This window comes from Salmo salar, chromosome ssa26, assembly GCF_905237065.1.
Source record: "Salmo salar chromosome ssa26, Ssal_v3.1, whole genome shotgun sequence".
Lineage (NCBI taxonomy): Eukaryota > Metazoa > Chordata > Actinopteri > Salmoniformes > Salmonidae > Salmo > Salmo salar.
The window spans coordinates 30,318,518-30,379,465 of NC_059467.1; the positions used below are offsets into that span (position 1 = coordinate 30,318,518).

Sequence of the window (60,948 nt, forward strand, 5' to 3'; positions counted from 1 at the left end):
AGTCTGGAGAAGAACAAGCATTACAGTGTGTCACTCAGACTGTTTTCTAATGGTGTCTAATACAAGTACACTCTGAACTCCCATCCCTCTACTCCTCTACTATCTCTGCTCTCTCTGCTCTGCCTGCTTAGTTAACACTTCAATGGGCACATAGGGTCTCTGACTGACTGAGTCCTGCAGCGAACACAGCAGGGCAGAATAAAGCAGAGCATTGTCCTATTAAAGTGTCTTTAATCTATTCACTTTAAATGGCTGGGTAATGTTCAATACGTCCGTTTTATAACTACGTTGAGTCAACAACTGGTACGACTCTTCAACTTTCATGTTGCTACATCTCTCAGGGTGTTGAGTTCCACACCACAGAAGTTCTAAGAGAAGTCACTTCTGTAATAGAGACACACAGACACACACACACACGCACACAGACACACGAACAGACACACACACATAGACACACACGCACAGACACACACGCACACACACACAGCTCTTTAATTCTGTGATTGACGTCCAATTATTTTAGTCTCATGAAGGTGAGTTAGGAGAGTGGGGTGGGGGGAGGTGGCGAGGGAGCTGGGGGGAGAGGGGGGAGAGGGGGGAGTCAGCGTATCTCTGACAAGGTGTTCATTTACTAATAAATAGGGGGTGAGGTGGGGTCTGTGGGAGGACCGTGATGTGCTGTACTCCTGGTGCTGGCCCGAGGGTGATCCGTGGAGAGATGGGAGCACGGGGGCCTTGGCTAGCGGCCAGCGCTCACTGTACTTATCCCTCTCCTCTTGCCAGGAGAACATCCATCTCCCGCTTGGCCCTGACACTCCGTTTATTCCCACATTCATTTGTCATGTCCCCCAATCACCGCAATGAATAGAAACGCTCCGACCATGATGGATGAGCTTTCTAATTAAGACCCAAAGAAAAGATCTGCGCTCAACTTGAGACCACACTTTTTATTTTTCTCTCCCTCCTCTCTCTGTTCATCTAATAAGAGTCCAGCCTTCTTTTTTTAAAGAGCTGATGAGTAATGGTCTTTGTAGCCACTGTCAGTCTACTGTAGGTCATCTGACCAGACAGGAGGGAGGAGAGAGAGAGAGAAAGAGAGAGGGGGAGAGGTTGGAGGAGGAGAGGAGGGGGGAGCAGAAACTACTCTGCTGTACCCAGGATGCTGCTTGCTTTTGTTTGTTTGTTTTCTGTGTTTAAAACAAAGAGCGCATGGCATTGAGAATTCCATGTGAAGGAAATCCCCTCAGAGATTAGCTATTCAAAGGCATGCAAATGACATCGCCCGCCATGTGCTGGCTTCAGAAGGGGGTTGTATTCATTTTGGATCTGCTTAATTGCCTCATTTCTAAAATAACTTCTCTGTTGTTTACCAGCAACAACACACTACATATAAAAGCTGTTGTAGTGTACAGGAGGAGTTGTAAGCCATTGGATATGTCAGTTTTTGCATTGTGTGTGCATCATTTCACTGGGTGGGAAGGCTACTATCTGTATATCAGACATTCATATAGGTTACTGTAGACTAGAACAATATGACATATAGGTTACTGTAGACTCTAGAACAATATGACATATAGGTTACTGTAGACTCTAGAACAATATGACACATAGGTTACTGTAGACTAGAACAATATGACATATAGGTTACTGTAGACTCTAGAACAATATGACATATAGGTTACTGTAGACTAGAACAATATGACATATAGGTTACTCTAGACTAGAACAATATGACATATAGGTTACTGTAGACTAGATCAATATGACATATAGGTTACTGTAGACTAGAACAATATGACATATAGGTTACTGTAGACTCTAGAACAATATGACATATAGGTTACTGTAGACTCTAGAACAATATGACATATAGGTTACTGTAGACTCTAGAACAATATGACATATAGGTTACTGTAGACTCTAGAACAATATGACATATAGGTTACTGTAGACTCTAGAACAATATGACATATAGGTTACTGTAGACTCTAGAACAATATGACATATAGGTTACTGTAGACTCTAGAACAATATGACATATAGGTTACTGTAGACTCTAGAACAATATGACATATAGGTTACTGTAGACTCTAGAACAATATGACATATAGGTTACTGTAGACTCTAGAACAATATGACATATAGGTTACTGTAGACTCTAGAACAATATGACATATAGGTTACTGTAGACTCTAGAACAATATGACATATAGGTTACTGTAGACTCTAGAACAATATGACATATAGGTTACTGTAGACTCTAGAACAATATGACATATAGGTTACTGTAGACTAGAACAATATGACATATAGGTTACTGTAGACTCTAGAACAATATGACATATAGGTTACTGTAGACTCTAGAACAATATGACATATAGGTTACTGTAGACTCTAGAACAATATGACATATAGGTTACTGTAGACTCTAGAACAATATGACATATAGGTTACTGTAGACTCTAGAACAATATGACATATAGGTTACTGTAGACTCTAGAAGAATCTGACATATAAGTTACTGTAGACTCTAGAACAATATGACATATAGGTTACTGTAGACTAGAACAATATGACATATAGGTTACTGTAGACTCTAGAACAATATGACATATAGGTTACTGTAGACTCTAGAACAATATGACATATAGGTTACTGTAGACTCTAGAACAATATGACATATAGGTTACTGTAGACTCTAGAACAATATGACATATAGTTTACTGTAGACTCTAGAACAATATGACATATAGTTTACTGTAGACTCTAGAACAATATGACATATAGGTTACTGTAGACTCTAGAACAATATGACATATAGGTGTGCCATTTCAAACAAAAGCTAAACAAAACAATCTTGGAATTTGTTTGAACTTATCTTGAACTTCATAGGGTTAAATTTGATAATTTATGTTGATGATATTCATTGCACTCAGTTTTATTTGAATGAATGTAAGAGTCACAAAAGACTTCAAGTCCCTCATCAACATTCTGATAAGTCAAGATTCTGAATTGGCCTCTCTCATGCTCATAGGAGGAACAGTCAAGATCCAGCCATCTTATCTCACCTGCCACATGTGACCCCAACACAATGCACATCTAGAGAAAGAACCTCCTTACAGTGTCACTACTCAACCTATGTTAATATGGCATAGAAGAAAATATGATGACAGGTTTTGTTGTTGAAGATGTATGGTTGGGTGTCTAGGTCTGTGTGTATTAGTGTATATGTGTGGGTGGGTGTATCAGTGTGTGTGTGTGTGTGTGTAAGGATTAACCAGAGATCAGGAGTGTGTGTGAGTGGTGTGGGCATTAGCCACAGTATGGGGCTCTATAGGGGCCAGTCCCAGCCCCCCTGCACCCCTGTTACCCCTGTGTCTGTTACCCCTGTGTCCTGTCCAGGGGCGAGGTGATCACCTCCGTGTGAAAAGGCCAGACTGAATTACCGGAGAGGCGGCTCACCGTGGCGTGCGTATCTGTGGAATTAAGCCATGCGTGACGTGACTGCACTCCCCTTTAAAACATGCAAGAGAGAGCTAGAGCCAGCGGGATCTCAAGGCGGCTTTGGAAATCGTTGAAAAGAATCAATTACTGTAAATACATCAGGAGCAGCCATGCATGAAACACATGACATATCTTAGCATTTCAGCCAGCCTGGGCCTCCTAGACTACCATCACGGGGGCTATTGCTATCTATTGTGTGATTGTGGAGGTGGTAGATGTGGAGGGTATCCATATTCTAAACTAATATCCCTAATACATAGGCCAGTGTATGTCATTAAATTACACTTTTTTACAATGAATTGTCGCTCCCTCTTTTGTTGAACAACTAATATCAAAGAGTGTCAGATGAGATGTCTTGTATCTGGCACCAAATAGCACATTAGTTGTATGGTGGATGTTTTCAGGCTGTTTTTCAATCATAGGAGTAAAATGATCCCCCCTTTTCAACACAAACCCATCTTTCTGAGAAATGAAAGTCATTGACTGAGCCAATCACATTTTTGTTCTTTGTAAAAAAGAAAATCATGGTTTGCTTATAATTTTATGAGGTCATACAATGTTTGTATTAAAAACATTGTTTAGTTTATTTTGTCTACATCAATATTTTGATGCCTGAATAATAGATTATAATTTGTCATTGATGCACTATAGTCCCAAAATGTATTCAAAAGACACAACATAACATTACTGAGCATAGGACTCAGTTGTGTCTTTTGAATACATTTCACAACATTAGTGCCTAAAAAACATTAAGGAAAGAGGAAATATTGTTGTCATCTTTTAGCCTAACCCAAATCTCCCCAATACTGCCTGAATATAGCTGTTCAGTACATCACATAACCTGCCGTGACCCCAATCAGCCCAAAAGCCTTTCTTTAGCTTTACATCAAGAGTAACATCCCTAATCTGATGTTCACCAAAACAACACATCACAAAAACATCATCCCACTGCCTCCGCCTAAATCTTTTTCCCATGTTGCTCCTGAGTGGACAAGCAATGTTTATTACTGTCTAACAAGGCAGGGACAAGGTTTAGGATCCCCCTGTAGACACGGTCTGAAGACCAAACCACTGTTTTCACATCCATTCCCAATGTATACACGCTGTAAACCCACGCTGGTATCAGACGGAAACCTTTGTTAACACTTGTTTATAGGTGGTTTCTCTTGATTAGATAGCTGGTCAAAATATTGATCGTTACACATTTCGGACATTGTCTGCATGTATACAGGACACAGGACAGCAACCGTGAAAGCGGAGACGAGGATAGGATTCTCTCTCTGGATGGAAGAGAGAAATGGGAACAGGCCCTGTCTAATACTGTATGTGCCCACAGAATTATGGCACCAAATACACACACACACACACACACACACACACACACACACACACACACACACACACACACACACACACACACACACACACACACACACACACACACACACACACACACACACACACACACACACACACACAGGCCTCTGTGTTCTCACTCTGACTCCTCTGTTCAGTTTGAGGGGCATTGGCTGATCGTTCATTATTAGCTCCCGTCTGTCAAACGAAACAATGAATGGACTGCTCAGAATTGATGACTATATAGAAGTGCATATGAGCAAAAAGCCTTCCATTTAGTGCCCTACCTCTCTGTATAAGAGGTGACAGCCATGATGGATATGACACTATACACCAGATTTATCTTGGAAATTGAATAATTACCCAGTGGATGCATGGCTGGTGGTCTGCATTTATACTGATAGCTAACAGGACACCCACCCGCCCACCCGCCCACCCACCCGCCCGCCCACCCGCACCCCCACCCACCCACCCGCCCACCCGCCCACCCGCACCCCCACCCACCCACCCACCCGCACCCCCACCCACCCACCCGCCCACCCGCACCCCCACCCACCCGCCCACCCACGCACCCACCCACCCACGCTACAGCCAGGATATACATAAAAGGGAGATAGGGGTTCAGATAGTGTGACGATGATGGTTAAATCCCAAAGGCCTTATAGCAGTGTATTGTAAATCTTCACTAACTATGGGAGAATAGATTTTCCTGGTTCAAGGTTAAGACACTAGTCTAATGTTATGCAAAGTGGCACTCTGACTATGTCACCTCCATCGGGGATAAAGAAGCTCATAGCAAGGTGACCCCAGAGCACCTAATGGTGACTAATATGCCTGTAGAGAGAAGCCAGGGGTTACCAGGTGCCAGGTCATTTACACCCAGACCAACACGAGTTCACATCATGGATCAATAGGGGAAATTACACATCCCTCCACCTTTCTTCTTTGTCCCATTCCTTCAAAATCTAGCAAGGAAACACATCCTGGTAATGTAGAAATAATGTTGATGTTCTAATCGACTCCCTAGGTTTTACATAGTGAAGTCGATACATCAACGTAGAGCCATGTAAATGCTCCACTGTTTCAATAGAATGATTTTCCATTACAAGTTATCAGTTGAGTTGTTCTGCTCTGTCTGGAAACAGAACAAACAGCTCTACTATGCACTGAGCCTTTATAATTGATTGTGTGTTTCCCAGACATCAAAACAATCAGAATGTGTCGGCTTTGGGCCGCTCTGTCTCTCTCTCTTCATCATATCAGCCTAACTTCGGATAGGCTTTGTTTTCTCTCTCTTCTCTTCCTCCCTCTCCCTCTCTCTCTCTCTCCTCAGGGATGAAGCAATCCTTCAGCGGTGTCATGGAGGGTGTTTTGTAAAACACAAAGGAGAATCATCTCCTCTCTCAGAGGTATATTTTATTTTACAGGTATCAGTCATCCTGCTGTCAATCCTGCCCAAGAGATTTCACACGCCACTGCCACCTCTGCTCCGCAGTCGCACCTCACACTCACACACATAAACACACACACACACTCTGCATCTCACCTCCCCTTCCTGATTGCATTTATATATACACCCGCCAGTCTGTTCCACAGTGGACTGACTGCATCCAATTCCACAGCAACTCAAACATTTCATGCAAGTACATGCACAGGCCATCAATGGAAGGAAACCATCAACTAATAAACAGTAGGAAGCCATTTGAGGACAGTGGGACTGTGGGATTGTGGTTGTTGTTCCAGCTCGCAAGACTACAGATCCACTCACATATCTGTAAGCAATTATTAGTTACTGTGTTGTGATGTGAAGCAGCACTGTGGATGAACTCACTCCACTACAGTGATGAAACAAGAGAGAGAGGGGGAGTGAGAGGTACAACACTGAGTAATGCTAACAGTATGAGTGTAATCACACCTCGATGAAAGCCACTCCATGGTTAAACTAATTTCAGTCATTAGCTTCACTAAGTCTTCATACATTTATGTACCATTCGACCGGCAGTTGTTCAAAGATACATGAAAAAGCACAAATCCACCTTGCCTCCGGGAGACATGTTTAACCGATAGTACACAACCAAATGATAGTCTAAAGACTGATGGAAAGAGGTTTCAACCACACGCCTGAACTGAACCCATCTGCCTGGGTGATGATGATTCCCATTCATTCCTGTTCTAGTGATACGGGTGCTGTGTCAGTGTCTTTGATCAGCTGGATGGAGACAATAGTAGCTGTCCCCAGCCTGTGGTACTGGGTTTACCTGCTGCTAAGCCAGGTATCACAGCCTGCTGGGAGGACGACATAGCACCTTAAAGCAGCTTTAGCCCACCTCCCTCTGGATCGGCATTCAGCTGACATGATTCATGTGGGCCGGGACGTGGATTGGAGAGAGTCCCTACTGTGGAGGAACGTCGTCTTTCATGTCTCTGAGGAGTGTTTATGAGGATATGGAGATGTGAGGACGGTTTGGCGAGGGGGTGTTCCGTTCCTTAAATCACTGATACTGAAACGACCTCAGGCTGGGTTAAGGCTTGATCCCTTCTCTGACGAGGAGGAGAAATCTACCTCTGGATGAATCCCCTTGTAGTACAGTTAATTCCCATAAGAACATGGCGCGTGAGGAAGCCTCATCTTGGTAAAAGAAAGGAATATGAGAGCAGATTAATATTATGAACAGTAATATTCCTGGCAGCAGCATCTGCATGCACCAGGGATTACAGGGCTCCCGGGTGATTACCGGCGGGGGAAGAGGGGTTACAAGTCCACACAACTTTTCATCTTCGTCCAGGGCACAGAGCACACACACATAGACACGCACACACACACACACACACACACACACACACACACACACACACACACACACACACACACACACACACACACACACACACACACACACACACACACACACACACACACACACACACACACACACACACACTAACACACACACACACACATCATATGCTCAGTATAGCAATGACATGACATACTTCCATTACTGGATCACAGTACACGAATAGTCTTGACACAGGGTGGAACACAGTATGGAAGCATGTTCTAGCGTTGTTATATGTTCCCATGATGAATAGGCCTAAAGTTGTCGGAGCACATTTTGTATGCATAGCAGACTGCATTAGCAGTAAACAAATAATGCAGTGTGTGAGCTTGAAAAGCATCTAACAATAATCTACTAACTACATTAAAACATGATGTTTACATTCAGCACATTAATTTATATATTGTTTCTGTATTTTCCTGTAAGTGTGAGCACAGGAACTTTCAAAGGTACAAGGGTTAGCAAAGCCAAACATAGGACAGAGTGAGTGGAGCCCCTCAGGGCTGTGTGTCCGGCCCACTGATGATGTGGCGATATCAGGTTCCAGTGAGGCTGAGGCCTGTGTGGTGTGTGAGGGGCCTGCCAGGGCCAGTCTGAGCCCCAGTTCTCTGTAAGCTCTCTTTATCCCCCCTGCCATCGGGCAGGCAGACACCGGCCACGCGTGCAAAGCAAACCCAGGAAATCGCAGCCAGGAGATGTCTTACGACCGATAGGACTCAGCAATTTCCTCGGCACCTTTCGCGTGAGGAATAACACACAAGTCTAGTCTGTGACCAATAAGCAGGCCTAATGAAGGCCAGGCGGGGGCAGACTAGGGGGCGACGCAGGGCTCAAACAGATCCTGAGGAAACTACTCTGGCACTCTACTCTAGCTGCTGGCTGTAGTGTGAAAGAAAAGAAACAACACTGTTTCCATTTAGAGACTAAAGCCAAGAATCACAGGGTAGACATATTTGCTGGGAGAAAAACAGTGGGACATTTCCCGTCTTTAGACTCAACTGTTGCCTTTGTAGTATGCCGCGGGGTCCCTGGATTTTGGACCAGAGGAAGGAAGGAGAGGGGGTGCAGGGCGACACTGCTGTGCTCCCCCATGTGGCGTCTAAACGTGTGTCTGCACCTCCTAATCTGGAGGTTCAAAGAAACATCTGATAGAAGGGGGTACCAACCTACCAGCGGATCTCTCCTCAGCTGCCAGCTGACTGCTTCCGATACTCACCCACCAGTCATCAATTAGGAACCTGACGGCCACCATCCATCCACGCACGAACACACACACACACTACCTGATTGACGGGCCTAGCGTGTGGAAAATACACACCTTTACTGAAGCCGGAAATCTGATATAGAAGGCTATACACTGCCCACTCACAGAGCTATAGCGGGAATAGACTTTCTACTTTGACATGTACAGTACTACTTTGACATGTTAGACCTACACTCAGCTACTTTTTTGCAGATATGAAAACATATTACAACAAAGTGTGACTGTTATAAGAATCAATGATTGATCACAGGATTTATTGCAAAGAGAAAAACACATTTGTTAGTTAATACGTGAAAAAATGAGAAGAGGAGAGGCTATACAATCATGCAGAAGCAGTTGGAAATGAATACGTTTCTCATTCTGCATAGATTTCCAAAGGTAGAAATGAAGTGCAGTAATGTTCCATGAGAGGAACTCACATGAATAAAAATCATTCCGCTCTTTCATTTTTCTTTTCTAATTCAACCAGTCTTAACGCACGACACATTCCCCCACAAAGGCACTAAACGCTCTGTTGAAGAATGTGATTGGAAGGCGGGCGGGCCGGGTCATTGGTGTAATGGTCGCCTAGGTGATTATACCCCACAAATTGCTCTTTGCTATTAGAATAAGATTTCATGCAGATGGTGACAACGTGCTCCGTCTCTGAAATTAAAGGGCAGCAGTAATCTTAACGCCCCTCTCCTAAATATAATTTAAAGCGTTGTAGCGAGGAAACATCCCAATTCATAATCCCTGAAATATATCATTATTGGGATAATGCGAGTGGATGAATTACTTTGCATACACTATCCGTCTGGAAGGCTGACCCTGGCTGGCAACAATTCCATACGACACTTCTCCAGAGCCATATGAATTCATTTTCATTTTCCTGCAATGGCTGTCCTAATCAGCATGCCTTATTGTGACAGAGAGTTCATTGTGGCTGGTCAGATTGCTGGGCCTGGGAGTTAGAGGAGCCTATGGGTGCTGTTCAGATTGCTGGGCCCGGGAGTTAGAGAGTCTATGGGTGCTGTTCAGATTGCTGGGCCTGGGAGTTAGAGAGTCTATGGGTACTGGTCAGATTGATGGGCCTTGGAGTTAGAGGAGCCTATGGGTGCTGTTCAGATTGCTGGGCCTGGGAGTTAGAGGAGCCTATGGGTGCTGTTCAGATCGCTGGGCCTGGGAGTTAGAACTTTCCTGGAATGCAGGAAATGTCAAACGTGTAGAGAATTTGAGGTTTATAAAGGCTTCTGAAGTTTGTAATTTCCACTTAAAAATTTCAGACTTGATTTTCCCTTACAAAAAAATGTATCAACCCCTACAAAAATGTCAATTAAATATAATCCACTTAATAATTCATATTTCCTGTTGCTGCAGGATTATTTTCCTGCTATAGCAAACTGGCTCAAATGAAGACCCAATATGGGTACTTTACTGTATGTTGTAACACATCAGACAGAAAGTAGGGTATGAGTAAAGGTTGACAGGATGAGGAACTGGGGGATTATAGTCTGAATAGCATCCCATCTGTAACCCAAACCAAACATAAGGTCAAAATAATCATCTGTCTGTATCTAAATCCTCACTCATAACCTAATTGTGACAGGAACATGCGACCCATGGGGCCAGAGAATCACTGCTTTACGGAGACTGACATCTATGGGTTCCAGGCAGTTTTACAGGACTTTTAAAACACAGATGGGAACTGCAGATAGGTGACATAAATGCATAAACAGGCCTGGTGCCGTAAATCAATACAGGCTTCTATTTGCATCACTTTGATCATGTTAAGGCAGAAGCAGGAGATTAAGAAACATAAGCTCTGCCTGACAGGCCGATCGTTTACATTAACACCAGTAGCAATCTGTCTGTACCTCCATCTACACGTCCTGTCTAACACTAGGGGAGATGCCTTAGGGAAGACCAGACAAGTGTAGAACATCAGTGAATTGCAGAGTGCAAATGTACTGTAAGACTGCGGACATACAGTAACAAACATACTGTACCTGCAGTTAGTGTTGTCTGCTGTTAGGTGAGTGTGCACATTGTGCACGACCTGTGTCAAGTAAACCTCAAATCATACATAACCTGACATGACCAATTTCATCATCTAGTTGTCTTGTGTAGTACTATAATCAAAAAGGTTACACATTTAACCTGAGAAAAGAGATCAGAATTAATACTTCCATTTCCTGGGAAAATCTGGGTATTGTAGAATTTGGGTCAACAGAGGTATGTAGAATTGTGACCTCTGCACTTTCCTCTCTCAAACCCAATAGGCCTCGATATCCCCCCTCTCCCACCTCTCTCAAACCCCTCCTCACCCCCTGCCTTCCCCATTCTCACCCCCTCCCTGTAATCCTTTCAAGGATTGGTCCTCTTAAATGATTAAGCACTCTGATCTGAGGACACAGAGTGCAATTTCCTACGTCAGTGATATTCACAATGCTGTAGGAAATTTCAGGGCATATTGTCCACCCCCACCCATTCACCGTTGTTCAAAACACACACTACACACACAACACACGCACACTACACACACACACACACACACACACACACACACACACACACACACACACACACACACACACACACACACACACACACACACACACACACACACACACACACACACACACACACACACACCGTAATCACCAAAGCGGGTCTAACAATGTTGTTGGTGAGGGAAATCACTGTCCCTGATATATTACAGAGATATAAAAAATGATGTGTAGGATTACGTCCTGACACCAGCTCTTATTTACTCCTATTGGTGTAATCAAAACACCTGCCTCCAGCCCTGACCCAATAGGATCAGAGGATTCATCTTGGTAAGACTAAATACATACAGATGGTCAGACAGGAGAAATTAGAAAAATATGCAATATGAATACATTCGCCTTGCGTAATATGAAATATGATTCATCTATGGAAGAGATTACAGCCTGATGTATTGGTGTACTTAGCAAAGAGACAAAGTTAATTTCTTTATAGGCCAAATGTTCCTGCCAAGACCTGGGAATAATAATGATTCTTCTGGGAATATCATATAAATTACAGTTAGGCCGTCTATCCGGGTTGCATATTAATGTTGCTGGGGTTAGCACAGAGCACTGATTCATTTCATTCCCTGTCACATTCCCATATTAAAGATAAAATACACTCTGTCTAACATGCCTGTCATGTGCCTTTAGTTATTTTACATAGAAATAAAATGTTCATACCACAACTAAGAAACATGCACTGAAAACTAGAGGATAACAAACCTGCTACACAAACTTAATACACAAACCCACTACACGAACCTACTTCACAAACCTACTACACAAATCTACTACACAAACCCACTACACACACCTACCACACAAACCCAATACACAAACCTACTACACAAACCCACTACACAAACCCACTACACAAACCTAATACACAGACATAACGCAAAAGCATAATACACAACCTATCTTTATTATATAGATATAGAGAGTTCATTCAAGACATCCTTATATTTGGGTATCTCAACACCAGTGGAGGCTGCTGAGGGGAGGACGGCTCATAATAATGGCTGGAACGGAGCGAATGGAATGGCATCAAGCCATGTGTTTGATACCATTTCACGAATCCAGCCATTACCACGAGCCCGTCCTCCCCAATTAAGGTGCCACCAACCTCCTGTGCTCAACACAAGGCTCTGATCCCAGTGCTTTACAATCCCCCAAACACACAAACCTGTCACCCATCAGACACAACTTCTGCTGTTACCTGGAGAGAGGTGATACAGTAATCTAGAGCAACACCACCTCCGCTCCACAATGGCCTGTGGGCCTCCACTTCCTGACACAGGTCTTTTCCAATATCCTGTAAACTAACATCCCTGGCGGGCAGGCGGAGAAAGGAGAGAGAGGTGGCGTGCCATCTGGTGCTTAGTTAGAGAGGGGGCCTACGGGCCACAGACTGGCAGGCCTATACAACAGGACCCAGATCCTAGATCACAGGCTGCAGAAATAGGAGGAGGCATGGGCTTCCATGACCAGAACACTGGCTCATACATGGAACCACCTCCGGGCCGCCGCCTGCTAACACGCATCACAACACAACGCTGTTTTCATAACCTACCATGCAGGCCAGGCCAGGCCAGTCTCTGTGGTGACAACATCCAGTAGCATGCCTCTGCAGTCTGAAGAGCTGCATGATCAGTAATAGTATCTGGATCAACAAGGCCACTGGTTTAAGGCTACGTGACTAAAAGTGAATCAGTGATATAAGGCTCCCGAGTGGCGCAGTGCTCTAAGGCACTGCATCTCAGTGCAAGAGGTATCACTGCAGTGCCTGGTTTGAATCCAGGCTGTATCACATCCAGCTGTGATTGGGAGTCCCATAGGGTGGTGCACAAATAAAAATGTGTTCTTAACTGACTTGCCTATTTAAATAAAGGTAAAATATATACACAGTGCGTCATGGAAATTACAACCAGGTACACTCAAAGTCAATCTTAAATGAATCAACCTTTATTACTATGAGCACCCTGGAGAGGTTCCAACCAACTCAATGCACCATAGTACACATGTCAATCAGGAGCTCTGCTGGGGCAGTCCCAGCAGTTGTCTTATGCTGTATACGGCAATACACAGACAAGTTATATTTGCATGATTTAGCATAATTAATTCATCAATAATGTTTTGTTTCATTCATGTGACTGAACAATACTGGCTCATAACATGTGACAGACCAATACCTCACAAGGCTCTCTCTAAGCCGAGACCTTGAAACTGAGATATCTTTTGTTCTCAAAACAAAGGTCTGGGCGTACTGCCAAATTGCAGATACTGATAGTGAGGCTTCGTTCAGTCAGTCACTTGCTTGAACATAGAAAATGGTTATTAGAAAAGCACATGAATAGAACACAGAAATTAGTTATTAGAAAAGCACAAACATTAAAAATGTCCAGCACAGGCGACTTCTTTACCAGTGTGTGATTCTGAGAGAGGCCTGAAAACAGTTGCACAATGACTGGGGTGTGTGGACAGTGTAGGCCAAAGAGGAACTGATATAGCCAGTCTGATGTGTTTCTGTTTCTTGGGAAGGCTATAAAGGTTACATGCATGGTGGAAAAGCAACAGTAATCCAACTCCCCTGGACTAACAAGGGTAACAAGGGGTCAAAGTGAAAAAAATAAGTGACAGGTTTATTGAATCATGCTTCCTCACTTTCAGAGGTGATACTCTGGGTGTTATTGACAGGGAATAGGAAATTCACTTCTGTCTGGAATTTGTGACAGAGGGTACGAAACCATAACAATGCCATATTGAGCTTTAAAGCTATTACGTTTTTCCAGGAAGCAGGGCCAATAAGGTGACTGAGGGAGATTTGTTTGAACCAGTTCGGATGTGAGGGAGATTTAAGTTTAAAAGAAAAGAGAAAAAAAACATGTCAAAACTCATATTGAGCCCAGCTGTTGAAATGTGCTGTTTGATGTAAAGCGGGTAGATACACATCAAATCAAATCAAATTCCGTCTGCTCTGTATGCAAGCCCAAAGCAGATTAAACCTGCTTACCTGGGTGTATTACACATTCTCTGAATTAAGAGCCTGAGGGACAAGCTGCTGGAGACCTCACAGTAGACTAGAGAGAGGCAGACAGGCTATACTCAATGATGAGGTCATCTCAGCCACTAAGCACACACAGACACACACAGTGTCACACACATCACAATCACAGCACAATCACAGCCACACACACACACACACACACACACACACACACACACAGTCTCACACACCCACACACACACGTCACACTCCCATACACAAAAAACAACCCATTATTAAGACGACAGACTAGGGTTGGAATACATTAGTGCCAGGTGATGATACGAGCCCCCTGGAAAGAAGGAGAGAAGGGAGAATGGATTAGAGAGATGTTCCACCACCTCATGTTCAAAGAGGGATTTGTGTTCTCCTAGCCTGGGCCTCGGCATCTGCTCTCCCTGTCCCCAGAGACAAGGTAATGGGGCCTGGGAACATGTCCTTCTAAAGTGCCTATACATACCCTCCATTAAGAGTCAGTCATCAGTTAGTTACTATTCTACCATGATTTTTTCTCTTGAGATTTACTATAGGTCAAACCTAACAACTGGAGCGCATTTACTAAAATAAGGAATCTCACATGTGTTCTTCTATCACAAAGCACTTATGACATATGTCAATCTTTTGAAGAAGGAAGGAAGCTAAATTACTAGCTTGAGATCAGAAATAGGACTCTGGAAAATACATTATAGCTCTTTAAAACAAAATGTGATATGCTCTTTAAATCATACACAGGCCACAGGTAAAGACATTAAGACCATTGATTGACTACATGTAATTTCTACTCATCATGCTAATTTCCTTCACAAACAGTAATCACTAGAAACACAATTTTCCCTGTCCCCACCTGACATGTACAAACAGCATCAGGAGCTAATCTGCAGCAGAGCTCTTAGAACTGTCAGACTGTCAGACAGAATGCTTTCACTCACTTCCATCATATTTCATTCACATCCCTCACCAGCGGTGCAGGTACATCCAAACCTGAACATGACTTATCAAGGCTATTCATTTTCTTCTGTGACGGCCGAATCAGAACAACCACTGAAAGATTAATCCCCTACTGTCAGCCTGCCAGCCTGTGCATAGCAAGCAGGGGAGTGAGGCTTTCCATTCCATAAATACCACTTTGAATATTTTACAATTACTAAAAGCAATTCAAGGTAACCATTCATATTTCATTTCCATGTCTGGGTACGTACCTCTCTGGGATATCTTTTGAGAGTAATTTGTCTTAGACGTGAAAAAGGCATCAATATTTGAATTTCTCTAAAACATATACATACAGGCCCAACGGTGCCATCATTGCCTAGTGGTGCTGATTCTGATTGTTAATCTGTCTTGTATTGAGATGACGAAATGATATATGTACTACTTCACGTTAAAAACTCTGATGCCTAATCTAAATCCCTGTTGTCTGACAGTCATGGAGGTTAAGGAAGAAAACAAATAAAAGAGAGAGAGAGAGAGGGAGAGGGAGAGGGAGAGAGAGAGAGAGAGAGAGAGAGAGAGAGAGAGAGAGAGAGAGAGTGAGAGTGAGAGAGAATAAAACCCAAAGACTAGGTTCTGATGCCTTGCTCTCTCTTGGTCATTTCTATGAGGTGTATTTGCGAGGCCCCACCACAGGGTGGAGCAGCAGGAGCATGAGGATCTCTGCCTGGTAGTGACGCAGGGCCAGGGTCGGCCCCTTGTCCAATAAACACAATACAAATCATTTACATGCTGCACTCATCAAAGCCACCTCTTCCTCCCTCATCTCCATAGAGATTCACTGCTGATCTGAGCTCCAATTGCATCTCGGAGCGCCGCCACCGCTGCTAACCTTTGCAACTGCCAAAAATGTATAAATGTTTTAAATACAGCTGTTGACCTATTATTGAGATGGAGAGGAGCCATGGGAGACGAGACGCACGTCTCTTCATCTCAGCGCTATAATGGAATGCGTTATTGCATCAGTGTTTACACGTCAACACTAAAAGAGAAACAGAATGGAGGGGAAAAGCATTAAATAAAACAATTCTGTTCATGTTGCTCTCTGGGCCGGGCACTCAGATTTCACATACAACACGTCAGTCAGTCAAAAGCTGTGATTCATTGCATTTCAACGAACTTTGGTAGTTTGCAAGCATCCAAGAGGAGCAGACCTGGGTTCAAATACTATTTGAAATATTTCAAATACGTGAAATATTAATAAAAGTGTATAATATAAAAGTGCCAGATGGGAAGGGTTTACACTTTTGGGACTATTCCATTGGTTAATTGTGACAGGCAAGCTCAACCAAGTACATATAAAGGATTGTAAATGTTTTTAAATAGTATTTGAACCCAGGTGTGGAGAGGAGCAGTGACACAATATGCAACAATAATGACCCAGTAGTGCTGGAGTGACTTAGAGCGCTTATAAATAAAATATGTCCAAGATAATGGATTTATGTTCTATAATTCATCATCACAATGTTTCAAACTGAGTGATATAATATGTGTCATACTATTCGCTAACACAGTGCTTAGCCATCTTAACTTACCTAAAATAAATGAATTGGTCAGGGGGAAGATGTTGGGTTTTGTTTACTCAGCAACCATTGCTTAATCATTTCAAACAACCAATCCTACCAGACTGATTGCCAACCTTTCTGCGTCAGTCTTAATTGCTCTCAACATAACAACTACGATTCCATTTCACCACATCGACTCGAATACTAAGGCATGCAAGGAGGGACATGGCTTTCCCAGTCCCAGTCTGTTTCACTCAAAGCTGTGTATGCCAATCCATCCTCCTAAGTTCTACTACCACCAGAACCTCTCTACAACTTTGAGTGAGAGGAGAGGGTGGAAGTGTATGTAGAGGAACTGTGACTTTTACCATGTTGGACGTTTAGAGAATCATGAAGAGGTTTGGTGTGGTGATTCATCAGAGGATCTGCATGGCTTCTAAGAAGAGCCACTGGACCAAAGGAATGGTGTGTGTGTGTGTGTGTGTGTGTGTGTGTGTGTGTGTGTGTGTGTGTGTGTGTGTGTGTGTGTGTGTGTGTGTGTGTGTGTGTGTGTGTGTGAGTGAGTGTGTGAGTGTGTCTTCTGTTGGACTGGGGTCAATCAGTAGTACTGGAGCAGACCAAGTACCGCTGGAGAGGCTTGATACAGTAGAAGAAACCCTTCATGTCCAGTCTGTCCAGTCTGTCCCATTCCCATCCCTTGTCACATCCAGTGATTTATACATACACTAGATGACTGACAAGGGGCGATGTTTTGAAGCCACCGCGCCTCCATCTTGGCACTCCCCAAACGTTTTCTTTTTTTTTTTCTATTACAGACACCTTCATGCACACTTAAAAAAATATATACTGCTCAAAAAAATAAAGGGAACACTTAAACAACACAATGTAACTCCAAGTCAATCACACTTCTGTGAAATCAAACTGTCCACTTAGGAAGCAACACTGATTGACAATAAATTTCACATGCTGTAGTGCAAATGGAATAGACAACAGGTGGAAATTATAGGCAATAAGCAAGACACCCCCAATAAAGGAGTGGTTCTGCAGGTGGAGACCACAGACCACTTCTCAGTTCCTATGCTTCCTGGCTGATGTTTTGGTCACTTTTGAATGCTGGCGGTGCTTTCACTCTAGTGGTAGCATGAGACGGAGTCTACAACCCACACAAGTGGCTCAGGTAGTGCAGCTCATCCAGGATGGCACATCAATGCGAGCATGTGGCTAGAAGGTTTGCTGTGTCTGTCAGCGTAGTGTCCAGAGCATGGAGGCGCTACCAGGAGACAGGCCAGTACATCAGGAGACGTGGAGGAGGCCGTAGGAGGGCAACAACCCAGCAGCAGGACCGCTACCTCTGCCTTTGTGCAAGGAGGAGCAGCAGGAGCACTGCCAGAGCCCTGCAAAATGACCTCCAGCAGGCCACAAATGTGCATGTGTCTGCTCAAACAGTCAGAAACAGACTCCATGAGGGTGGTATGAGGGCCCGACGTCCACAGGTGGGGGTTGTGCTTACAGCCCAACACCGTGCAGGACGTTTGGCATTTGCCAGAGAACACCAAGATTGGCAAATTCGCCACTGGCGCCCTGTGCTCTTCCAGATGAAAGCAGGTTCACACTGAGGACGTGACAGAGTCTGGAGACGCCGTGGGGAATGTTCTGCTGCCTGCAACATCCTCCAGCATGACCGGTTTGGCAGTGGGTCAGTCATGGTGTGGGGTGGCATTTCTTTGTGGGGCCGCACAGCCCTCCATGTGCTCGCCAGAGGTAGCCTGACTGCCATTAGGTACCGAGATGAGATCCTCAGACCCCTTGTGAGACCATATGCTGGTGCGGTTGGCCCTGGGTTCCTCCTAATGCAAGACAATGCTAGACCTCATGTGGCTGGAGTGTGTCAGCAGTTCCTGCAAGAGGAAGGCATTGATGTTATGGACTGGTCCGCCCGTTCCCCAGACCTGAATCCAATTGAGCACATCTGGGACATCATGTCTCGCTCCATCCACAAACGCCACGTTGCACCACAGACTGTCCAGGAGTTGGCGGATGCTTTAGTCCAGGTCTGGGAGGAGATCCCTCAGGAGACCATCCGCCACCTCATCAGGAGCATGCCCAGGCGTTGGGAGGCCACACACACTACTGAGCCTCATTTTGACTTGTTTTAAGGACATTACATCAAAGTTGGATCAGCCTGTAGTGTGGTTTTCCACTTTAATTTTGAGTGTGACTCCAAATCCAGACCTCCATGGGTTGATAAATTGGATTTCCATTGATTATTTTTGTGTGATTTTGTTGTCAGCACATTCAACTATGTAAAGAAAAAAGTATTTAATAAGATTATTTCTTTCATTCAGATCTAGGATGTGTTGTTTAAGTGTTCCCTTTATTTTTTTGAGCAGTGTATATATGAAAAAATATCATTAAAACATTTGACTTAAATTCAAATTTTTGGAACATTCTAATGTTAATGTCACTACTACTACAACAAAAATACTTAAATACATGTCATTTTGTACATGTACAAATTACATTGACTAAGCTGTAACCCTATATATAGCCTCGTTATTGTCATTTTAATTGAGTTACTTTTCATTTTATACTTTAGTTTATTTAGTAAATATTTTCTTAACTCTATTTATTGAAATGCGTTGTTGGTTAATGGCTCGTAAGTTTGCATTTCACGGTAAGGTCGTGTTGTATTTGGAGCATGTGACAAATACAATTTGATTTGAGAAGACTAGAGTAAGCAAACTGAACATCTTCCCTATGGAAATAAAATATCTGCTAGCCATTAAATCAAATATATGTGGGATGTTTATGCTTATGTTTAGGCCCTGTGCTATGTATGAAGTTATATATTGTAAATGATAGAAGTACTATACGGCATATTCTATTACAATCAGGTTTGTTTCCCTTTAAAAGTCAACCATCAAGACGACATAAAATACAAAGGAGGGGATCAACACATGCAGACATTTGCAATCAAAACAACAAGAACACACACACACGCACACACACACACACACACACACACACACACACACACACACACACGCGCACACACACACGGAGGAGCGAGAACTTGAGAGTCGCTGCCTTCAATCTAAAGGAGCTGTGGCAGTAAACAAACAGAGAATAAAAGAAACAATTTACATGCAAATCAAAGTTTATCATCTCAATCTCTTTATGCCCGTATCCCCCGCAAATTTGCATTCATATGCACAAAGGCATTCACTTAGCTGTTACCCAAGTTTACACGCCTCAGCATTTTCTATTTGGAAAAGGCAGGGTGCATGTACATTTAATGGGCATCCCTCTCTATTTGTCAGAGATGTGAGAGATCTGTGTGTGTGTGTATGAGACTGTGTGTGTGTGTGTGTGTGTGTGTGTGTGTGTGTGTGTGTGTGTGTGTGTGTGTGTGTGTGTGTGTGTGTGTGTGTGTGTGTGTGTGTGTGAGACTGTGTGTGTGTGTGTGTGTGTGTGTGTGTGTGTGTGTGTGTGTGTGTGTGTGTGTGTGTGTGTGTGTGTGTGTGTGTGTGTGTGTGTGTGTGTGTGTGTGTCCCACTTCCTGTGTGTCAGTCTGCGCAGATGGCTGCATGTATCAGTGCATGAAATGAAGCCCTGCTCTGCAGTGACAGGCCCAGAATATTGTAGGCAAATTGATGTTACATTTACTCTGCTTCAGCCACAAACAGGCCTATGCTATGAAAAATTAACTGTACTCTTGGCTAAAAGCACAGGAAATTGGTTTGTGAGATAAGCCACAGAAATCCTATTTGCTAGCTACAGTATATCCGTCTGTCTGTCTGTCAGATCTCTGGGTAAAGTCCTTTGGCTTCCTCTATTAAGGAGTCAGTCCACAGTCATACTGTCAGGGGTAATCCACAGTGATAGGAGAAACAAAGAGATGTCAAATGGAGTTAGGATATCTCTTAGAGATCCTGAGCCTATGTGATGCGGCTGGCCTAGTGTTGCTCTATGTGAGCTACTGATGAGAAAGAGATGCATGGCTTTGTTCAGCCACTAGAGGGAAATGATACAAATCCACAACCCTTTCATGATGAAGCATCAAGGAGGTTAAATTTGAGAAAATACTATTGGCCTATTTATCTATACCAACTCAGTGGCCTTGTGGTTAAATGTCTGTTGGATGGTTGGGAGTTCGATCCCCGACTGAGTCACTGCTTGGCACTTAGCATTAAGGAGATAGATAGATTAGTGTCTTGTCCAGGGGGTGTAGTTGTACATCAAGCTGCCTCACCGAACAGGGCAGACTCCTGCTCCTATGAGCTGCTCTGGCTCGTGGAAGGCTACTTACTATATATCTGCTCTAGAGTATAACAACAGCTCAAGGATACGATGTTAATGGGACTGCATTCAGCTTGATGATATGGGCCAAGATTGCCATTGGTTCAATACTGTATGGAAACAAAGGTAGCAAACAAGAGTCAAGAATTACTATGTCTTTAAACAAAACACATTTCTAAGTGAGATAATGACAGCTAGCCAAAGTCTATGTTGCCTTGTGTGGTGCCCAATTAAATAGTTCCCCATGATTTTCCTGACTGCACTTCTTTCAGTACATAATGTATTTACACAGCATGACCACCAGATGTCAGCCTTTCACCTCATATTGCATCACACTGAGAATTTAGAGATGGAGCATAATCTGGCCCAGACTGAGAGAACCTCCATGTATGCAATGTTGTAGTGGGTTACATCTTATGACTTTCTCTGGTGGTTTCCTTGGTCTACTACAATTTAAATAAATGCAAAATGTAAGTAAAGTCCTAATGAAAGGAAAAGATCAAAGCAGAAGCTGCTCGATGTCTATTGTTGAGCCATTCGACACATTCAACAAACCGCCATTATGTTGTATAGGCTGCTATACTCTACCATCCCTGTCATGCTGAGGAGCCTATGAACATAGGCCTATTATTGGGCCATGTGAAATTGGGTTTTTGGGTCGGATTGCGATTTTATGGAGGACAAAACGTATCGATACCGATATATATATATATATATCTGCCAATTACAGCAGGAAATTAAAAAGTGACATTGTTCCACACTGAGTTCTCTTAAATTGCCATCCAAAAGAGCAATTGTCCAAGAAATTAGCTTCAAATGTTGATTTCTTACACAGTGACAATAATGACATCATGATAATGGCCACAAGTGTTCAGATAAGCATGAGATTAACTTTTTTGAATATCGGTTATCGGTGGGATTGTCACACAATATCGATATATCGGCTCTAATCTCCATGACAACACTAGAGATGATGTATTGTCACCATCGTGGTTGAATTATGAAAATGCCTTCGTTTTGCTATAGACTGCTAACTTTCCAAGATGATCATTTATTTTCCATAATACATTTTCCAAGAGGCACATTTTGGAATAAAAAGACAGTCGCACAAGATCAGCACAGAGGCTGTGTGAAGAGATTAAGGGATGATTTACTTTGCATCCATTGGTTGGCATTGGCACCACTGTTCACCATGAGAGTCCGAACAGCAAAAGGTCCAACAGAAAACTCTCAGAAGCTGTGAAAAAAAGAGCAGAATAAAGTGCATTCCATGACATGTTCACATGGAATTAGTGCTTGATATAGCTAGTGCTTGATGTAGCCTAGTCTATGAGAGCAACATTGCTTTTCTTATCATGATTTGAAGCTATACATATTTTTTTGGTCAACATAACATTAAAAAATATCGTATTTTTTGTTATGGTAAGATACAGTATTAGTAGGCGGTCTAAGCTTGCTAAGGTACATTCTTAGAAAAAGGGTTCCAAAAGGGTTCTTCGGCTGACCTATAAGAGAACCTTTTTTTGGTTCCAGGTAGGACCCTTTTTGGTTCCAGGTAGAACTCCTTAAAACGCTCTGGAAATAGTTTTACATGGAACTCAAAAGGGTTCTACCTGGAAATAAAAGGGTTCTACCTGGAATCAGAAATGGTTCTTCAAAGGGTGCTCCTATGGTGACAGCTGAATAACTTTTAGGTTCAAGATAGCACCTTTCTCTCTATGAATGAAGTAGTAAGCCACACCTAGGCCTAGGATACAACATTTACTGTTCCTTGCAGCAACAGGTGTCAGGTAAACATTTTGCTAACATAATCACAAATGTCTTAAAAGAGGCGCTGGAGCCAGGACAGAACAGGTGAACTCTCAACTTCAGGGCCTGGTTAGAGAGCGCCTTTGAACTGATGTTCCAACTTTTTCAGTGGTTTTAACATTTTGTTAAACTTAACTATTTCTAGCAATATTAGGCTACATTCTGTTGATGATTAGTTATTTGAGAAGGAGACCAAGTCAAGACGTTGGACCGGGTGATTCAGTTTATAGTAAGGCAGTTTATTATGAGACAAAGATATTTGGCAAAGCATGCACGGACTCCTTCGTTTAGCTCATAGGGAACTAGCAGAAGAGAGCCCCGAAACATAGTGTACATCCAATTTATACAATGAAATAACAGTGTGTTGACGTTGAGTCTAGTAGGTCCGCTCTCCTGACTGGTCGATGAGTGGAGGGACGGTCCACTCTCCAGGTGGTGTCGACTTCCCATTGGCCCTTGGCAGTGTCCGTTGTCCTCGGAGTCCAACACACCTAAGTGTGTGTGTGTGTATTTCTGGTAATTCGTGTCTGGGTGCTTGCGATATTCATGGAATGTTGTTCTTTACACCAGTGGTCAGTTCGTGTGGCTAGGGTGCTTTCATGTCTTGACATTTTTGTGAGTGCTTAGTCCGCCATCAGTCTCTGGGTGTGGTCGTGATTGGTATCAGTTGGTTGCTCAATATGTCTCTGGAATTTTGTTGTGTGCTGTTGTGAAACATGTTGTGCAAATGCCCTCCTTATATATAATTAGGTAAAACGTTAGATTATCTTTATTACAACGTTACAACTTTCGTTGTCACTGTTAAAGTGGTTGTTTTGACGCAACATTTGTCTCTTTCCTTATTTGGTGTTTGGTCCTCTGAGTGGATGAATGCGGTGTATAGGAGCTCATAAACATTTGCTAAAACTTATGCTTCGAACACACCGACAGAGTAACTGCATTTTGGTACACCAGAATTAAGTTCATTTCCAATGAAAGCTACATTTGTCTTGCAGCATTGCGTTGCAGAGGTAGTTGCAGTGCGTTCGGTGTGGTGCATATGTTGGATTTATTGAACATATGCATCAAACTATATGTATAGATGGCTTCACAGAAATGGTAGCAGAAGGTGCGTTCTGTGTGGTGCATACGTTGGATTTATCGAATGTATGCGTCAAACTGTATGCGTAGACGGCTTGACAGAATTGGTAGCGAGAAGTTGAATGTTGAACTTTTGTTGAATACATATCCAGATGATGCTGCGTACTGTGATCGAAACGTTACAAGACATTCCCTGTAGTCCCATGGCCTCTGTTCGTCGGTAACCTAGAAAGGCGCGCTCTTTATGCTGAATTTTCCCTATCTGTTTGGTTTCATTGTCAATCTATCTACTATTTATGCTGGATTCGTGCCATCATTGTACCCGCTTCAATGTATGCGCAGATACAACGAATAGGCCAAGGGAGGCTAGGAATTACGCAGTAAACTCGTAATTATAACAGGTCTCCGGTTACATTTATCCAACGTTCCCCGATTTGGGGAGACTGCGCAGTCTGTAGCCTATACTTCCCGTGGCAAGCAGCATAAAAAATTGCATGTGTAAGCACAACTGAGTTAGCAGACCTGGGTTGCAGTGCAGAATGTCCCGTTGAGGAGAAGATAAAGCAACAGAAGAGGAAAGAGGACTACATCCAGCCCAGACGCGTTCTGTTTTTCTCCATCCTGATTACATACACAGCGATTCTCCACCGGGGAAAGATGGGGTGCCACACGGCATTTAGCCCCCGACACCTTGTCCTCAAAGTGTTGTTGGTACAGTTAATCGCCTTTCTCCAGAAAACCTCTGCAGCTCCCTCGCCCATTATCAAGTTCCCGGGAGACGATAGTCCAAAAACAGACAAAGAAGTGGCTCTGGTAAGTGTTCCATAAACAACTTTTCATAGTGGGAATGTAATGTGACTTTTGCTTCAAACTACTTTATCGGTTATTTTCAATTAATTAAGGAAGATAGAACTTAAATGCCATTCGACCATTTGTGAATTACTTTAAAATGACATCATTCATGAAACTCATAATGTTTTGGCTTCAGACCTGATCGTTGGATACCCACTGGGTACACACTGGTTGAATCAACATTGTTTCCACGTCATTTCAATGAAATTACATTGAACCAAGTGGAACAGACATTGAACTGACATCTGTGCCCAGTGGAGATGTTTCATTGTGTAATGCACACAAATGTTCATGCATTCATTGATACAGTATGTCTACATGGATGAATGCACTATATAGAATAGGAAGGCATCAGAATAGAGCCTATATCAACTCATAGGCTTGTCTTTTATTCCCTTCTGCAGCACTATCTGAACAAGTTCTATGGCTGCCCACAAGACAGATGTAATCTCATGGTGTTGAAGGACACCCTGAAGAAAATGCAGAAGTTCTTCTCGCTACAAGAGACGGGCGAGATCGACCCCAAGACAGTGGAGATCATGAAGAAGCCCCGCTGTGGAGTTCCTGATGTTGCCCAATACAACTTCTTCCATAGGAAACCCAAGTGGCAGCAAAACGCCATCACCTACAGGTCAGTGGTCAAAACATGTTCGTTTGGCCCAAATAGTGTTTTGGAATAGGGAGTTGTGCAATAGGCTTTGAACCCCATGTGCAATAGGGTTGTACTCCATATAACTCCCTATGTTGCTGTGCAATGTGCTGACTGCTGAACAAAGGAAATGACTCCTCCAGCGCCTGCAGCTTGTTTTGGGGAGATGAAAACCTCAACTATGTGCTGCCCACCAACCCAACCACAATCTGCTAACTCCAAGATTCCTGTACAATGTGTGCTTGTTTTGATATTTTTAATTTGAGGTTAAGAAAAGTTCTGTTGTTTACATCAGCCCTTTCTGTGTCCTCATGACCACTCAGACTCACTGTATGCACCATGGGAAAAACAAAGATGGGGAGAAGTTTACCAAAACAACAAGAGACAGAGGGTTGTAATGCTCAGACAGACTCACTGTATGCACCATGGGAAAAACAAAGATGGGGAGAAGTTTACCAAAACAACAAGAGACAGAGGGTTGTAATGCTCAGACAGACTCACTGTATGAACCATGGGAAAAACAAAGATGGGGAGAAGTTAACCAAAACAACAAGAGACAGAGGGTTGTAATGCTCAGACAGACTCACATAGCAGGGGTTAGTTGCTGGACTCTCTCATGAAGCATTCTAACCACATGAGTCATAGGCAAGGCCTGAAGACTGATGGACTTTTTCTCCAGAAGGGAGGTTTAGGAAAGCTCTGCTCTATTGCTTTCGTCCTGTAAATAGAAGAGAGTGGTGTGTACAAGCTTTTGTCTTCTGCATTTTGACATAGGTGAATCTCACGTTTGAGGGTTTTATATGCTGACATTGGTCCCTCTGCTTGCATTACGTGCATTTCCTCAAGCATACCTAGTCAATCACACAGTAATATCCCATTATGTAAGATGTATGATGCAGCACATCTTCAGCCAGGGATGAGCTGTTTAATGAGTCTCCTCCTCAGTTTCTTCTCGTCTCTGTGTTCCACCTCTCAGGATTCTAGGCCACTCTCCTGACCTGGACGAGGAGACTATTGATGACGCCTTCTTAAGGGCCTTCAAAGTGTGGAGTGACGTCACCCCACTCAAGTTCACCCGCCTCATGGATGGAGAGGCTGACATCATGATTAACTTTGGCCGCAACGGTACGGTATTACAGAACAGTTTAGACGTTTATATTCTGCTGAATGTTCTGTATGAAACGTCAGCAAAGCCGGATGATGAGTAGCCTAGTTAAACCAGACTTAATTCTGCTCTCACCTTCGTTCAGACTGGTTTAACGAGGCTACTCATCATCCGGCTATTGTGCAAAAGGGCGGAAGTGGCTGGGAACTAGATTAGATGATGGGTGCTCAGTGCTGCTAATCGTATAGTATAGTACCGTAGGCCTGCCTATGTGTGAGTTACTAGTTGCTCTTTCTCTGGGTTCCCTGTGTCTCACATAAAGTCAATATTCTCGTGGCGAACATATAGAGGTCAAAACAAGTCCAGAATGACATGTTTTCATTACATGTCTTCATGGCACCATCCCATACGTGATCTACACTGTTGAAGTCTAACACTAGCTACTTTAGAGACAGTTCTATTCTGAGTTGAATCCATCCAGCAAGGCTGTAATTGTATACTGATCTGTGCCTTGAGTCCTTTTGTTTTAACCCTTGTTATGTGAATCCACAGAGCATGGAGATGGCTACCCCTTCGATGGTAAAGATGGTCTGCTGGCTCATGCCTTTGCTCCTGGGCCAGGCACCGGGGGAGACTCCCACTTTGATGACGACGAGCAGTGGACCCTGGGAGAAGGACAAGGTACTGGAGACTGTACTGTCTGAGTTGTAAATACGAGTTCATCCTGATCTAATATATAAACCTACTTGTTTTTACTTATCACCTATTTTTTCATGGTCATACATGCCACGTTTTTAAAGCAATTTGCGGTTAACATTTCACCAATGAAATGGCTGAAGCACACAGTATCGGATACAGCTCTGTTTGATCATCACGTCTCCCCTCACCCCATCCCCCTCCTCTCCACAGTTGTGAAGGTGAAGTTTGGTAATGCAGAGGGGGAGTTCTGTAAGTTCCCCTTCATGTTTATGGGGAAGGAGTACAACAGCTGTACCAATCAGGGCCGTGATGATGGATTCCTCTGGTGCTCCACCACATACAACTTTGACGACGACGGCAAATACGGTTTCTGTCCCCATGAATGTGAGTATGAGCCAAAATGCTGTGTTTTTCATTTTCCTCTAAAGAGTTCCTGTGAATGTATTGTGCAAAAGAGTTGTAGTATGCGTTTTGATATCTACATGGAGTGTATAAAGTTAAGTGTTGCATTCAGCAGTCCCTCAAGGAACGTTTATTGTGGTGTTTTAGCTATAGTTTCTGACGAGGAGTAGGCCAGGAGTTACTCCAGGTGAGAGGTTTGTGATTAGTTAGAACAAGCTGTGTTGCTGTTGGACCAAGTGGGTGGGAGTCCATTCTGGGAAACTGGTGTTGTTGTCTGGGTCATAAAATACTCTCACTTCTCTGTGTTGCTGGGCCAGATTCATGAAGCTTTTCATCAATCCATTTGTCTGTGTGTTTGTGTTGCTGTCCATGGTACTGACATTAGGGTATAGACTCACCATAAATGAGCGCAAAGACATATTGATACATATAGGCTTACAGTCGACTCATATGAGACCAACAGTCTTTATGAAACTTCCTAACTGGTTATCCTTTGATCTTGAGAAAATGGCGTACTCAGTGAAGTCTTGTGAAACATTTATCTTGTTGATAGTTTTATAGACTGTTGATATACTGTAGCAATAAACATTTTAGTCTGGACAGAGTGGATGTGTAACACCCTGACAAAGAATGATTTTGCGGTTCAGTTAGCTTAAGATTGACTCTGTAAAATCACTCAAACTCAGGCTCAACGTAACTGCCATGGCATTTTATTAAATGATGAAAACCTACTGTAAACTCTATATAGATCATTCCTTCAACTTCCTGTGTTACAGTGCTGTTCACCCTGGGTGGAAACGCGGACGGAGCTCCCTGTAAGTTCCCCTTCACGTTCCAAGGGGAGAACTATGATGGTTGCACCACTCAGGGGCGTGACGACGGCTACCGCTGGTGTGCTACGACTGAGAACTATGACAATGACAAGTCCTACGGGTTCTGCCCTGAAACAGGTAGGTTCCCAGTTCATACTGCCCAAGCCTGAAAGGGTCTCTCCGTCCATATAGCATACAAGCCTCATCAGCTGTGTTAACCCAAACAGCTAAGGGCACTGATGCATCCAACAGACCTAACTGTTGCATGGAAACCTTCATCTGAGGATTATATTGAAATATGTGTGTGCTTTCGATTGTACTTGAGCCAGGTTGTGTGTGTGCGTGCTAGCGTGTGTTAGTGGTGCGCGGGTCAGCTGTTTCTTCACCCGCCCACTATTGCTATTAACCCATCCGCAACCGCCTGACTATATGTGATAGTGAAAGTCTGAGGCCCTCACCCAACTCTAACCCGTGAATGTAGAAAATGCGCTATAGTGTCGAGGCTTTGGGTAACTGGTGAAAAGGAGTCAGGCGCAGGAGAGCTGAGATGCGTGGACAAGGCATTTAATACATGAAAACCACCAGTATAGAAACAGTACAATGGTGCGTGAAATATACTGGTACCACGAAAATGACACGGGTGCATAGTACAAACCCGGCAACAAAATACCAGCCGTCAGATACAGCCATCAACATGGAACAAATACGCACAATTACATGTGGGAAACAGAGGGTTAAATAATGAACAGGTAATGGGGGAATTGAAACCAGGTGTGAAAAACCCACAGACAAAACAAATGGAAAATGAAAAGTGGATCGGCGATGGCTAGAAGACCGGTGACGTTGAATGCCGAGCGCCGCCCGAACAAGGAGAGGGACCGACCTCGGCGGAAGACGTGATATATAGGCTACTGTCAAAGACGGCAGAACAATTTTTTGACAGAGGGTACAGGATATTTCTTTTGCCTGATTTAGATGTATGTCTGCTTATAATTTACAACATTTTGGTGGGCTATTTATTAGCCAACTTGTCTATAATTAGATACATGTAGCTGTCATTATACAGTGCACACATTTTGTTACGTTACAGCCTCATTCTAAAAAAAAAAATAATAATTACCCCATAATGACAAAGCGAAAACAGGTTTTTTGAATTTTGTGCAAATGTATTAAAATAAAAATCTGAAATACCTTATTTACATACACTACCATTCAAAAGTTTGGGGTCACTTAGAAATGTCCTTGTTTTCCATGAAAACATACATGAAATAAGTTGCAAAATGAATAAGAAATATAGTCAAGACGTTGACAAGGTTATAAATAATGATTTTTAATTGAAATAATAATTGTGTCCTTCAAAAATTGCTTTCGTCAAAGAATCCTCCATTTGCAGCAATTACAGCCTTGCAGACCTTTGGCATTCTAGTTGTCAATTTGTTGAGGTAATCTGAAGAGATTTCACCCCATGCTTCCTGAAGCACCTCCCACAAGTTTGATTGGCTTGATGGGCACTTCTTACGGTCAAGCTGCTCCCACAACAGCTCAATAGGGTTGAGATCCGGTGACTGTGCTGGCCACTCCATTATAGACATAATACCAGCTGACTTCTTCCCTAAATAGTTCTTGCATAGTTTGAAGCTGTGCTTTGGGTCATTGTCCTGTTGTAGGAGGAAATTGGCTCCAATTAAGAGCCGTCCACAGGGTATGGCATGGCGTTGCAAAATGGATAGCCTTCCTTCTTCAAGATCCCTTTTACCCTGTACAAATCTCCCACTTCACCACCACCAAATTACCCCCAGACATCACATTGCCACCACCATGCTTGACAGATGTCGTCAAGCACTCCTCCAGCATCTTTTCATTTTTTCTGCGTGATCCGAACACCTTTTTTTTGTCTGTCCATAACACTTTTTTCTAAATCTTCCTCTGTCCCGTGTCTGTGTTCTTTTGCCCATCTTAATCTTTTCTTTTTATTGGCCAGTCTGAGATATGTTTTTTTCTTTGCAACTCGGAGTCGCCTCTTCACTGTTGACGTTGAGACTGGTGTTTAGCGGGTACTATTTAATAAAGCTGCCAGTTGAGGACTTTTGAGGCATCTGTTTCTCAAACTAGACACTCTAATGTACTTGTCCTCTTGCTCAGTTGTGCACCAGGGCCTCCCTCTCCTCTTTGTATTCTGGTTAGAGCCAGTTTGCGCTGTTCTGTGAAGGGAGTAGTACACAGCGTTGTACGAGATCTTCAGTTTCTTGGCAGTTTCTGAATAGCCTTCATTTCTCAGAACAAGAATAGACTGATGAGTTTCAGAAGAAAGGTCTTTGTTTCTGGCCATTTTGAGCCTGTAATCAAACCCACAAATGCTTGGGGATAAAACAGTTTTTACCCCCAAGCCATAAGATTCCTGAACAGGTAATCAAATGGCTACCCGGACTATTTGCTACTGTTATTTTTCACTGTCTTATTACTGTTGTTTTATTTCTTTACGTACCTATTGTTCACCTAATACCTTTTTTGCACTGTTGGTTAGAGCCTGTAAGTAAGCATTTCACTGTAAGGTCTACACCTGTTGTAGACCTGACAAATAAACTTTGATTTGATTTGATTCTCCAGATACTCAACTAGTCTAAAGAAGGCCAGTTTTATTGCTTCTTTAATCAGAACAACAGTTTTCGGCTGTGCTAACATAATTGCAAAAGGGTTTTCTAATGATCAATTAGCCTATTAAAATGATAAACTTGGATTAGCTAGTTTCCAGCTACAATAGTCATTTACAACATTAACAATGTCTACACTGTATTTCTGATCAATTTGATGTTATTTTAATGGACAAAAAATGTGCTTCTCTTTCAAAAACAAGGACATTTCTAAGTGACCCCAAACTTTTAAACGGTCGTGTAAGTTTTCAGAACCTTTGCTGTGAGACTTGAAATTGAGCTCAGGTACGTCCTGTTTCAATTGTCCCTCCTTGAGATGTTTCTACAACTTTATTGGAGTCCACTTGTGGTAAATTCAGTTGATTGGACATTATTTGGAAAGGCACACACCTGTCTATATAACGTCCCACAGTTGACAGTGCATGTCAGAGCAAAAACCAAGCCTTGAGGTCAAAGGAAATGCTTAATTCTGCAGGAGTTATTTTTAAGGCTATGTGAGAGGTTATAGACCTACAGTCAGTGTCCAGATTTCAGTTTCCATTAACCAATCTTAACAGTAGGATACAGTTCCTTTGACATGCCATAGGCCTATTTGAAGTCTCGTCTTGTGGCTGTGGAATTGGTGTACCACCTCACAATCATCACACATAAGATAGCCGGTACTGCTATGTTACTGCTAATCCTCTTTTACCACTTCTCCAAATATTTTCTGAACATTACTTTTCTGGCCCTCCCTCCTATTTGTTTTCAATTCTCCTTTCGCAGCTTTTGTCTTATTGAATTCAACTTCGACAATGTCCTTCTTGTCTCTGTGTATTGACGTAAACTTTTTCTGCCCATTAAGAAAAGCATTATTTGGCTTTCTGCCCATTCCCAAAAGCATTATTTGGTGATTGGCGGTGTAGGCTATTTGGCACACGTACAGTTAAGTCCTGAAGCTTAGGCTTATGCACTAATACCAGATCGCCTAAAATAATGAAAGAAAAACCTCAATGTAACCTATATATATTGCACAAGAATTATACATTTATGGATTTTTTAAAGGTATTGTTTCTCTTTATTCAGCCCGCCCGCCTACCCTCCCACCCTTCAGCCACACAAAATTTAATGACCCTAAACCCATCCTCCCGGGACTGCGGGTTATGAGTCAACCTGCGCATCACTAGTGTGGGTGCTTGCATTTATTAGTCAAGGTGTGCTGTGCTGATGCCTCCATGTATTGGTGTAGGATAATGTTATAATGTTCCAGACCTATGGTTTCCAATCTTGCAGCAGCTAGTCTCCTGAATGACTGTAAAAGTATTTTACTGAGTGGCTGCTGGCTGGGGTTATTTTCCATTGTGTCAGTGGGGCTGGCTTGGGGCTTTGGGGTAGAGTCGGGAGAGTGAGAGAGCGGGATATGGGGAGAGAAAGGGAGAGGGGGGGGGTTTAAGGCTGAGGTTTTCATCTGGTTCTAATTGGTTGGGAATGCTGGCGTGCAGTGTAGTCTTGTGTGTGTGTGTGTGTGTGTGTGTAAGAATCACTGAATAAGAAACAGGCTGCTTAACAAACTACACAAGCCCAGTGCTGTACCAACCCAGATATAATATTATCATGCAGGAAAAGAAAAGCCACTTTTTGGAGAGTGGTATTTGGTTTTGTTTTGGATATACCGTAGACACAAAATACATCTGATGTCAATGTCATTACAGTCATGGTAGTTTCTCAAGAAAATCCATTTAGCAATTCAAACCAAATCAAGTTGATATCTTTAAGCACTACCTCATCGGCACATTAAGAAAAGTCCATTTGATTCTGAAATATGTATTTTTGTTCACCCATGCAGCCATGTCCACCGTTGGAGGAAACTCTGAGGGTTCCCCCTGTGTGTTCCCCTTCACGTTCCTTGGAGACACTTATGACAGTTGCACCGCTTCTGGACGTAGCGACGGCAAGATGTGGTGCGCCTCCACCAAGAGCTACGACGATGACCGCAAGTGGGGCTTCTGTCCTGATCAAGGTAAATATGTAATCGATAACCTTTGACATTATGCTTGTTTGTAGGTGGTTTTAGCAGTTTAGTGGACAATGACAATTCATGTTTATTTATTTGAATCATTTGTATTATTATTCTGTTTTATTCATTAATGCATTTAGTCATTCATTGTCTATGCAGAATGAAGGGAAAGTGGCCATCAGGAATTTCCCAACATGGAAACTATTCTCATTCACCTGACTATATCTTGACTTGTTATGCTTTGAATATGTGTTGCTGTATCTCTCACTCCTATTGGTGTTGTCCAGGCTACAGTCTGTTCCTGGTTGCGGCACATGAGTTTGGCCATGCCCTGGGCTTGGAGCACTCCCAGGACCCTGGTGCTCTGATGGCCCCCATGTACACCTTCACCAAGAACTTTAGACTGTCTAACGACGACATCAAGGGCATTCAGGAGCTCTATGGTCAGTTGGAAATTCTTATGTACTGCTTATGGGTTATGTATGGGTTATGAATGTGTTATGAAGTCATTATGTAGGTACCTTTTAAAATAACGTGTAACCATGACTTCACCCGCCGTTCATAACCAGTGTACTTTGGTGAATGTCCTGCAGGTAACAAATGTATTTCTCCTTGTTGAAGGATATCAATCTCATCTACTCAAGGCTCACCATGTTGCCTCTCCTTTTCCTCTCAGGTGCTGGTACAGACAAGCCCGTGCCTCCCACCCAGGGCCCAGTCACTCCTATGGACATCTGTAATGAACCTGTGGTGTTTGATGCTGTGGCCCAGATCAGAGGAGAGACCTTCTTCTTCAAGGACAGGTAAATGATTTACTGGGGATTCTACAGTATTACTTCTGATCGCCAATGGTTAGAGCAACATTTGACTTGTAGGTAATACACTTTGTTTGACAACATGCTTTTAGAGAAGACCAATCTGACCACTGATCTGTCCACAGGAAACAGGCAGAAAGAACATATAACCCGAAGACTCTGTGGTTAGAGTCATTGGAGCAGATCAGAGTCCACATGTTAGACCTCACAATCCACAACTAAATCATTTCACCACAAACAATGGGTAGTGTAATAGGGGGCTTTGTTTGGTCTCAGAATGAATTATTTTCTCTTGGCAATCAGTTGTTTTGTTTGAATGAAGGGGGTGGTGTTATCTCTGTCTGAGCTCTAATGCTTATCCCATACTGTGATAAGTATAAAGTTATGAAACAGCTGGTAATAATAACCACTCTCACAATCCTGTATCAACTATGGTAAACCAAAATGGCTGCCGGTAATGAGATTGTAAACCAGACCCTACTATATAGTACAGGGTACAGACTTCAACTGGGATTGTCCTATGTAGTGTAGAAAAGGAATAGGCTTTCTGTATCTCTCCATCTTACATTATCTGTTGTGGTTCATTCTCAGCTTTCCATGACTCGGTGTACTTTCCCTCTGAAACATGAACTCTTCACCACAACAGATGAATCCTGTCTGGGACAAATTATGTTAGGAACACTTTCAACCCAAACAATAAGCTATTGCATGCAATCCAAATTACAACATTTTGACTGAAAAGCAGGTTTAGATTAGGCTTCATTGGACATTTTATATGTTCCTTCTCAGACATTGCCGCCACATCTTTTAGCCTTCAAAGTTTTAAGGTGAGCTTTACTATATATCTGTCATTGCTGAGTTGGAACGGTGTCCAAAGCAAACAAGTATACTTTTTTGACTCAAAAGACTGCAGTCATTCATCCTGCCTGGCTTTGCCCCCTGCCCACCCTGAGTCTGGGGCTGGAGGGAAACCACCCTCAAATCCTGCTTACAAATCCTGCTTTAGTTCATAGAATCCTGCTTTAGTTAGGAGTTAAGTCTTCACTCGCTGTGGTTCACCATGCATTGACACTGTTCAGGGAACAGGGACAAACATCATGCTGAAGGCTGTTCTGTGGACTTTAAACTACTGTATAAACAGTGTAGTGTTTGGTTGATGTGTCAACGGAATATTAACTGTTAAAGGATGGAGGACTGCCAATTAAAACCGGAGTCTGGTTTTAACAGTAGAATCTCTCTCAATAGTTTGTTTAGAAATGATTTGACTATGCCTCTAAGTCATATCTTTGATTGGGTTAGTTTGGTTATTTTTTTAGGTATATCATCTGTTGTCTGCTGCTCAAACATCCTAGAGAATTCAAATCCACAAGATATCCAACAACTATGATAAAAGCTGGCAGAATACCTATACAGTGATGTGTTGTGGACAAGACACTGGACCTGGGGATTTCTGGAGAGATTCTCCATTTCCTCATCAGCAAGATCATTGTCTCATTCAAAATGATTAGCGGTGTTCTAGTTCTAGATATCACATATATCATGATGTCATTAACAATGACACATATTCAATGATAGCTATAATTATGGGGTGTATCTCTCAGATGGAGGGAAATGCCATTACGGAGGGAGTTACGGCTATAGGATCTTCATTTCAGCCAGTTTGCTACAGTAGGGAAATAATCCTGAAGCAAAAGGAAATGTGAATAAATATGTGAATCATAATTAATGGACATTTTTTTTGTAGGGGTTGATACATTTTAAGTTTGTGCAAATCGAGTCTGAAATGTTAAAGTGGAAATTACAAACTTTAGAAGCCTTTTTAAAACTTGAATAAACTGCCGTGCAGGAAAATTCTCATCAACAAAAGCGTGATCAAATTAAGATCCTACATCTCTATGGAGGAGTTACAATAGCAAACCCATAGCTGCATGATATCTGGACTCAGAGGGCCAGTTAGGCTGTATCTCAGGTTTCAGTGGTGGGATGACTTTGGTCCCTAGTTATTCATTGTTGGCTCTAGGTCACCAGATGGTTTAGCTATCAGAGCCATGGAGCAGAGGAGTGAGAAGAGATGGAACAGAGACCGCGAGAGTGAGGAGGGATTCAATATAGAGAGAAAGAGTGAGGAGATTCAATATAAAGAGAAAGAGTGAGGAGAGATTCAATATAGAGAGAAAGAGTGAGGAGAGATGGAGACTCAAGTCAATAAGCAAAGATTAGGATAGAGACTACTAAGGTTATTGGCATTTCGTTTCCTCAGACAAAAAATTGTTTTCATGGAGCTGTCAACCAATATCAAGGTTAATAAAAATAGCCTAGGGCCCATTAGGATATTAATTTCTGTGTGCATCCATTTTGTTTTGTTCTGCTTCTCCCTATTTTTAGGCAGCCGTGAAAATACAGAGACAGATAAATAGGGAAGTCACAGACTGGAGGGCAGTCACCAGTCTAGTGGGTCAGTGTAATGTCTGGAGGGCAGTCACCAGTCTAGTGGGTCAGTGTAATGTCTGGAGGGCAGTCACCAGTCTAGTGGGTCAGTGTAATGTCTGGAGGGCAGTCACCAGTCTAGTGGGTCAATGTAATGTCTGGAGTCTGGAGGGCAGTCACCAGTTTAGTGGGTCAGTGTAATGTCTGGAGTCTGGAGGGCAGTCACCAGTCTAGTGGGTCAATGTAATGTCTGGAGTCTGGAGGGCAGTCACCAGTTTAGTGGGTCAGTGTAATGTCTGGAGTCTGGAGGGCAGTCACCAGTCTAGTGGGTCAGTGTAATGTCTGGAGTCTGGAGGGCAGTCACCAGTCTAGTGGGTCAATGTAATGTCTGGAGTCTGGAGGGCAGTCACCAGTTTAGTGGGTCAGTGTAATGTCTGGAGGGCTACTAGACTGGACACAGTGTGCATCAGTTTAAAAGTGTTGTCACCCAGCTAACACTTTTTTGAGAGCAGATCTCTCTGGTGTAGGTAGAATCCTCTCTCTGGTGTAGGTAGAATCCTCTCTCTGGTGTAGGTAGAATCCTCTCTCTGGTGTAGGTAGAATCCTCTCTCTGGTGTAGGTAGAATCCTCTCTCTGGTGTAGGTAGAATCCTCTCTCTGGTGTAGGTAGAATCCTCTCTCTGGTGTAGGTAGAATCCTCTCTCTGGTGTAGGTAGAATCCTCTCTCTGGTGAAGGTAGAATCCTCTCTCTAATCTCTCTGGTGTAGGTAGAATCATCTCTCTAATCTCTCTGGTGTAGGTAGAATCCTCTCTCTAATCTCTCCTGTCTCAGCATGGTGATGGAAAGCAGATCTGGACATGAAGGATGAGTAAGACATCGTGGTGGTCTAACTTCACTGTGTGCTCAGCACCTTATTTACAGTCAATGGCTCAGCACAGTGCTGGGTGGGAAGTCTGCAGAATAATCCACTGAACTGAACCCACGCACACTGTCACTGTTCACTGGCCTAGTGATTTTTTTATTTAACCGTTATTTAACTAGGCAAGTCAGTTAAGATCAAATTCTTATTTACAATGACAGCCTACACCGGACAAACCCAGACGACACTGGGCCCAGTCATGGTCGGTTTGGCCGGTGATGAGGTGGGCCTGTATGGGATCGAGACTCTGAACACAGACAGCCCTGCTAGCTAGGTTTCTCTAACATCTCTGGCTGCATTTTATGCAGGAAGTGTATTACACATGCATCCAGAATGTGACAAGAATGAGTGAAATGAACCAGGCCTTTAATGTAATAACTTCACACGTTGCTCATTGGCATCTGTGCGAACACTTTAGACATTACTGTTGTCCAATCAAAGACATTTCTTAAACCTGTCGTCCAGGGCCGTATATTTAGAGATGCAGTGAGCTCCAAAAGTATTGGGACAGTGACCATTTGTTTTGGCTCTGTACTCCAGCACTTTGAATTTGAAACGACTGACTTTTTGTACATGGTCCCCTAAAATGGGGGAACTAAAAGTATTGGAACAAATTCACCAATGTATTTGGTCCGATATTCCTAACACAAATTGGGCACAAAATAATCTGAAACACAAACAAAACAGCAAATGAATCCAATGCTTGATGTAATCATTGTGTGCTAAGAATATGGGACCAAATAAACTTTTATACACACAAGTGAACTTGTCACAATACTTTTGGGCCCCTAAAATGGAGGGGGGGGGGGGAAAGAGTCCATGTACAAAAAGTGCTTTCATTTCTAAACGGCTCATATGGATGAAAATACCTTCAAATTAAAGCTGACCGTCTGCATCGAAAGTGCTGGAGTACATAGCCAAAACAAAACACGCTGTCCCAGTACTTTGAGCTCACTGTATCTCTGCTAGAGCTGACCTTATCTGCTATTGTCCCTTCTCAGTGTACAGGACTTGAGAGGGATGCCTAAGGTAAAGCCAAACATGTTTCATGTTAAAATCTGCTACTCTTTTGGAACGCAGTATTGTCAAGATAACTACTTTTTACCGTGTGTAAAATTGCTTGTTTCATTTGAAAGCTTTTTATAAAAATACAAAAAATGCATGAAATGAAATGTATGCATTCACTACTGTAAGTCGCTCTGGATAAGAGCGTCTGCTAAATGACAAATGTAAATGTAAAATGAAATGAGTGAAATGATGAAATCTCTGTGTCCCAGATATTTTAATCTCACAATCAGAGGTGGACATGAATTGTCTTCCTGTCTGATTTGGGGTCAGGTTGGCTTGTTTTGTGGGACTAATTCAACATACCTCAACCTTTAATAGATTGCTATAGCAGATCATCATATGACTACTTTGTCCATATCTGCATAGCATTTTATAACCATTAACAGGCTATCTGAGAAATATCTGGCTCTTTGAAAAATAGGTCAATGGAAAAGACTTGGGGAGCTGCTGCTGCTGTTGTTGCTCATGCAGCTGCCTGTTGGAAATCTGGGCAAGATGGGTCTTGTTCCCCTGGCTTCGATAAACACCGGTCCTAACGAGAACCAGATGCTGAATGAATCAGGCTATTGTGGCTTCGCTGCTGAAACTCTCCCTCTCACTCACTGCCCCTCTCTCTCTTTCCCCCTTACTTTCCCCTCTCGCATCTCTTACTGCCCTTCACTTTCACCTCTCCCCTCTCTCTTTCCCTCTTCCCTCTCTCTTTTCCTCTTTCCCCTCTCTTTCCCCCTTCCCTCCTCTCCCCTCTCCCCTCTCTCTTTCCCCTCTCCCCTCTCTTTCCCTCTTTCCCCTCTCCCCTCTCTATTTTCCTCTTTCCTACTCGCCCCTCTTTCCTTCTCCCCTTTCTCACTGCTTCTCTCCCGTCTCCCCTTCCCCCCTCTCCTCTCTTCCCCAGCGCCCTCTACTCTCCCCTCTCTCCTCTCTGTCCCCTCTTACATGATTTGAACCAGTAGGTAACTCCTCTCTCTGCTCTCTCTATCAGGTTCATATTCAGGTCAACCAACTTCCGGGGCAAGCCTTCAGGTCCCATGCTGGTAGCCACCTACTGGCCTGAGCTCCCTGTTACCATCGACGCTGCCTATGAAAACCCACTGGAGGAGAAGACTGTGTTCTTTGCAGGTAATGTATGTATGGGAGACTGAGTTGTGCCATCCACCATTGAGATACAGTTTCTTTGGAAAGTATTCAGACCCCTTGACTTTTTCCACATTTTGTAATGTTACAGCTTTATTCTAAAATTGCTTTTTTTTAAAACACACAATATCCCATAATGACAAAGCGAAAACAGGTTTTTAGATTTTTGGGGGAAATGTATAAAAAATAAAAAAAACATATCTTATTTACATAAGTATTCAGACCCTTTCTATGAAATTAAGTTCAGGTGCATCCTGTTTTATATTGATCATCCTTGAAATGTTTCTACAACTTGATTGGAGTCCACCTGTGGTAAATGCAATTGATTGAAAAACATGAGCTGGCGCACACACAGAAAAAATATTTTGTGTAGAGGTGCTGACTAACGGCGAATAAACTATAAATATAAAGAGTCGCACACTCCATATATAAATTCCCAGTAATTTATTGGGTAAATCACCAATGTTTCGGCATCACTGTGCCGTTTCGGACATGATTTGGAAAGGCACAAACCTGTATATATAAGGTCCCACAGTGGACAGTACATGTCAGAGCAAAAACCAAGCCATAATGTCGAAGGAATTGTCCATAGAGCTCCAAGACAGGATTGTGTCGAGGCACAGATCTGGTGAACGGTACCAAAAAAATTCTGCAGCGTTGCAGGTCCCCAAGAACACAGTTGCCTCCATAATTCTTAAATGGAAGACGTTTGGAACCACCAAGACTCTTCCTAGAGCTGGCCGCCTGGCAAAAACTGAGCAATCGGGGGAGAAGGGTCTTGGTCAGGGAGGTGACCAGAGCTCTAGAGTTCCTCTGTGGAGATGGGAGAACCTTCCAGAAGGACAACCATCTCTGCAGCACTCCACCAATCAGGCCTTTATGGTAGAGTGGCCAGACGGAAGCCACTCCTCAGTAAAAGCCACATGATACCCCGCTTGGAGTTTGCCAAAAGGCACCTAAAGACTCAGACCATGAGAAACAAGATTCTCTGGTCTGATGAAACCAAGATTGAACTCTTTGGCCTGAATGCCAAGCGTCACGTCTGGAGGAAACCTGGCACCATCCCTACGGTGAAGCATGGTGGTGGCAGCATCAGGATGTTTTTTTGCGGCAGGGACTGGGAGACTAGTCAGGATCGAGTCAAAAATGAATGGAGCAAAGTACAGAGAGATCCTTGATGAAAACCTGCCCCAGTGTGCTCAGGATCTCAGACTGGGATGAAGGGTCCCCTTCAAACAGGACAACGACCCTTAGCACACAGCCAAGACAACGCAGGAGTGGCTATATTAAATACATTTAATGAGACATATATATTAAATACATTTTATGAGCCCTACATTAACCACATTTAGTGAACCCAAACCCAAAAACGCCCAAATAATTGTGCCGTTATCCAATAAATTCCCATTAGTTGTAGCTAGCTATATGCTCTCTTTGGTAGATAAATGAAACTATCTCCCGTAGACAAATCTTTTTGAGTGTGAACTGTATTACTGTACTGTATTGTATTATATGGACTGGAATTACGCACATCATTCAAACCATGATAAAGCAGAATAGAACATGCAATTCTGAAGCAGCACATGTGGCCTACAAAGTTACAAGTATAGCCTAGAAATGTGATTTTTAATTTTGGAATTTGTATAATTAGTAGGCTGACGCTTCATTCCTTCCTCGCTTTCAACAGTTAAATGAAATAAGTTTTGATGTCCTTATCTTCATCATTCTAATGACTTGAATAATATAGGAGCAGAATTAGATACAGAAGGCTTTCACTTCTCTTCATAAAGATTGAATGATTATAGTTCTGAATATGTAACTGTTATAACCAACCACCATCGCGAGTTCGCTCTTCTTTCAAACTACCGTGAGTTCTATTGGCTGCTGTATTTAACATTCAGCAAAAAAAGAGCTTGCATCCCTCTTCGAATAGTCTACTGGTATAATTGTCTATTTTCCAGCGAGCTATTCTAGTCTAGCTTTTACTGCATGGGTCTCCAAGAGCTAAGGAGCGTTTTTTAAGGAGGCCAGGGGAGCAGAGGTGCTTGCGTATTGCGCTAGAGACAGAGGCTATAAGTTATAAGCTTATTATGCATCACCCATCATTAATTGGCTAAATATCAGGGTGGCAGGGTAGCCTAGTGGTTAGAGCATTGGGTTAGTAACCAAAAGGTTGCAAGTTCAAATCCCCGAGCTGACAAAGTAAAAATCTGTCATTCTGCCCCTGAACAAGGCAGTAAACCCACTGTTCTTAGGCCGTCATTGAAAATAAGAATTTGTTCTTAACTGACTTGCCTAGTTAAATAAAGATAAACATTTTAAATTAGCTAAATATAAGTTTAATACCTAATTGACTGTATTACCTGATAGAGGTAGGCTAGAACATCTATATATAGGGCTTTATATCAATCTAGAACAGGATGATCTATTTTTAATGGAGTTGATGGAGAGAGAGAGAGACTGCGCGGGCACTGATTTAAAGCTACGATATTCAGCTGCAATACAAAACATGTTCTATCTTTCCAGTTAAAAAACAAGGTGACCTCTGAAAGACAGGTGGAGATGGGTAAGTTAGAGGTGCATTCAGTCTTTATATTACTGAGCATAGACTATGCTGAAGCAAATGTAGGCCTCCCTGTCACAAGGAAAAAAGTTCCCATGATGAGATGAGAGGTCTACATGCACTGTGAACTGCGCTCCATACTGTGATGGGGTGTCTGTCCCCACCCTGAGCGTTGATTCATCATTCAGAGGCCGTAGAAAAGCCAGATGTAGAAATTGCAAATCATTTAACAATTCCATTTCACGCCACGCTGTTCATATAAATAATTTATTATAATTTACCGGTTTCTCACAGTTACTGTATTTATCCCGGTAAATCTCGGTAACCAGTTTCCCGCCATTCAACCCTAATACATACATACATACAGTTTTGTATGTATATATGTATGGGAGAGTATGTAGATTAGTTGTCATTCACTGTTGATACCCAGGAGAACAATCCAGAATTACACGCTTGCATATATGCAGTTCATTGTTGTGCTTATTGACTTGATCAGAAAAACTCACAATGACATTTTCATGGCAGTTTCCTCTCTCTACCACCGTTAAACGGCTGTGACAATTTCCAGTAAATAACATCCTATTTCTAAGAAGTTCACCGTTAGGGGAATCATAAGTGTCTTTTAGTATTTCAGTCAAGTATACTGCTAGTATGTGGTTTGGAAATTTTGGACATTAGTAGTGTAAGTAGTTATTAGTGGTTTATAATACATGCCATGCATTGTAGAAGCATGCCATTCTCCTTTAGAAAAGCTCCATCTCCTATAAGACCATGAAATCAGAGCTCTTCCTATTTAAGAAGATGAATGCTTGGCCTTGTAGAAGAGAACCATTTCTGTTCCATCCAGCCCTTCAATTGTAAAGCTATGAGTCACATTTCCTCAATCCTTTATCCAGTCCTCCCTAACCACAAGACATGATCAAATGTTAGCCTGGCCCCAGATCTGTTTGTGCTGTCTTGCCAACTTCTATGATCATTGTCTCTCTGTGGCTAATGAAAAGGAAACAGTTTAGAGAAACTCTATCCTCACAAACCCTTTCCTGTGAGCATCTTGACCTGTGCTCATTTGCCATCTCTCCCCTCCTCTCTCTCATATAGGCAATGAGATGTGGATCTTCAATGCAGACCAGATAGAGAAAGGCTACCCCAAGAGAATCTCCTCTATAGGCCTGCCCACAGACCTGAAAGGCATTGACGCAGCCTTCTCCTTCGGAAAGAGCCAGAAGACCTACCTGTTCGCTGGAGACAAGTTCTGGAGGTGAGTCACCACAACACAACCCCTACCAAAGCCTGTGTCTGGTCCACTCAGTATTGTAACGATGACATCACTATAGAATTAGAATTACTTTAAAGTCATTCTAATTCTATAGACGTCACTGTGTTGATGTGTTGCTGTGCTGAGCCATGTCTGCTTTTAATTAGAGACCTTAGCTTCCACTGGACTGTTAAAACAGCTCACTCTGCTCTTACCTAATACAGGGATAATGTAAGATACTGTTGCTGTATGTACTTAACTCTTGCATGACTGCTGTGATTTGTCAACCAAAACGGCCCAATCTTCTCGTACCTAACAGACTAACATAGTATCATGTACTTAACATAGTATCATGTACTCATGACTAAACATTGATATCATGGCCTCTGTGTGTTATCATGCCCCTCCAGGTACAATGAAGCCAAGAAGAAGATGGACCCTGGCTTCCCCAAGCTCATCGCTGACTCCTGGAACGGAATCCCAGACGGCATTGACTCTGCCTTTAGTCTGAATGGCATTGGTAAGCATACTAGAATACAATACTGTATAATACATACTTTATTGAACATCACTTAGAGTGACACCACCACACACACAGAGCAGGGGGGATAGAGGGAGACGGAGAGGGGTGGGGGGTAGAGAGGGGGAGGGATAGAGAGAGAGATACCCACTGGGCACAGACGTCAATTGAACGTCTATTCCACTTTGCTTCAATGTAATTTCATTGAACTGACATGGAAACAATGTTGCTTCAACCAGTGTGTGCCCAGTGGGATATCTACTGAAGAGAGAAATAGAGAGAGAGGTAGCTGGGGCCTGTGTGAACTTGGAGGGAGCACTGCTTCCTGCTTTAGTCTGAGCTGTACCGACACACCACTGGCTGCAGGCTTACATTCCTGGCAGTTAGAACCCAACCTGACCCAGCCAGTCCTCTCATTATGAACTGGCACCTGGCCTTAAAGCTGGAATCCTTAGTGGTGAAACTGCCACGTCTGTTTAGATATTACAACAACAAAGACGTTACTTAAAACAATCAAAACTGTTTCATTCCCTCTGACATCATAGCACATCATTGCACGCCCGATAGGCAGGAGGAGAGAGAGAGCAAGGAGAGGAAGCAGGAGGAGAGAGAGAGAGAGCAAGGAGAGAGAGTAGAGGCAGGAGGAGAGAGCAAGGAGAGTGAGTAGAGAGGCAAGAGGAGAGAGCAAGGAGAGAGGGTAGAGGCAGGAGGGGAGAGAGATAGGGTAGAGGCAGGAGGGGAGAGAGAGAGGGTAGAGGCAGGAGGGGAGAGAGAGAGGGTAGAGGCAGGAGGGGAGAGAGAGAGGGTAGAGGCAGGAGGGGAGAGAGAGAGGGTAGAGGCAGGAGGGGAGAGAGAGAGGGTAGAGGCAGGAGGGGAGAGAGAGAGGGTAGAGGCAGGAGGGGAGAGAGAGAGGGTAGAGGCAGGAGGGGAGAGAGAGAGGGTAGAGGCAGGAGGGGAGAGAGAGAGGGTAGAGGCAGGAGGGGAGAGAGAGAGGGTAGAGGCAGGAGGGGAGAGAGAGAGGGTAGAGGCAGGAGGGGAGAGAGAGAGGGTAGAGGCAGGAGGGGAGAGAGAGAGGGTAGAGGCAGGAGGCGAGAGAGGGTAGAGGCAGGAGGAGAGAGCAAAGAGTGAGTAGAGAGGCAAAAGGAGAGAGGGTAGAGTCAGGAGGAGAGAGCAAGGAGAGTGAGTAGAGAGTCAGGAGGAGAGAGCAAGAAGAGTGAGTAGAGAGGCAAGAGGAGAGAGCAAGGAGAGTGAGTAGAGGCAAGAGGAGAGAGCAAGGAGAGAGGGTAGAGGCAGGAGGAGAGAGAGAGCAAGGAGAGAGAGTAGAGGCAGGAGGAGAGAGAGGAAGGACTGAGTAGAGGCAGGAGGAGAGAGTAGAGGCAGGAGGAAAGCGAGAAAGCAAGGAGAGAGAGTAGAGGTAGGAGGAGAGAGAGAGCAAGGAGAGAGAGTAGAGGCAGGAGGAGCGAGTAGAGAGAGGAGGAAGTAGTATAACACAGGAGGTAAATCTTAGTCTATGGCAGTTAACCAGGGTTTTTTATACCCTTGCTTCTGACACACATATACTATACATCACACTCCGCGCTTCCCTACTAAGAAACAGTGTTTGATAGAACCAGCCTGTGCTGCTTCACAGAGCTACCTCTGTCTTCATTCTAATTAGCCTGAGCTCCTCCACCGCTGATTCCTGATTGGGTGTTTTTACTGAGGAGACGAGTGACATCATCATGTCCTCTTCCTCTGGCTGAGACGATAGTGTGTTACTAAGATATAAAAATAAAAACAGGTAGGCAAGTTGAGAAGAAGTTCTCATTTACAACTGCGACCTGGCCAAGATAAAGCAAAGCAGTTCGACACAAACAACAACACAGAGTTACACATGGAATAAACAATAAACAAGCCAATTACACAATAAACAAGTCAATGACACAGTAGGGAAAAAAAGAAAGTCTATATACAGTGTGTGCAAATGGCGTGAGGAGGTAGGCAATAAATAGGCCATAGTAGCGAAGAATGACAATTTAGCAAATGAACACTGGAGTGATAAATGAGCAGATGATGATGTGCAAGTAGAGATACTGGTGTGCAAAAGAGCAGAAAAGTAAATAAAAACAGTATGGGGACATATTTTACGCTAGCCCTCTAGTGTGTAAGGCCTCGTGGCTTGCTCAAGGTGAAATTAGATGTATATTTGATGCACTGAATGTGATGATGTTGATGTACCTTGTCTCGTCATAATGTTTGTGTTTTCCAGATTACACCTACTTCTTCAAAGGTGCCCACTACTTCAAAATGGATGACAGTAGCCTGAAGATCGTCAAACTGGGCGAGATTACAAAGGACTGGCTGGGTTGTCACTAAGCAACAGTGAGACGCATAGACATTGGCTAAGCTCTCAGCGGACTGATTCCCCCCATCCCTATCCAACCAGCCTATCCTGCACCCTAGCCTAGAAACTAATGACACCTTGTAACACACCGTGGGACCATCTACACAGGCTGAACATAGGCAACAGGATTTTGTATTATATTACGGTGTGATATTATCAGTTTGTGTTATGATGATGCAGATTTACTTTGATCTCTTTAGCCCGTTTTTTGTTATTAGAAACTCAGACATCAGGTATGTCCACACTACATAGAGACAGGCAGTGTTGTACTGGAAGATATTCTCCTGTATAAATGTAGCTTCACCTGAGCAGTATTGCATTATCTGAAGAATGAATGCTGTCTATATTTACTGCTGTCTGCAATCTAGCGAGTACATGATACTGTAATAGAATGAGAAATAGTCAATAGTAACTTCAGTGTTGTGGAATACATTTCAAAATATGAATTTGCACAATATGTCTGGACAGATAATGGTGCTTATAGAAAATGCTTATTTGCATGATATTATATATATATTTGATATGCAGTTTTTCTACATTCTGTTCAGACTATTTTCAGAAGTAGTTATAGACACACCTTATTCTTCATATAGGGCTAGCACTTTGTATTAGACTATACAGGGGTACTGCACAAATATGGAGACCAAATTCTCTATTTTGTAGGATCTGTCTATTGTTTCACTGATGGTACAGGGAGATGAAAGGCACAGGCTGCCTAGAGACTGTATCTGGTTTGTTGTTGCATGATGGAGTCATGACAAGAGAAGTACCACAGAAGTATTGTGTAATACTCTTTTTGTATTGTTGTTTTGATACTAGTCATTTTGTTTTGATTCAAATGCTTTTTTATAATACTTTGTGCAATGTGTCATTCTCTGTCTGTAAAATAATAAAGATGGATGGTCAATACGTGTGTGTGTGTGTGTGTGTGAGAGAGAGAGAAAAGCCATTAACGTTTCTTACTAGATGGGACTAATTTGTCAGTAAATTAATAGTTTATAAATAGGTGTAGTTCTAAAACGTTGTTTTTCAAGTACACTTCATAGTGTACATTTGTATTCAGGTCCTTGTTGAGCCATTCTGAGGGCCCTTACATACAGTACCTCTGTGGTCAATGTAAATGCCATATTTGACTAATAGGTGACATCTTGTGGATGGATGAAGGTCTGAAAAACGGTTTATTGTGGTTTTTATTATTGAGCAGAGCATGTCATCACGCCAGCCATAGTATGCCTTTGCCCTTGAGATATGACTTAGTTAATTTCATACAAATTAACACAACAATTTGACCCCAATTGCTAAGCTGTGAAAAGAAACCTCAATGACTATTCTTGTCCTTCTATGGGTATTTCTGTGTTTTCTTTTCTTTAGGCCCTATATCTAGTCTGAATGCCACCCTAATGTACATTAACTAATCTTGTAAAGTTGCTTCAAAATTATACATTTTGTAATTCAACATGAATATTTGACTTGTTCACACCATTTATTTCAGCCAATCAATTTACATTTAAGGGGCTTTATTGGCATGGTGCGCAAATAGTTAAAGTACAAAAGGGAAAATAAATAAACAAATATAGGTTGCATTTACAATGGTGTTTGTTCTTCACTGGTTGCCCTTTTCTTGTGGCAACAGGTCACAAATCTTACTGCTGTGATTGCACACTGTGGTATTTCACCCAATGATATGGGAGTTTATCAAAATTGGATTTGTTTTCAAATTCTTTGTGGGTCTGTGTAATCTGAGGGAAATATGTGTCTCTAATATGGTCATACATTTGGCAGGAGGTTAGGAAGTGCAGCTCAGTTTCCACCTCATTTTGTGTGCAGTGTGCACATAGCCTGTCTTCTCTTGAGAGCCAGGTCTGCCTTCGATGGCCTTTCTCAACAGCAAGGCTATGCTCACTGAGTCTGTACAGCATACATAGTCAAAGATTTCCTTAATTTTAGGTCAGTCAAAGTGGTCAGGTATTCTGCCACGGTGTACTCTGTTTAGGGTCAAATAGCATTCTAGTTAGCTCAGTTTATTTATTTTTTTGTAAATTCTATCCAGTGTGTCAAGTAATGATATTTGTGTTTTCACCCCACCACTGCTCACTGGGCAAAAGGTTACAATCCCACGTAAACCCAGTGCAGTAGGTGGGGCCTAAAAGTAGTCGGAGGCAGAGTGCCAGATCACTCGCTCTACCGTTGTTGTGAACGATGTTATCGCAACATTCGGAGAGCGAACACGATTCTCAAGATTCGAATCGAGGAAGTGGGGTGATTGCAGAACTACTGTGCAATTCTAAAGCTTATTGACGCCATACCGCGACCCGAGCGAGAAGAATGACTCCCCGGAGAGTGTTCGCGCTACCCAGGCAGCAATCACTGTTTCTTCCGGCCGTCCTTAATCCTTTTGTGCAGGAGGTGAAATTGGCCAAGGCTGACATTATCAAAGTGAGTATAAATAGAGTGTAAATAAATCGATTAACTCATTAATTTATCGGTCACAGAACGGGGGTTGGTATTCAAACGTAAACAGTTCTACTCCACTAGTGTCCTCTAGCTCCTCGGCTGTGTGTGTGTGTGTGTGTCTGGTGGTGCGTGACTATAGCATACAGTACAGGTACATAGCTAATCTAAGCCGATGAAACCCTGACAATCCTTTTGTAATGCCTTGTTATTGTGTAACACAAACAATGGAGGCATTTGTGTACCCTCTAGAAATTCCTCCAACCATGTGAATTTCTAGAATGAAAAGTCTATAACGTGCATATTCCTTGGTCAATGGTTGCATCGTTGCGCATTATATGTTGGTTAGGACATGTGTGTTTTAAAATGGCTCTTTAAAGTCCCTCTTTCAGTGGCATGAAGTCGGTAACCTAAACAAGTTGTAGATCTCTAATAAACCTGGTGTGTGTGTGATGTGTTTCTTTTCTCTCTCTTTGCAGTGTGTATTCCGGGGAATCTTCCTGGTGCCTATCCGTGCCATCTTCCTGACTCTGGTTCTCATGGTAACATGGCCTGTTGCTGTCATAACAACATTCATGCACCCTCTCAAAGGAGCAGTGGCGCCCATGACTGGATGGAGACGGTAAATATACTGCAAAACACCATCCTGTGCCACTACTGACATACTGCCATTGGTCTGTATGTATAACTATATTTCAACTATGCATCCACTATGAGTACTTTAGTCATTAGTTCCAGAGGATGTATAGAGCATTGTTGTTTATGACTTAAGTAGTTAGGCCTCTGGGCAGTTCCATGGTAACAGAGTTTTGAGAAAAGAAAGAAGATAAGCTAGCTGGGGGTTTGGACAATACAGACAGCTTCAGCTACACAGAAGGAGCTGATGTAGGCTACATTCCTTAACAGCTTGACAGTTAGTTTTTTGTTGAGGGTGAACAAGAATTAAGCTAGTGTGAAATTACTTAGTTGTTACTCCTCCCTCCTTCCTGTGTTTCTCAATCCCACAGCTCTTGATGCATAGGGGCATTTCCTCATTAACAGAACTGCACAAACAGCACAAACCATCATTCTTTTACCAAATGTTGCATGTGCACTGTGTTTTTGTAACATTTTCTGTGGAAATAGTTCAAAGTAGTCATTGTGCATATAGTTGTATGGTTTGTTTAAAGTGAAAATATGTAAATGTTTGGGCGACGGACCAAATTCACATAGAAATATGAGTTATAGATCTATCATTCTACTTGAAAGCAAGTATAGGAATTTGTAGATCTGTTCTATGTGCACTATTTCTATGCTTTCCGTTAAGTTTTGTTTTTCCGTCTATTACTTTCGGTTTTGTACACCAGTTTCAAACAGCTGAAAAAACTATTATTTTGATTATGGAAACTATATGTCACAGCGGTTTCGATGGTACAATGATTGTCTACACTATACTAGCTTATTTTGTCATTTAAACTGAAATTAGGCTAACTATTATAGTTTTAGCAACCAGGAAATGGCGTAGAGATTCCTGCATAGTGCAACTTTAACTTTGCAGTCATTGTTTTTGTTTGACCTAGATTTTAAAGTGAAAAATCTGTCTCAGCATCACTCTGTTACCATGGAAATGCCCCTATACATCAAGAGCTGTGGGATTTTCACACATTGAGAAATGGAGGGAGGAGTAACAACTATGTAATTTCACACTAATTCTTGTTCATCCTCAACTAAACACGAACTGTAAAGCTGTTAAAACCTCTTAAGGATCCACCACTTTTTTTCAATTGTCGCCTAAAATTATATACCCAAGTCTAACTGCTTGTAGCTCAGGACCTGAAGCAAGGATATGCATATTCTTGATACCATTTGAAAGGAAACACTTTGAAGTTTGTAGAAATGTGAAATTAATGTAGGAGAATATAACACATTAGATATGGTAAAAGATAATACAAAGGGAAAAAACAAGCGTTTTTTTGTACCATCATCTTTGAAATGCAAGAGAAAGGCCATAATGTATTTTTCCAGCCCAGGCGCAATTTAGATTTTGTCCACTAGAAAAAAAACAAGCGTTTTGTACAAAGCAGTATATGTACAAAGTTTTAGACTGATCCATTGAACCATTGTATATCTGTTAAAAATATTGTATCAAGACTGCCCAAATGTGCCTAATTGGTTTATTAATACATTTTCAAGTTTATAATTGTGCACTCTCATACAATAGCTTGGTATTATTTCACTGTAATAGCTACTGTAAATTGGACAGTGCAGTTATATACAAGAATTTAAGCTTTGAAAGCTTAAATGCTAATCACCTCATGCTAATCACATTAACCGTCCCGTGGGGGGGGGGACACCGATCCTGTCGAGGTTTTAAGGAATGTAGCCTACATCAGCCCTTTCTGTGTATTTATTTATTTGTTTTTATTTAACCTTTATTTAACAAATCAAGTCAGCTAAGAGCAAATTGTTATTTAAAATGATGGCCAACCAAGAGGCAAAAGGCCTCCTGCAGGGACAGGGGCTGGGAAAAAAAAAAGTAAGACAAAACACACATCACGACAAGAGAGACACCACAACACTACATAAACAGACCTAAGACGACAACACAGCATGGCAGCAACACATGACAACGCAGCATGGTAGTAACACAACATGACAACAACACAATAGCGACGCAACACGACATGGTAGCAGCACAAACATGGTACAAACATTATTAGGCGCATAAAACAGCACAAGGGGCAAAAAGGTGGAGACAACAGTACATGATGCAAAGCAGCCACAAGTGTCAGTAAGTGTAAATAATTGAGTCTTTGAATGCAGAGATGGAGATAAAACTGTCCAGTTTGAGTGTAGCTGAAGCAGTCTTCATTAGATCTTGTCTGTATCGAAGTAAACACTCTTCTTTATTTATTTATTTCCTCAGAACGGAGGGGGTCCTAGAGATATGTTACCTGAGGCCTGATTCAACACATGATAAATAAACCAAATGTGTTCTTCTGTGACTCAAAAGCAGCCCACTTCCCTCTCTCTTTGATTGTATGTGTTGATATGACGTGACCACAGCTACATGCAGCTGCTGGTTGTTTATCGCCCGTGTTCAGGTCTCTTTTATTTGATAGTTGTCAACAATAACTAGCTGATGAACATGGAGCACCAACTTAGCTCATAACAACTTAGTACAGTACTACTGACCATCAAAAGGCTAAGTTGAGGTCCTGACAACACACAGATCTATGTTGACAGTAATATTGGTCCATTCAGATGTAGGCTATATGTATCCATGTTCAGTGTCTCTAAGTGAATATTCCTGACAGTATACAACTGTTAGTTTAATCTGTATAGTTTCATGCTACATGTCTGTTGATGTTTGACTCTCTGGTTCCCCAGGTTCATGTGTCGGCGTGTGATGGCGTTCCTGGGGAGGTCTTACTACTTCTTCATGGGCTTCAGGGTGGTGGTGAAGGGCCAGCAGGTGAGCAGTGCAGAGGCCCCCATTCTGGCTGTGGCCCCACACTCCACCTTCTTTGATGGCATTGTGTGCATCGTAGCAGGCCTGCCCTCCACTGTGTCCCGCACTGAGAACCTCGCCACTCCTATATTCGGCAGTGAGTGTTGTTTCTGTCTGGGTTTTTTTAGTAGAGGGTTAGGGTCAGGTTCTTTTTTTAGAGTGTGTGTTTGTGAGTGAGCGATCAGTGTGGGTGGGTCTGTCAACGATAAGTGTGGGTATTTATGCTGATTCTGTTTGCAGATTTAATTTCCGTTAGTGTTTATCTGATGTGTGTGTTTCCTCTCTCCAGGGTTTGTGCGGTGCCTCCAGCCTGTAATGGTGTGTTAGTGCTGAGCGATTAACTGACATTTTTAAACAACTAATTGACCAACAGCGGCTCAATTATTTCATTTCCATTTAGTTATTTTTTTCTTCTGTGAGCTCACTGCGTACATTGCACACATTCTCATACATTCTCTAGAGAGAAATCAGATCCAACCTGAACTGTGTGATGTAGTAGGGAGTTGTAGTTTCCAACAGGCCAATATTATTTGTAGTTTAGTGCATAAACCGTGGTAATTAACTACAACGACCATAATCTATTGCGCGTCTGCTTGTCCGGTCTGTGTTTCTTTTACGCCTGCAGCGGAAGACAGAAGAATGCGTGATCGGGAGGTGATATAGAGAGCAGATGATGCTTCGTGAGGCATCTCTAACTAAAAATACATAATCTTAGTGATTGGTATTCAGCAGTCATAAAGTATGCCTTATTTACTTTGAAGAACTACAAAATAGTGATTTTGTCAGACAGCATAGGTAGCAGCTCTATAGAGATGAGATGAAGACTTCAAATGAAATAATGAAGCCATCAAATAAAACAAATGTAATATACACAACTGAAATATTTTATTAAAGTAAAGTAATGTGAATAAATTATGGTTAATAAGTGATAAGCAGTAATGTGCAGTCACTACCATCATGGGACTTTTAATAATTGTTTTATTCTGTGTAACAGCATTCAACCCACATAATGCATAGTGCATTGAATCTTTCAAAAAATAATCATAATCGAAACACTAAAAAACACTAATTGCTCAGCACTAGTGTGTGAGTTTATCTGATGTGTGTTTCCTTTCTCCATCCAGGGTTTGTGCGGTGTCTCCAGCCGGTGCTGGTCTCCAGACAGGACCCAGACTCCCGTAAGAACACCATTATGGAGATAGACAGCAGAGCCAAGTCTGGAGGCCTCTGGCCACAGGTCTGTCGCATACACACACACACACACACACACAGTCTTGAATAACTAACCTTGTGGGGACACACTATTCAGTCCCATTCAAAATCCTATTTTCCCTAACTCTAGCTCCTAACCCTCAACCTAATTCTAACCCTAACACTAATTCTGATCTTAACCCTAAACCCCCCATAAATACCATTTGATCTTATGGGGACTTCTGTTCCCCACAAGTATAGTTAAACACATCCACACATACACACAGTTATTTGACATTTTGTATCATAATTTATCATGTCTTGTCTAGCTTGTAGTCTGACAAGGAGCTTGTGAATGAAACATCACGCCTTTTCACACCAAGAATTTGCCTTGTAAACTTCCTCTCGTGTGACATATCCTTCAAACACAATTTCTGTTGCTACTTCTTTGTTATAGAAAGTCTGCTTCATTCAGCATAGAATGAAACACTGGACTAGATCCACCTACATTGTCAGTAGCCTAGTGGTTAGAGCGTTGGACTAGTAACCAAAAGGTTGCTGGATCGAATCCCCGAGCTGACAAGGTAAAAATCTGTCGTTCTGCCACTGAGCAAGGCAGTTAACCCACTGTTCCCTGGGCACCGACGACGTGGATGTGGATTAAGGCAGCCCACCGCACCTCTCTAATTCAGAGGGGTTAGGTTAAATGCAGAAGACACATTTCAGTTGTACAGCTGACTAGGTATCTCTCTTTCCTAAAAGAAACATTTAGTTATTTATGTTCCAGATCCTGGTCTTCCCTGAGGGGACTTGTACAAATCGCTCATGTCTCATCACTTTCAAACAAGGTAGGTTGAACTTCACTACCATGTTTGTTTTTAAATAGATCAAGGGTATCAACTTATACCAAACAGTGTACCGTTGATAGGGTATGAAAATCATGTGGGACCCTACAATGTCCATGTTGTATTCCCATTTAACAGGCTGGTTGTCATTTGTTTATAGTGGAGACAGACAGCCTTCCAGACATTCTGCTGGGAGAGACACACAGTACCATCCACACTAGTGGTGTCATTTACTTAATGCAAATTCACTTGTAAACAAATAGCAGAGATAGGGCCATCATGTGGTTGCAGAATGGTGTTCATTTAGCTTCTTTCTGGGGTGCTTGTGTAGCCGGTGTGAAATGACTAGCTAGTTAGCTGTGCACGCTAGTAGAGTTTCAATCAGTGACTTCACCCGCTCTGAGACCTTGAAGTAGTTGTTTTCATTGCTCTGCAAGGGCTGTGGCTTTTGTGGAGCGGTAGGTAACGATGCTTCGAGGGTGACTGTTGTCGATGTGTGCAGAGGGTTCCTGGTTCAAGCCCAGGTTGGGGCGAGGAGCGGGACGGAAGTAATACTGTTACAACTGTTTTGACACAACACCTCTTCATTTACTCCCAGTATGCTACATGCTATGTGCCTCATTGTGTGGTCAGTCACCTGATGCACACACAATGGCCTTCTCCAGAGTGAAGAGGCCTGAGTGTATCCATTACTTCCTGAAACAGAACAGTAGCCATAGCGACATGGAATAGATTGCACGATGTGATAATGAACTTCAGAAGGAAATGAGTGACTGATTATCTTCACTCAATACAAATAACTAGGCTATTAGGATCTGAGTGAATTGTACAGTAGCAATTGCTACAGTTAAATCCTAAAGCTGTAAACCTGAGAATGCATCTAATAATCAATGCAAATAACAGCATACAAGACCATCAATTACACTCTATGGCATGTTACACTTTTTGCATAGACATTTGCACCTAACTGAATTACTTTGTTCTACTAAAGTGCCAATAGCCAAACCCACAGACCTAATACTAGTGGCTTCCTTACAGTACTGATTGGTATATTGATCAGGGTTAGATGAATCCAGCTTCTGGTCTTGTTATTGGTTGGACATGTACTCTGGGTAAATGAGTTGTCATCGGCTGCACTCTGTCCAATTAGTAGGCTGTCTGTGCTCCTGTGTTTGCACATATAGGTCGTGTGTGCTCATTAAGTTAGAATAGTAGTCAGTAGGGTCTCACTCTGTCCCTCTCTCCCCGTCAGGTGCCTTCGTCCCTGGGGTCCCGGTGCAGCCTGTGGTCATGAGGTATCCCAACAGACTGGACACTGTGACTTGGACTTGGCAAGGCTTCAGCTCGTAAGTCTGCAGTGCACTCAGTGGATTACAATCATCAGTGTTGCCTCAACGCTTCAACGCTACATTTCCCCTGTTGTTTTCTGTACAGTCTCTCAGATTGCAACTATGTTCCTGTAACTTCTCCTCATGGGCCATAGTTAGGCCTCAAACTCTGGGAATAGAGATTTTCACTGTTGAGCGATGAATTGTTTTTCAGTTTAGTAGGCTTACATTTCAATCTTGTTGTATGGGATTACCGTTATGCCCTTTGAATAGAGGTGATGATGATTCGTGGTGACGTTCTTTCAGGAAAACCCTGCTGCTTCTCACTCTGTCTCAGCTCTACACCAATGTAGAGATAGAGGTTAGTATTAACACACTACACAGGAATACTTACTTAGGCCAAGAGATAATGACTTCATAACACATTCATTAGCAGTACCTATGTGTTATGTATGGTTTATAAAGGTGTTATGTATGGCTTATGAATGGGTTATAAAGACATTATCTAGGTAGCCCCCCAGTTAGCCTGTACTTCCTGGTTAGTCCCTGTTTTGACCTTTGCCCTCTCCTCCAGTTTCTTCCTCCAGTTACCCCTACTGAGGAGGAAAAGAAAACACCTGTGCTGTTTGCCAGGACAGTACGAAATGTTATGGCCCAGTAAGTGTGTGTGTGAATGGTATTACAGCATTTAATAGTAGCTTCCTTATGTCTATTCTTACCCATCTCTTCAATGCTATCCCTATGTGTGTGCAGGGCCCTGGGTGTGCCAGTGACGGACCACACATATGAGGACTGTAGACTGATGATCTCGGCTGGGGAGCTCACCCTGCCCATGGAGGCTGGTCTAGTGGAGTTCACTAAGATCAGCCAAAAACTTGAGTAAGACTGGCTCCTCTGCCGCTCTAATACTGTGCTATTGCCACTGTGGCAACACACTATGTCCTGTTATGTACTGTTGTGTCACCCACTGGCAAACTCCACACTGAAGTAACACTGCCTTAGACAATACTGCTTTATTTGGCTAACTGCTACACCGGCAATTGGTAATAGTTGGACACACACACACAGACCTACACCCTCTTCCTCCCCTGAGTAAGTCCTTGTGTCCTGCCCTCCTCCTTTCCTCCCCGGTCCCCCTCAGCCTGAAGTGGGACAACGTGAAGAAGGAGCTGGAGGGCTTTGCAGCCGTGGCCTGCTCCTGTAAAGGAGGCCGCATCACCATCCAGGAGTTCGCCAGCTTCCTCAAGCTGCCCATCAGCCCCGCCCTGCAGGAGCTGTTTGCTCTCTTTGACAGGGTGAGAGCCAGTCACATCTAGTTCGGTTCAATCTCTCTTCGAGGCTTTCCTAGGTTGTGTTGGATTGGTGCAAGCTTGGCTGGAGGAAGTCTACACCATATTTCTTGCAACATTCCTTTGAAATCCACAAAGGGAAGTTGACGACTGCACTAATCTTTTAAAGCGTAGAGAATCAGACCACAGCTATTCTGTCTGTTCTCTCCAACCTGTGACTGGATGGGCTAAGTAACCGAGGATTTAGTATGCTGTCCCCCACTGCTTTGTTCATAGAGAGGGTAAACAAACTGTCTGAAGAAATAAAGGAAAAAACATACTGTATTTGAAGAGTATTGTAGTCCACTGAATGCAATGTGTAGTCTGGCTTTGTTAAGTGACACTTAGCTGTCACTCTGTCTCTCTCTAGGATGGAGGTGGCACCATTGACTTCAGAGAGTATGTCATCGGTGTAACCATCTTATGTCGGCCAGCTAACACTGAAGAGGTCCTCCGCACAGCTTTCCAGGTTCGGCCAATAAAAACCCTGCTTGTTGCGAATGTTGCCGTGTCACATTTAGCTGTCCAACACATGACATTGGGGTGTTGGTATGTAGCTGACGCAGACTGTCTGTGAGGTCTACCCGTGGTTTGGAAGCAATAGAGGAGCAATCAGTGGCTATGATAAAGTCAAATATGTGTGACAACTACTGTGTTTTGTAGTTGTCTGAGAGGAAAATGAAGTAGGTTTGAAAGCCACATGGTCATAAGAGCAATCTCGATGTCAATAAGCAAGCCTATGTGTTGTCATTGCTTAACTAATTGTCTCCCTCTCCTCTCAGCTGTTTGACACTGACGAGGACCAAAGAATCACTCATGAAGAGTTCTCCTCCATGCTTCGCTCTGCTCTAGGCGTGTGTGACCTCAATGTCTCCAAACTCTTTAAGGAGATAGATACAGACAGCTCTGAATTCATCACTTTCTGTAAGTAGACCCTTGTGAAGGTCAAAGGTTATCTGAAGTGGAGGACTCCAGCATGAACTAAAGGAAGCTGACTGCTTGCCTTGACGGAACACCATAGAAAAGGCCAGGTTGAGCCTTGGATCTCTCCATTCTAGAAATATAGAAAGAGAGATACTATATGGATTTGAAAGTGGGATATTAATATTTGTTTCGTTTTTTTTTTTATCCTTTGTTTTTAATTGCCATGGGAAGTTAACATTACTTTCACCAAAAGTAGCCCATTTTAAACAACAACTTTGTTGAATTTTAGTTGAATTTTTATGATGTAACAGAATAGCTTCTTTAGTCACTGACAATTTGAATATCGTTCTGATTTGATCCTCTCTGAAACTGAATTCCAGGTATTGTGAGCATTGATAATATACCAGATATACTACTGTAAGTTCTGATTTGATCCTCTGTCTCTCCATTTCTCTCACCAGCCGAGTTCCAGGCATTTGCCCTGAACCACCCAGAGTATGCCAAGCTGTTCACCACCTATCTGGAGCTCCAGCGGTACCAGGCCCTCCAGGGGGTGGAGTCAGAACTCTCCTCCACCAATCACATCTGCTCTGAGGACAACCAGGAAGAGAGCATCTCTGACAAGAAGGACGACTAAGTCTGAGGCAGAGACTGTCGTTGTGTTCGAGAGCATTACCATACATTTTGCTCAGTAGCTGATCACGGACGGAGCAAACTGGCTGATCTACTGTTAATAATACGGTTATTTAAGATCCAAGGTGATTTGTTGATCAGTAAGTCTGTACTTGCTGACTGCAATGTTGTCGATCTAGATCATGTACAGAGACGGAGCTCTCAGTTGAATACACAGACAGATGGACTACTGAGTCTGATGAACCACAACAGTCTTTTCTATTGCACTGATTTTAGAGAGCTGGAACCTCATTTTGACAGCATAGCAAAGTATTGTGTTGACCACATAGGAAATAGGATGATGTATGTTTAAAATAATGTTGCTTTTTTGCAAAATAAATTATATATTTTTTGCTTAAATTCTTTCTATGATTTTTTAGTGCCTTAAAAAGATTTGTAAGCAAGGTTTGTGAGAGCTAGTGTTTGTGTTTATGTACAGATGGGGTGGAATCATAGACCTCCAAGTATATTTTTTCAGATCCTTGTTGATGTCAGTAATGTGGTCATAGGAAGGATGAGCAATATACGGATATCCACTTAATCCTAATGCTTTTAGGAAGTTGCTCATAGCAATGTTGAACTTTTTACCAATTCTTTTTGTAGATTCCCCTGCTGATTTTTGATTTAAGGCATCCCATTGTTTTGTCATAGTTTTGCCTCTTCAGATGAAAACTACCTAGTGCCAGCCCATAATGTATGTAAATGACCTGGATACCCTTCTGAGATGACTGTATCCTATACTCTTTAATGTGACTTCCTGTTCACCTCTGTTTTTTACAGAGTTTCTTTGAAGATAACTGGAAAGGCTGCCAAACATTGCTTTTGTATGAGTTGAAAGTCTTTAATGTATGACTGGATTGCAGAAAACGTCATTAATACATTTTTCTAATGATATCAACCCAATCTGGCAACCTTAGCAAAGGAGCAGTAATACAAGCTATAACGATACATGCTGCGCTTTACAGTTTTTCCACTGCTCAGGGACACACACTGTAAGTAGTGCTGCTGTATAATTAGCTAAAGGTTTTGCTTTGCATCTGTTTCTATTTGCATTTCCATTGAAGAATGATGTTGCTGAGGCAGCAGTGGATCCTTATGGCTTTAGCCAAACTAAAGCCCAAGCATCTAGTGAAAAATAAGGCAATTTGTGAGCAAAAAGGCAAGTGTGCCTAGTAATACAACAGTGTATTCCAGGGGGTATGTATGGTTTCAAGTTAACTAGTGTGCATTGTTATTTATTTAGCAGAGCGCGTTGTTGCAATTATGTTAATTTTTGTGAACACAGCAAACTTTCTTTTTTTGCAATAAAATCTAGTACAATTTTAACTCTTCGATGACTTGTATTTTATAGCTTTTAAACTTCTGTAATTAGTCTTTTTGCTTTCAACTTTCTTGTTCTAATTATGTGTATTCTCCCTGTTAGTGTACTGACTTGTGTGTATGTAAATGTATGGTTGTTTGACTCAGTTGATTCGAGCTTGGCATGAGAAACTCCAAGGTTGGGGGTTCAATTCCTGTAGGGATCACATACACATACTATACATGTGTGCACTCACTTTACTGTAAATCTCGTTGTATAAAAAGTGTCTGCTGGATGGCGTATATACTAAACAAAAATATAAACACAACATGCAACAATTGTAAAGATTTTACTGAGTTACAGTTCATATAAGGAAATCAGTCAATTGAAATAAATTCATTAGGCCCTAATCTGTGGATTTCACATGACTGAGCAGGGGTGCAGCCATGGGTGGGCCTGTGAGGGCATAGGTCCAGCCACTGGGGAGCCAGTGTTTTTTCCCCACAAAAGGGCTCTATTACAAACAGAAATACTCCAAAGCATCCCCAGTCCCCCACAGGCGAAGAAGCCAGGATTAGAGGTCCTGGGCTGGCGTGGTTACACGTGGTCTGCAGTGAGGCCGGTTGGACATACTACCAAATTATCTAAAACGACATTGGAGGCAGCCTTTGATAGAGAAATGAACATTCAATTCTCTGACAACAGCTCTGATGGACATTTCTGCAGTCAGCATGCCAAAAGAACTCTCCCTCAAAACTTGAGAATCTGTAGCGTTGTGTTATGTGACAAAACTACACATTTTAAAGTGGCCTTTTATTGTCCCCAGAACAAGGTGCACCTGTGTAATGATCATGCTCTTTAATCAGTTTATTGATATGCCACATCTGTCAGGTGGATGGATTATCTTGGCAAAGGAAAAAATGCTGAATAACAGGCATGTAAACAAATTTG

The 60,948-nt window shown here is 42.6% G+C and overlaps 2 protein-coding genes across 3 annotated transcripts; both read left to right on the forward strand.

The window, feature by feature from the left end:
* The first annotated feature begins 24,442 nt into the window (after positions 1 to 24,442).
* On the forward strand, positions 24,443 to 47,377 carry LOC106562416 (72 kDa type IV collagenase). Its single transcript, XM_014127292.2, has 13 exons — positions 24,443 to 25,034; positions 25,478 to 25,704; positions 26,699 to 26,847; positions 27,380 to 27,508; positions 27,737 to 27,910; positions 28,705 to 28,878; positions 33,217 to 33,390; positions 33,675 to 33,830; positions 34,064 to 34,190; positions 39,596 to 39,732; positions 43,409 to 43,568; positions 43,976 to 44,085; positions 46,334 to 47,377. Exons 1-13 carry the CDS (start codon positions 24,879 to 24,881, stop codon positions 46,438 to 46,440), a joined length of 1,980 nt encoding a protein of 659 aa, XP_013982767.1. The 5' UTR covers positions 24,443 to 24,878; the 3' UTR covers positions 46,441 to 47,377.
* Positions 47,378 to 48,690: 1,313 nt separating this feature from the next.
* On the forward strand, positions 48,691 to 60,023 carry pcat2 (Lysophosphatidylcholine acyltransferase 2). Of its 2 annotated transcripts, none has more exon segments than NM_001173913.1 (13): positions 48,691 to 48,904; positions 49,399 to 49,541; positions 52,289 to 52,506; positions 53,534 to 53,646; positions 54,388 to 54,448; positions 55,698 to 55,791; positions 56,080 to 56,134; positions 56,348 to 56,430; positions 56,527 to 56,652; positions 56,915 to 57,068; positions 57,472 to 57,570; positions 57,884 to 58,025; positions 58,487 to 60,023. In NM_001173913.1, coding segments are annotated over 13 exon segments (1,575 nt in total). In that variant the 5' UTR covers positions 48,691 to 48,793; the 3' UTR covers positions 58,663 to 60,023.
* Positions 60,024 to 60,948: the final 925 nt, after the last annotated feature.

Coding starts and splice junctions, on each gene's coding strand:
- LOC106562416 (XM_014127292.2), top strand. CDS start 24,879: ATGGGGTGCCACACGGCATTTAGCCCCCGACACCTTGTCCTCAAAGTG. Junction 33,831..34,063: donor GGGCATTCAGGAGCTCTATG/GTCAGTTGGAAA, acceptor TTTTCCTCTCAG/GTGCTGGTACAGACAAGCCC. Junction 44,086..46,333: donor CTTTAGTCTGAATGGCATTG/GTAAGCATACTA, acceptor TGTGTTTTCCAG/ATTACACCTACTTCTTCAAA.
- pcat2 (XM_014127284.1), top strand. Junction 54,449..55,697: donor TCTCATCACTTTCAAACAAG/GTAGGTTGAACT, acceptor TCTCCCCGTCAG/GTGCCTTCGTCCCTGGGGTC. Junction 56,135..56,347: donor ACACCAATGTAGAGATAGAG/GTTAGTATTAAC, acceptor CCTCTCCTCCAG/TTTCTTCCTCCAGTTACCCC.